General features: G+C 38.9%; 1 long non-coding RNA gene and 2 other non-coding genes across 5 annotated transcripts; 1 reads left to right on the top strand and 2 right to left on the bottom strand.

Moving 5' to 3' along the window:
- Positions 1-24,584: 24,584 nt before the first annotated feature.
- Positions 24,585-24,691, bottom strand: LOC141635943 (small nucleolar RNA R71). The gene has a single exon (XR_012540596.1). It is a non-coding gene; the product is annotated as a small nucleolar RNA R71 (small nucleolar RNA).
- A 5,721-nt stretch (positions 24,692-30,412) lies between these two features.
- LOC141637028 (small nucleolar RNA R71) lies at positions 30,413-30,519 on the top strand. The gene has a single exon (XR_012541592.1). It is a non-coding gene; the product is annotated as a small nucleolar RNA R71 (small nucleolar RNA).
- Positions 30,520-52,590: 22,071 nt separating this feature from the next.
- Positions 52,591-55,583, bottom strand: LOC141633857 (uncharacterized). 3 transcript variants are annotated; one of them, XR_012538610.1, is made up of 4 exons: positions 55,404-55,583; positions 54,012-54,083; positions 53,369-53,530; positions 52,591-52,874 (listed from the first exon to the last, which is right to left on the bottom strand). It is a non-coding gene; the product is annotated as an uncharacterized LOC141633857 (long non-coding RNA). The 3 variants fall into 3 exon arrangements; XR_012538611.1 differs by lacking the exon at positions 55,404-55,583 and adding an exon at positions 55,111-55,244; XR_012538612.1 differs by lacking the exon at positions 55,404-55,583 and adding an exon at positions 54,234-54,510.
- Positions 55,584-72,089: the final 16,506 nt, after the last annotated feature.

The following is a 72,089-nucleotide window of genomic DNA, read 5'->3' on the forward strand; positions in this document are numbered from 1 at the left end:
CCGCTTGTGAATAGTGCGCAAAAGAGAAACTTGCAAAGTGGAGTTGAATGGAGGGAGTACAAGTTAATTAATTTCTTAAATAAGAACAATTTATATTTTTGAAAGGAAATATGTATCTTATTGTAATTCGATTAAATAAGATTCAATTTAGTGGTTTAATATATTAATATATTAATTTACTAAATTATGTTGAGGTTTTATAAATATTTTGAGGTAGAGGTAATTAGTTATTTACATTTACAAGAGGTTGTAAATTTAACTAACTAGCTATTATGGGACCCATTATATGTTGATATAATGATAAAATATTACTCAATAAGTTGAGTGAATATATGTTTATTAATTTGTCACATAATTGTTGTATGATCAAATTAATATTTATTAATTATGTAAGATAATTAAACATAAGACTTATAAGCATTTGTGAGACAAATATTATAAGACAAAAATGGACCCATATACACCAATGTGTACCGTCTAAAATATGAGCATACTAGAGTTTTTGTTTTGTCATTTAATTGATGGAAAGATGCTCCAACATCTTATGACATGCCTGCCCTACTACCTACACATATAGATCTTTGTGAAAGACAAATTGTAAAAACCAAAATTCTCTTAAAAAGAGCATTTGGCCGGAACTATGCACAAGAGAGGAGAACACTTTTGTTGTTCTCATTTTTCATACCTATCTGTCTAAAAGATGCTCATATTTTCATACATGCAAAAACCTCTCGCATTCATATTTTTCTTTCTCAAAAACATGAGAAGTTTCAATCTAAATTGTTCAAGAACACTACTAATATTATTAATGTAATATATGAGTATTAGTAGTCATTTTTAAGGTAGACTACTAAATAAATATCTAGCAAATATTATTTAGTAATAATAAGGGTTAAATCTTGGGTGCAATCAAAAGGAAGGCTCCTAATATAGAGTCTTGGAGGATCATCCTAATACTTATAATAGCTCAAGAACAAGTGAAGGCAAGAGACCTTACTTGTACCAAAAAATCCGAAAATAACAATGTAAGGAACATTGTTTTTCTTATTTAATCTCTTAATTAGTTATGCATGCACTAGATCTAATGAACTCACATTAATATGTTAATTAGTTCATTATTAGAAGAGTCTAATAATAGGTATAACAATCTAACAGTACCTTGATAAGATATATCATTCCTTACCCTTGATATTTCATGCTTTAATCTTATCAATTGCTTACGTTTGCTTTTGTATTGCTCATGCGCAGGTATATGATAAACTCTTACGAGCCTTGACTTGCTTTTTAAAGATGAAGATGGTCGTGTCAGTTGAGGAAAAACAAGTTTAGCAAGACTTTTAAATTGCACATCCCTGGAGGCAACCCGTGTTTAGTTGGTTTTGATGCAATTTAGTGTTTTTGGACAATTTATTTATGTTGGTTTTTGGACAATTTCAATTTGGTTGTAATAGGTAAGACAATAAGACAATTTGCTTGCTTTTGTATGTAGTAGCTTGTCTTTCGCTGGTACTTTGCTACTTGGATTGGACTTTGCCCCCGTTTTCAAGCTAGCTTGGGGGAGCTTCTACGCGGTTGTATGCTTTCTTCTCTTCTTTATTTCCACATGTGTCATCCCCATCTCCCCTTGTTTGTTTTATTTTCCCTTCTATGTGTTTTTTTGCACTTAAACCCGTTTTACACATTGAGAACAATGTGTTGTTCTAGCTTGGGGGAGGGATTTAGTGGTCTTGTTTATTGCTTTCATATATTTGAAAAATCCAAAAAATTGAAAAATTAGAAAATTTCATAAAAAGTTCCATGTTGTGTCCACCAATTTGTCCTTTGCATAATGTCATTCCTCCTTGCATTTCCCTTATTATAGCTTTCTAAGCTAATGAATCACGCTTTTGATGGGTTTTGCATAGTTGGGGATGTCTTGACATAGTGGGTGATGGATTGATTTTGGACAAAGTAGACTTGATCTTGACATTGGTAAGCTACATATTTTGTAAGGTAGAGCCTCCAATGGTCGGTGCATCTATACCTGGTGTCATCTAGGTGTGTGTAGTTTCTCCTCTTGGTTTGCGTTACATCTATACGCACAAGTATGGTTTTTGTTCCATTTTGTATGAGCTCTGCTATCATGGTTGCATTTAGAAGTCATCACTACGCCAAATCTGACAATAAATAACGAGCGTATCACAACGGTTTAATGCATATAATAACGACACTTAGATTACCGTTTTCCAAATATTGGCGGAAACCTAGACCGCGCTAATATGAAAAACGGTTTCCCTCAAAAACCGTTGTTATTATAATGTGACAACGGTTGTTTAACAAACAGTTATAAAAAACTTTTAACGGTTTTCAAAAACTCGTTATAGAATCACCCTTATCAACGGTTTTTAGACAACCGTTACCAGTTTAAGAAAACAGTGTTTCGAAAACCGTTACTAAATTAACACCAGCAACGGTTTTTGGTACGCGTTGTGATACCGTCGTTATGTACCAAAAATAAATACCAAAGTACTACTAACAGAAGTCAGCGGTAAGTAGGGTCGATCTCCACAGGGAGGCTATTTTGCTAATTATCTGTTTAACTCAGTCTGTCAGAATGTCATAGAAATGGGGGTTTAAATTATTTTACTAAAACTATTAAGAGATTAAAAGAGAGAAATTAACAGTAAGAGAAGGGAACTGGGATTTCGGGTCATCAATAAACGTCAATTAATCACAGCTAAGGTCACAGATCAGTCGATGCGTCGGTCTAAGGGGCAACGAATATCTCCTTCCGGTCTCAATTCGCCCTAAAATGCTATTAGCTTAACTTTCGCCCTCACTAAAGCATCCTATTGTTCACTGCAGGTCTCACCCCTTCCAACATTTCGGTCCAGGTCAAGGTTTACCAATATTAAAAGGCTAATTGCTTCGAATCAACTAGCAGGATACAGTTAAAGCAGCGATTAACAACATAGACATAACTACAACGACAGATCTAATAACCTAATTAGCAATTAACATCGGTCTATTGAATCACCTAATCCTAGCAGGAGAATTTAGCTAGACATAATTAAATAAGCAAGAACAAGGGAAAGAATGATAAACATTTAAATAAATTAAAGAGGAAAAGGAAGGGAAAGAAGTTACAGTAGAAAAGGATCCGGAAATTAGAGATGAATAATGTAGCAGAGTAACAGTGTATGGAATTATAAGAGATCCCGAGAGGGGAAGAGAAGAGAGAGTTACAAATGACGTAATACCTTCCTATTTATAAGAAAATAGGAATTATTCAACCTAATGACGGAAATAAACTAAAAAGCCCAAGCCCGTAGGAGAATCCACTCGATCGAGTGATTTAAAACCACTAAATCGAGTAAACTAAAGCTTAAACCACTCGATCTAGTAGAAAAAGGACTCGATCGAACATAATTCTACTCGATCGAGTACTTTCCAGCAACAACTTCCTACTTTGCGCACTGAACTTCAAACGGCTGCCATTTCTTCGTTACTTGGTCAAACAGGGTGATTCCGGTGGCATTGGAAAGCTAAGAGGACAAACTTTCATCTTCTATTAGAATCACCTGAATATCAGTTGTAGAACTTGAGATATAGCGCTCCAAATTAGGCACTAGCAATTTGAAGTTCTTCCTTTGCTCGCCTAGCTATCTTCCTTCTTTGCGCATCTCAAAATAGCTACATTCCCGCTCCAAATTCACTCTTCCTCCAAATCCATGCTAAACGTACGGTAAAAGGCTTGATTTCACTACTTTCTGGTTCATTCCTGCAAATAAGACAAAAAAAAACCAAAGTAGCATATTCGGGGCATTTCGTAGCATAAACTACGATAAAAGCGTAGAAATACGTGTATAAAATATGCTAAAAAGACTATATAAAATGCACGTATCAAATCTCCCCAAACCAAACCTTTACTCGTCCTCGAGTAAACTAAATGCAAACTAATGGAACGGAAAAAGATAACTTAGAGCTAGCTACAAATGCCCACTTAAACCGATTTAATGCAAGCAAACTAACTCTTATAGCAAACAGTCAAATGCAAACAAGTTGTAAGATGTTTATAATAAAGCTGAACCGTCGACCTTGCAAGACCTTTAAAATCGGACTCTCACGAGTCACTCTTCTCTCATGAAGCAAAGGGTAAGCATATATGTATAAGAGAGAAAGAAAAATAGTCGCTCACCTAAACTACGACCCACATAAACATGCATGCAACTAATATGATAGACAATTCTAGCTACCGTACACACATTCCAACCAAACAAGGTCCTGTCACAGCCGAGGGCTTACAAAAATATGGTAAAGTGAGGCAATGGGTAAGAAAAGGCTCAACATTTATGGGAATGTGGAGGTATAGGTGATCAAGCTAGTACCTAAACAGAACCATATGACACATCCATTTCCAACTCAATTATGAAATAAGCACAATGCCCTTCATTTGGCATAAAATTCACTAAATCGAACTGAAAATACTCCTCAAATGATATAGATAAAGCATAGGAGTGAAACCGTCTTAACAAACAACATCTTCTTTTTTTCTATTTTTTTCCGGTTTCTTCATTTGGTATTTTCTTTTTTTTTCACATTTTTTCCTTTTTCACGTTATTTTTTCAACTTCTTTTTTTTTCTTTTTTTCATCAACCTCCTTTTCTTCTTTTCTACCAACTCCAAATCGATATAATATGAACCAAATTTGGCATAATGAAATATATACCGCAAAACAATCTAAACTAGCTTGACATGGCAGGCTAAATTTGGATGTAGTTAAGGGTCAACATGCAAATTTGGCTAATGTGGAGTTAAATGGGTAAAAATGAAAGAAAAGGGAATGTAAGCACCTCCCTGCATGTGACACCAACCACTAACCCGAATGTATGCAGGCAAAAAGCAATTGAATTTCATATACGTGCAAATTAATGATACATGTTATGCAAGGAGTAACTACTCACAATCCTACATGAAACTGGTCATAAATGACACCAGTTTATAAGGCTCTAAATCTTAAAAATTATAAGTAGGTTGCCAAAATTTCAGGTCAAGTCTATTCGTTCAGCTAAATTAAACATTAACTCGTAGATATGCAAAACACAAAGCTAAAAGATAACAGTTTATTGCAAGGCTTAAGCAAAAAGACAATTGCAGTGCAATTTCATCATTGAAATCCACCGTTCCGACTCAACCTATATGCTAAAATAAACGTGAAATTTTTGAATTTTTGAAATTTTTCAATTTTTATGAGATTGAGATTTTTTGATTTTTATGAAAATAAACAACAATGCATACTGAAATTAAACGTGACAACAGAAATGCAATAAAAACAACATGCAGACACAGATATGGATGCATAACCTCCCCAAACCAAACCGTACAATGCCCCCATTGTACCAAAACATGGAAAGGAAACGCAAACTAAAATAGAAAGAGAGTAAATGCGGAAAACTCACAAGATTGCGCGAATAAGGGACCTTCCCAAACCAGCCAGCAACGTGGGAGATCACTAATAGCTCCGAAACATCGTCATAAGAAGCTAATCCAAGCAATGGGCGTCCAAAACAGCTCGATCGAGAGGAATAGTGGTCGATCGAGTACTTTTTTTTTTAATTTTTTTTTTTTAAGGTACTCGATCGAGTGAAATAAGTACTCAATCGAGTGATTTCAGTAGCAAAAGCTCTCGATCGAGTACAAAAAGTACTCGATCGAGTGATCCTCAGTGTATTCCTGCAAAACGCAATATAAATAGCCCGCAAAACTGACAAAGCAAGCATATTGATATAGTCCATGGTATGAAAACCATTTATTACAACTAAAATGAAATAAAATGAAAAATAAATCTCCGGGTTGCCTCCCGGGTAGCGCTAGTTTCAGTCAGGTCCCAGCTCGACCTTCTTTTTTTCGAGCCTCTCTAATCAGTTATAATCAAAACAGCTCAAAGCGCGCAGCATTAAATCATACATCTGCGCATGTGCTACAAAAAAGCCTAAGTAGCACCATAGTGGAATAAAAATATAGGAAATAAAAATGTTAAACTGTTTAAGTCTAACATATTTCCTATGAGAGCTCCTAAATTTATTTACAAAATATAGGAGCGCGGGAGCAATAGACGATAAAATAAGGTCCCGTTTCAGATTAACAATATTGAAATGATAAGGACGGCGGAAAATCGTTAAATTATTCGACCTACTGGGAAGGGGCAAAGCATTAGAATGTGCAGCGTAAGTTAAACGAGGCAATTTACTATTTAAACAAACAATAAATAAATTATCGTTTACTACCTCGGGTTGGTCGCTTTCATTGACGGAATCATTAACAAAGGAAGATATTACCTCTTCCGCGCTAGGAGCAATCACCGACTCAGCTGCCTCTTCGTCATCCTCCTCAGTGGATATCGTCCCGTAAATCGTGACCTCTTGTGCATCCGGCTCGGCTTTGAATAGGGGAGATTCACCGTATCCATTATCATCGTGAAAATCGTCATCCAAAACAAATCCACATGACGAATCAATGCTCTCGCTGGCCAGTTCAGTCGATCGAGTAGAATTGTTGCTCGATCGACCATTTCTGTAATACTCCGTATTTATAAGTCTTGGGGTACTCTATCGAGTAGGCCTTACTCTGTCGAGTAAGGGTAAGTTGCGTTTTAGAAAAGTTTCTGACCTGTTGGGTACTCGATCGAGTAGCTGGGGCACTCGATCGAGTAAGGGGGTACTCGATCGAGTACCTTGGGTACTCGATCGAGTAGCCGGTTTTACGGGGAGTTTTCTCAGGTTTTGTTAATTATGCGATTAAGGTATATAAGCTTTGTCGTCATTATTCTAAATCACTTTTGCAAAACCTAAATTACTGTTTAAGAGAGAAAGCAAGCAAGTTCTTCATTCTAATCGCATAATTAGTAATCCCCGGAGTTTGGAAGGTCAGTTCGCGTCGTTGGTTATACCGTTGAGTTCCTTGCGTCGAGGGTAAGATCTATGTACCCTTTTTATTGTCTTTCCTTTGATTTGGTTAAACCCTAATTTAGAGATTTGGGGGTTTTATGTGTAGTGTGTGATTTGGTAGCCTTTATGTGTTGTATGATAGGAGGAGGGTTCATAGAAGAAGCTTTTGATTCAAGAAGAGAGACCGTACGATTGTGTGCTTACCAAGTAGGATTTCCTACTCGTATTAGTCCCATAATGGGATATTGGTTGATGTATTGTGTTTGGTTGTTTGATATAGTAATTGTATTGTGATTGTGGTTGTGATCGTTATTGATGGTTCGCGAGGCGTGGCCTCTACCGAGTGGGGTCACTTGCGGGAGTGGCTTCACGCCTAGTTTAACCTTCGTGGAACCCGCCACAGAAGGGATGTGCACATTAATGGACAGGTTATCGCTCACTATGTGGAGCGGGGATTTGGTGGGTACATTTCTTTGTCCCCCATGGCGGTGGTCCGGTGGACGATCGGTGATTGAGATGATTGGATTTGGCGTGATTGTGTGTGTGTGACAGTTAAGTTGTCTGTTTATCTTATTGTTGGTATATATTGAATTGTGTGATTAGTATTGACCCCGGTGTTGTTTTGTAAACTTGCGGTGATCCATTCGGGATGGTGAGCGGATATTGAGCGAGGTATTGAGATGAGTCGGGATAGGTGGGATGGCCACGACATGATGATAGGAGTCTTCCGTTGTAGCTTATTAGTTATTTACATTTCAGTTAGAACAGTCAGTTTGAGAATATGTATTGTACTTTTGGTTTGGTTTTGAGAATTGTACTCTTCACTAAGTATTTATATTTAAACGTTGTTTCTTCATTGTTTATTTGATTATCATTGCCTCGGGTAACCGAGATTGTAATGTCTTCATACCTGAGTGGTCCTGGTAAGGCACTTGGAGTATGGGGGTGTTACAAACAGTATCGAGCGACGATCCTGAAACCCGTAACCAATGAACCTAATGAACATAGGAGTCAATTAAAATGAACCCGGGGTAAAAGTTGTAGGAGCTAATGCAAAGGCTTGGGAGACATCCTAAATTCGCGAAGTCGCCCTACAATTTTGAACCGGTCACATGGGGGGAGTGTTTGTCGAGTCGTATGTGTGTTTGATTAACTTGTGTAAGAATGTGATGAAATGTGTGATTGTTGGATGTTGAAGTAGAAAGTTAAGAATGTGAAAGAAAAGTTGAAGATATGTGGAAACTGTTGATGGAATGATAGCATGTTGAATGTTTTACAATGTGGCATTTAATAATATGATGAAGTGATCTCGTAGATCGTATTAAAAGATGCATAGCATGTTTAGTTATGATATAATGTGGTTTTATAAAGTTTAGCATGTTAGCATATGACGTACATACGGATAGTTTTTATGAGTTGGCATGACTCGATCGAGTGGGACTGACTCGATCGGGTGGGTTTTTGACGATTTTGAGTCCAGAATCGTGTTTTTGGGTACTCGATCGAGTAACTAGGGGTACTCGATCGAGTAGGGGGTCACTCGATCGAGTAGCCTAGCTACTCGGTCGAGTATGTTAGAGATCAGAAGGTCTGTTTGGGGTCTGATGTTTGGGTACTCGATCGAGTATGTTGGGCACTCGATCGAGTAGCCCGTTACTCGATCGAGTGTGTTTGGGAACTCGATCGAGTAGGTTCTGGGCAGCGTGTTTTCATGTTTTAAGGTTTAGTACGTGTGTTTATGTCTACCATTTCTTATATATAGTTTCAAGATGCCGCCCAAGAAGACTGCTTTGTACGCGAGAGCTGAGCTTATGAACATAGATGACATCGTTAAGATGTTGGAGCATCAGGATGCTCTCACTGAGGCTTTAAAGACTATGGGGAAGGATAAGGATAAGGATAAGGAGAAGGAGGTTGATCATTCTAAAATCAGCCTCTATATCGCGAGGTTTAACCCGAAAGAGTACAAGGGAGTTGGGGAGCCTAACCTTCTTGATAGTTGGCTGAGAGAGATGGAGAACATATTAGATTTGGTTCACTGTCCTGATGAGATGAGGGTGGAACAGGCTGCGTTCTATCTGAGGGAGGCAGCTGGCAAGTGGTGGGATACAGTGAAGGTGAGTGCTAAGGAGATATATACAAACCAAGGGTTACTTGATATACCTTGGGAGGAGTTCCGTAGGGCTGTGAGGAAGGAGTTTGTACCGGAACATTTGAGGAGTAAGTTGAGGGAAGAGTTTGACAGCTTTAAGATGACCGCTTAGATGTCTGTGGCCAAGTACTACAGGCAATTCAATGAGAAGTCTAGGTATGCTGAGGATATGGGTTTGAGTGAGGAGAACCTGGCGTTGAGGTTTGAGAGGGGGTTGACCCCTAAGATTATGGATAAGTTACCCGTGGGGATCCTTACTGATGTTAAGGAAGCTTATGAGAGGGCTGGGAGAGCTGAGAGGTTGGTGGAGATGGCTCAGGAGAGGTTAGGTGGTGAGAAGAGGAAGTCTGAGAGCGAGGGTGGTGGCCAATCTAATCACAAGAAAGGCAACCACAATCAGTCTAAGGGGTTTTCTTCTGGGTCAGGGTTCAGTGTTGGGGCTTCCTTTGGGCGTGGCCGTGGAAGTGTGAGTAATAGTTGGGGAGTGACCTGCTATAGCTGTGGTGGTGTACGCCACAAGAGACATGAGTGCACAAGTGCACCGGGATCTTTCCAGAGACCTGCACAGAGCTTCGCGAGCAACAGACCGGCTGGGTCATGGCCAATCCGGGGAAGTCAGAGTTACCAGAGTGGAGGTAACCGCAACGGCGGTAATTCTTATCAGAAACCACCAACGAACAACAACAACAACAATTAAGGGTCGGGTGCCAAGCCGACCACATCAGCCAGTACTGTCCAGGGAGGTGGGCAGAAGACCAGTGGCAAGTTATTCATGATGGAGAAGAAAGCAGCTGAGGAAGATGCGCACGTTATCACCGGTACTTTTCTGGTAAATGGTATTCCTACCTTTGTTTTGTTTGATTCAGGGGCTTCTCAGTCGTTTGTGTCTTCGAGTCATGTTAAACAGTTGGGTTTGAGGTTATATGAGTCTGTTAGCGAGCGAGTTTTTATACCTTTGTATCATGTGGGAGATTGTTTAGAGATATATCTATGATAGTTGGGCAAGTTGATCTGCCTGTAGACTTGCTAGAGTTTCCTTTTGACGGTTTTGAGATGATAGTCGGGATGGATTGGTTAGGAAAGTATAAAGCTAAGATAGACTGTCATTAAAAGAAAGTGTCTTTAAGAGGTCCTAAGGGTGTTAGTGTGTCTTATCGTGGGTTTCTAGTCAAACCCAAAGTTAAGTTGATTGCAGCTGTCACCTTGAAGTCTTATCTGAGGAAGGGATGTCCTTTGATCTTGTGCCATGTGAGAGATGACCGGATAGAGAGTCCGACAGTTGATGAGATACCAGTGGTGGGAGAGTTTGCAGATGTTTTTCCAGAGGAGATTCCGGGGTTGCCACCAAAGAGGGAGATAGATTTCACCGTTGAGTTGAAACCAGGGACGGGGCCAATCTCTAAGGCACCGTACCGTATGGGTCCTAAGGAGATGGAGGAGCTTAGGAAGCAGTTGGATGATCTGATAGAGAAGGGATACATTAGACCTAGTGTATCGCCGTGGGGAGCACCAATTCTTTTCGTGAAGAAGAAAGATGGGAGTTTGAGGTTATGCATAGATTACAGGGAGCTGAACCGATTGACGATAAAGAACAAGTATCCTTTGCCAAGGATAGATGACCTGTTTGATCAGTTGAGTGGTGCATCAGTCTTTTCTAAGACTGATTTGAGGTCGGGGTACCATCAGGTGAAGATTAGAGAGGTGGACATACCAAAGACAGCTTTCACGTCGAGGTATGGCCATTATGAGTATGTGGTGATGCCGTTTGGGTTATCTAATGCACCGGCAGTGTTTATGGATTTGATGAATAGAATCTTCAGACAGTTCTTGGACCAGTTTGTAGTGGTATTTATCGATGACATCTTAGTCTACTCTAAGACTAAGGAGGAGCATGAGGAGCATCTGAGGATCGTGTTGCAAACTTTGAGGGATCATGAGTTGTATGCTAAGCTATCCACGTGTGAGTTCTGGTTAGAGAAAGTTGCTTTTCTTAGGCATGTGATCTCTAAAGATGGGGTAGCTGTGGATCCGGCGAAGATAGAAGTAGTGACAAAGTGGGAAGCACCAAAGAATGTTGCTGAGGTTAGGAGTTTCTTGGGTTTAGCGGGATACTACAGACGGTTCGTGAAGGATTTCTCCAAGATAGCTAGACCTATGACAGCGTTGATGAGAAAAGAGAACAGGTTTTGTTGGGATGAGATTTGTGAGACGGCGTTCCAAACATTAAAGGAGCGTTTGACCACAGCTCCTGTCTTAGCATTGCCTGAAGGGACCGAGAACTTTGAGGTTTATACAGATGCCTCGAAGAATGGGTTGGGATGTGTGTTGATGCAGAATGGTAAAGTGATTGCCTATGCTTCTAGGCAATTGAAGCCTTATGAGGAGAACTACCCTACTCATGATCTGGAGTTGGGGGCTGTGGTGTTTGCTCTCAAGATTTGGAGACATTACCTTTATGGAGCAATCTTTAAGGTATTTTCTGATCACAAGAGTCTCAAGTAAATCTTCACTCAGAAGGAGTTGAACATGAGACAGAGGAGGTGGATGGAGCTGATTGGCGATTATGACATGGAAATCATCTACCATGAAGGGAAGGCCAATGTTATAGCTGATGCTTTGAATAGGAAGTGTGTACATTCTCTGTGTACAGCTCTATCTTTGATGAGGCTGAGAGATGAGGTAGCGAGCTTTGGGATACATATGATGCAGAAAGGAGATGCCATGGGTGATATGACAGTACAGCTTGAGTTTTATGATGATATTCGAGGTAAGCAGGCGTTGGACCCTAAGATAGTGGAGTGGAGAGCTGGAGTAGAGAAAGGGACAGTGTCCCGGTTTTCTATTCATACAGATGGTAGTTTGAGGTTTGATGGTAGGTGGTGTGTTCCTAATGACGAGGAGTTGAAAAAGACTATCATGACAGAGGCGCATTGCACACCATATTCGGTTCATCCAGGTGGAGACAAGCTATACAAGGATTTGAAGAAAACGTTTTGGTGGCCTGGGATGAAGAAAGAGACAGCTGAGTTTGTGTCCCGTTGTTTGACATGTCAGAGAGTTAAAGGGGAACAACGACGACCACGAGGTAAGATTCAGTCTTTAGAGGTACCTGAGTGGAAGTGGGAATCCATTTCCATGGATTTCATTGTGGGTTTGCCAAAGAGTCAACAAGGTAACAACATGATTTGGGTAATAGTGGATCGACTGACCAAGTCAGCTCACTTTGTTCCAATGAAAGATACATGGACTAAGGCACAACTGGCTATGGCCTATCGAAAGAACGTGCTTAAGTTACATGGAGTCCCTAAGGACATAGTGTTTGACAGAGATGCGATGTTTATATCGAGGTTTTGGAAGGAGTTGCAGGAATCGTTGGGAACAACTTTGAAGATGAGTACAGCATTTCATCCTGCAACAGACGGGCAGACTGAGAGAACAATCAAGACTCTTGAGGATATGTTGCGAGCTTGTGTGATGGACTTTGGTGGTAGCTGGGAGCAGAGGTTGGACTTGATAGAATTTTCTTACAATAACAGCTATCACACTAGTATTGGTATGGCACCGTTCGAGGCTTTGTATGGGCGAAGATGTAGGAGTCCAATCTGTTGGGACGATAGTGCTGAGGCAGTGGTTTTAGGACCAGAGATGGTGCATGAGATGGTGGAACAGATTAAGATGATCAGGGAACGGATGAGAGCAGCTCAGGATCGACAAAAGAGTTATGCAGATCTACATCACCGGGATATAGAGTTTCAGGTTGGGGATAAGGTTCTTCTGAAAGTGTCTCCTATGCGTGGGGTTATGAGATTTGGGAAGAAAGGCAAGCTAAGTCAGAAGTTTATAGGGCCGTATGAGATCTTAGAGCGGGTTGGGGAAGTTGCATATCATCTGGCTTTACCAGCTGCATTAGAGAGAGTGCATAATGTGTTTCATGTATCGCAGCTGCGGAAGTATGTGAGTGACCCGTCACATGTGTTAGAGGCTGAGAACTTAGAGCTAGATGAGTCCTTATCATATCTTGAGGTGCCTAAACAGATTCTAGACCGAAAGGTTAGAAAGACTAGGAGTGGTGAGACAGTTCTGCTCAAGATCCTTTGGTCTAACCACGAGACCGAGGAAGCTACATGGGAGCCAGAGGAGGCTATGAAAGAGCGTTACCCTTTCCTCTTTTATCAGGTATGTATGGTTACGGGGACGTAACCTTGTTTCTTTTAGGGGGGTAGGAGATGATCGCAAACAGTTTTTAAGAGTTTTATACCCCTTTTATATGTTGTGTCGGGATGTTTGTCGGGATGAGTTGGGTTAGTAACATGTTTTATGTTGAATTTTGTTTTGGTTGTTGAGTCGGGAATGTTATGGGAGTACCTTTGTTTAGTAGTGGTTTGAACTTCGGGGACGAAGTTCCTTTTAAGGAGGGAAGACTGTAATACTCCGTATTTATAAGTCTTGGGGTACTCTATCGAGTAGGCCTTACTCTGTCGAGTAAAGGTAAGTTGCGTTTTAGAAAAGTTTCTGACCTGTTGGGTACTCGATCGAGTAGCTGGGGCACTCGATCGAGTAAGGGGGTACTCGATCGAGTACCTTGGGTACTCGATCGAGTAGCCGGTTTTACGGGGAGTTTTCTCGGGTTTTGTTAATTATGCGATTAAGGTATATAAGCTTTGTCGTCATTATTCTAAATCACTTTTGCAAAACCTAAATTACTGTTTAAGAGAGAAAGCAAGCAAGTTCTTCATTCTAATCGCATAATTAGAAATCCCCGGAGTTTGGAAGGTCAGTTCGCGTCGTTGGTTATACCGTTGAGTTCCTTGCGTCGAGGGTAAGATCTATGTACCCTTTTTATTGTCTTTCCTTTGATTTGGTTAAACCCTAATTTAGAGATTTGGGGGTTTTATGTGTAGTATGTGATTTGGTATCCTTTATGTGTTGTATGATAAGAGGAGGGTTCATAGAAGAAGCTTTTGATTCAAAGAAGAGAGACCGTCGATTGTGTGCTTACCAGGTAGGATTTCCTACTCAGTATTAGTCCCATAATGGTATATTGGTTGATGTATTGGGTTTGGTTGTTTGATATAGTAATTGTATTGTGATTGTGGTTGTGATCGTTGTTGATGGTTCGCGAGGCGTGGCCTCGGCTGAGTGGGGTCACTTGCGGGAATGGCTTCACGCCCTAGTTTCGCCTTCTGTGGAACCCGCCACAGAAGGGATGTGCACATTAATGGACAGGGTTATCGCTCACTATGTGGAGCGGGGATTTGGTGGGTACGGTTGCGGTCCCCCACTGGCAGGGCTGGTCCAGTGGACAGTCAGTGATTGAGATGATTGGATTTGGCGCGATTGTCTGTGTGTGTGTGTGACAGTTAAGCTGTCTGTTTATCTTATTGTTGGTATATATTGAATTGTGTGATTAGTACTGACCCCGATGTTGTTTTGTAAACCTGCAGTGATCCATTCGGGGATGGTGAGCAGATATTGAGCAGGTATTGAGATGAGTACTGGGATAGCTGGGATGGCCACGACATGATGATAGGAGTCTTCCGCTGTAGCTTATTAGTTATTTACATTTCAGTTAGAACAGTCAGTTTGAGAACATGTATTGTACTTTTGGTTTGGTTTTGAGAATTGTACTCTTCACTAAGTATTTATATTTAAACGTTGTTTCTTCATTGTTTATTTGATTATCATTGCCTCGGGTAACCGAGATGGTAATATCTTCATACCTGAGTGGTCCTGGTAAGGCATTTGGAGTATGGGGGTGTTACAATTTCCTTCCTGATTTTCACTCGATCGAGTAGATATATAACTCGATCGAGAACTTTCTTCTGGAAATTCACTCGATCAACTAATATAAGTCACTCGATCGAGTGATTCTTCCTGTACAGTGCTGAAATCTTCGTGTATGCTATTGAAATATGATAGAAATTCGTCATCCGAGTCATAAAGATCATCCTCAGCATTGGGCAACACGGGTTCTTCATGGGAAAAACCGCTCTCTGTAAAGTATACCTCTTCTGTTTGCCAACTATCAGACTCAGCTGCTAACTGAGCTATTATAGACTTGAGCTCATCAATGTGCGCGAAAAACCGTCTATCATGCTCTTGCCTTTTGGAGGCAAGTATCTCTAACAAAGATTTCAGCTCCGCAATATCTTCTTCTTGTATATCAGGAGGATCTTGTTGTGGTGGCCATTGATAGGGTGGATGTGGCGTAGGAGAAGTGCAGTAATTACCACATCCCCAAGATTTCTTCCTTTCCCAACTAGCAGGTTTTTCAGATTGGTCGGGAGACAGATGTCATCTTGGTAAAAGGGATCGAAGGTACTCAAGCCTTCCCTTCGATAATCTCCCTCGGTAGCCTGTCTAATAAACCTGTAGGCCTATCAAAACAGCACTAAAGAAAAAGATAAGAACAACCTCAAGGTACTTAGCCTTCCCTTGAGGCGAAAGACAAACAAAATAAAACAGATAAAAAACGTCGCCTCCCCGGCAACGGTGCCAAAATTTGATACCGTCATTATGTACCAAAAATAAATACCTAAGTACTACTAACAGAAGTCAGCGGTAAGTAGGGTCGATCTCCACAGGGAGGCTATTTTGCTAATTATCTGTTTAACTCAGTCTGTCAGAATGTCACAGAAATGGGGGTTTAAATTATTTTACTAAAACTATTAAGAGACTAAAAGAGAGAAATTAACAGTAAGAGAAGGGAACTAGGATTTCGGGTCATTAATAAACGTCGGTTAATCACAGCTAAGGTCACAGAGATCAGTCGATGCGTCGGTCTTAGGGGCAACGAATATCTCCTTTCGGTCTCAATTCGCTCTAAAATGCTATTAGCTTAACTTTCGCCCTCACTAAAGCATCCTATTGTTCACTGCAGGTCTCACCCCTTTCAGCCTTTCGGTCCAGGTCAAGGTTTACCAATATTAAAAGGCTAATTGCTTCGAATCAACTAGCAGGATACAGTTAAACCAACGATTAACAACATAGACATAACTACAACGACAGATCTAATAACCTAATTAGCAATTAACATCGGTCTATTGATACACCTAATCCTAGCAGGAGAATTTAGCTAGACATAATTAAATAAGCAAGAACAAGGGAAAGAATGATAAACATTTAAATAAATTAAAGAGGAAAAGGAAGGGAAAGAAGTTACAGTAGAAAAGGATCCGGAAATTAGAGATGAATAATGTAACAGAGTAACAGTGTATGGAATTATAAGAGATCCCGAGAGGGGAAGAGAAGAGAGAGTTACAAATGACGTAATACCTTCCTATTTATAAGAAAAAAGGAATTATTCAACCTAATGACGGAAATAAACTAAAAAGCCCAAGCCCGTAGGAGAATCCACTCGATCGAGTGATTTAAAACCACTCGATCGAGTAAACTAAAGCTTAAACCACTCGATCGAGTAGAAAATCTACTCGATAGAGTAAATCCTAAAATGCCACTACTCGATCGAGTAGAAAAAGGACTCGATCGAACATAATTCTACTCGATCGAGTACTTTCCAGCAACAACTTCCTGCTTTGCGCACGGAACTTCAAACGGCTGCCATTTCTTCGTTACTTGGTCAAACAGGGTGATTCCGGTAGCATTGGAAAGCTAAGAGGACAAAATTTCATCTTCAGTTGGAATCACCGGAATATCAGTTGAAGAACTCGAGATATGGCTCTCCAAAGTAGGCACTAGCAATTTGAAGTTCTTCCTTTGCTCGCCTAGCTATCTTCCTTCTTTGCGCATCTCAAAATAGCTACATTCCGGCTCCAAATTCACTCTTCCTCCAAATGCATGCTAATCGGACGGTAAAAGGCTTGATTTCACTACGTTCTGGTTCATTCCTGCAAATAAGACATAACAAACCGAAGTAGCATATTCGGGGCATTTCGTAGCATAAACTACGATAAAAGCGTAGAAATACGTGCATAAAATAGGCTAAAAAGACTATATAAAATGCACGTATCACGTTGTTATGTTATAGCTACGAGTTTCTTGTAACCGTTATCATTTTCTATTATGAAAGAACGATTCCTCTGTACTCGTTGTTATTTATCATTTACGGGTTAAAAATAACCGTTGTAAACTTTTTTTCAATGTTTAATATTCAACCAATGCATGTATGATAAATAATGAACCGTTGCATGCATTGTTTTGTTTGACCATTATTACTATCCGTCCATTACTATATTCACAAATGCATACATATTTTCCTATAAATATCACTTATAATGTGATCAATTGACCATATACACCAATTCAAAGTTCAATTAATCATAGCCTATAATTTAATTAAAAATATTACACTCCGATCTCCATGTCGTCATCGTCTTCTACACCCGTCGAATCACAATCAAATACCCGCTATGTCCATCCTATTACCTGTATTATACACAACCTTCCAATCAAATATGATGACAATGGTAATGGATTTTCGAGAAGTTTTACTTGGATTAGAGATATCCTTCGTCAAGGTGGTTATACGAATGTTAAAAAGGTCCACCGAGCTTGGACTAAAGTTCGTGGTTTTCTTGGTTACGCAATGATCGAGTTTAAAAGTTTTAGGAAGAAGCTGGACTCTTTTCGTCAAGCGAGAAAACTCCAGGAAAGATACGAGGATCATGATGTTGGGAAGAAAAGTTATTATACGGATGATGTATTACAAGCGCAATATTTGTGGATTGCAACCGATTGTGACATTAATCTATTAAGAACGTATCGTCACTATATTGACACTGTGCCTCGTTCATGGGGGCGGAACAAGTGCCTCCTAATAATCCACATATTGAATTCCCAATATTTATCTCAACCGCAGGAGAATTACAAGATGATTATGTTGATTAATTATTATTATTCTAATTAATGTTGTTGAAACCGCGCGTCTTTTAATTTCTTGTTATGACTGTGTTTTTCTTGAATATATACGTGGTAGACTATTTTATTTTCTAATTATCTATTGCAAGTTACGTAAGTTTAAAATATTTGTTAATAAGTCAACTTTTACATTAATTAGGTGATTAATGTTTAGGAATTAATAACCAACGGTTTTGAAAAAGATTATAAATGTGACTATAAATATTAAAGCATCGTTTACTAACATCCATTAATCAAATCACAATATTTCATCCCCATTACACAAATTTGAAACAACATGGCAATGAACCCTAATTTTATCAACAACGGAGAATGGCTTACACAAACGATTGCAGATGATGGGAAGGTTCTCGCCGGGCTTCCCGCCGATCAACACCCATTAATTAAAGCATCTTGAACATCAACGGAATTATTGGATTAAGAGGCGTGAAGCAGTCCGGCTTCTCAACTAAGCCTCATCATCATCATCATCATCTTCATACCCTCGTCGGCCTATTACTCGCAACTTGGCTGCAGCGATAGATATGTTGAGTTCTACTCTTCTAACCTTATCTCCGCATGCAAGTCGTGTCCTTGCATATATTCAATTTGTTATTGCAAATTATGAAGCCAATGACCCGGAAGTTAGCGGTATACTAGAGTGGCGTAGTTGGTGGCAGGTTGAGAAGCGCTTTTTACTCTTAACCAGGGTTGTTCCAGCTTATTATACATCTTTTGATTTCTGATAAATGTTGTAATGTATTTGGTTTAAAATTAAATGAAATAATCATTTTGAAAGTGTTGAGTTATACTTGTTTGATTTGATTCCATTTTTTGAACTCCATAGATCAGTCAGTAATCAAAATTGCTGCTACATAATACTCATTAACAACGGTTCTCCTACAACCGTTGTAAATTTGTTCATTAACAACGATTCACCTACAACCGTTGTAAATTTGTTCACTAACAACGGTTAACCTACAACCGTTGTCAATCGTGACATTCTAACTTCAATGTGAACCGTTTATTAATTGTTTGACCATACTACTCAATATATTAAAAAAATAAATACATGTAAGATATGACCATACGACTCAATATATTAAAAAAATAAGTACATGATATGACAACGAGATTTTTTAAGCCGTGGTGAATATTTCTCAGTATTCTTGATTTGATGAATGCACGGACTGTTCAGTTATTTTTTATTGAATCAACATTGCATTATTAGTGGGTTTGAATCAACGTTGCATTACTGGTGGGTGATTCTATAATTTTAGTTTTGTTCCAAAATTATGGCCGTTAACCATGGTAAAAATATTGTGAGTCCATGGGTGCAGAGGGATCGTAAGTTGTCAGAAGAACTAGAAAATAAAAGATTAAGGGAATCGCGTCGTCAACCGAGCTATATTGAAAGCGAGAAGAAAATGATGCGTTACGAGAAAAGTTAAAGGAACAATGTCCTTTTCATTTCATTAAGTTCCCCCTTAAACATATAATTCTTGAAGGTACGATGAGAATTCATCGGCTTTCGAAGTTGGTTCTTTTGAGGATTTGATAGTTGGGTATATATTACCCAGATGCGATTGGTATGTATCTATCGTGAGTGAAGCAACAAAAGCTTGGCGTCAATGGTGGTTTAGGTCATCGAAGGTGATGTCGGATTTGAAGGAAAAGACCAGAGTTGAAATAGACTCCTACACCATCATTAATGGGAAGAAATATTGTCCATAACGTACGTAGTGTATTTTGGGTCATTTGATTAATGTACGTTTATTAATTGTTTATTGGGTTGTATTTAGGAAACTAATTAAGGAAAAAAGTTTTTAATATATGCATTAATTACATTGGGTTGTGTATAATTTAGTCTTGAATTACTAACTTAATAATCTCTCCATTCAACTCCACATTACAAGTTCGCTTTTTCACGTTTGCCAACGCGTGTTTTACGCGGTAAAAATCTTTAGCTACGTATTTGCAAAAATTATAAAAGTTAGATATTCTTAATGTGCTCCTAAAGACGAATCAAATAAGATCTCACATGAATATATTTTCACTTATATATCGAGAGAAAATCGACATTGAATGTTCACTTGTGAATGGTGTACAAAAGAGAAACATGTAATGTGGAGTTGAATGGAGGGAGTACCAAATATGGAAGATGGTTTTATTTTTTAGAGGGAAAAACTGGACACAATAAAAGATAAAAGACAACGATTACACACCAACCGTTGTATTATAATGAAAACAATTACGGGTTTTTATTCAATCGTTGTCATATTGCAAAATAAAGAAGGCGGTTTGGCTTAACCCGTGTTTATTAGTTTCAATTAAATCATTCTTCAACCAACACACATGCAAACCTTCTCCTCGCTCATTTAAAACCCTCGAACACGGAGTTTCCCTATTCTCCGTCGCCATCGCCGTCACCGTCGCCATCCCCATTGCCTCTGCCGTCCCCTCCGTCATCGCCAGACCGGGCCCGACTTCTCCTCTTTGAAGAAGTAATAATAAACCATACTCCTTCGTCTCATTAACTTAATGTCTTTATTTTCTTTTTTAGTTGTAATATTATCCCCTAATTATCTTAGGTTTATTGTGTGTTAAACAACACCTATTATTTTAAGTATATTGTGTGTTAAACAACACCTATATTTTTAGGTATGCTGTGTGATCATTGATTTGAGACGGTGCTCCAGCTATGTCGACTTAATTCTTAAAGTTAGTCGTTTATTAATTTCTGGTTTAGATATGGGTGGAAAGCGGAAAAGAAAAGATGGGAAAAAGTCAGGCGAAGAAGATTCAGGTGATGAGAATAATTTGGAATCGGATACTGGACGAAGTCGCCATAGGGTTTCCCTAGAAGCAATAGAGAGAGGGATACTTAATAAACTTCAATGGGATGAATTAACGGGGCTTCCAGATGGTACATTTGCTGCAATAGAGAGAGGGATACCTAATAATAACATTAATAACATTATTATTCACAACAACAACAACAACAACATTAACATTAATAACATTATTATTCATTTTAATAATAATATTCATAATAATAATAGTAATTATAATAAATAAATTATTAATAACATTATTATTAACAATATTATTAAATATAATAATAATAATAAAGAATAATAATATTAAAAAAATAGTATTATTGATAACAAAATTAATAATAACTATTAAATTTAAGATGAGTAAAGCTGAACTTAATGGAGTGAATCGAATCGAATCGAATCGAATGGAGCGAGCTGAATCGAATCAATGGAGTGAATCGAATCGAATCGAATGGAGTGAATTGAACTTAATCGAGCCGAATCGAATCGAATAGAGTGAGTGAATCGAAATGAAATGAGTTGAAAATAAGCCAGAAAGAACAGGGCCTTACTATGTCAAGTAAGTATGTTTTTATACGAAACAGTAGTCTGCCTGATGGGTAGTCGATCGAGTACGTGCTACACTCGATCGAGTAAGTCACTTACTCGATTGAGTAAGTTGGTGTTACGGGTTATTTTAGTCGGGTTTTGTTAATAATGCGTGAATGGTATTTAAGTGTTCCTTCATCTTTCTTAATCACTTTTCACTTTTCTAAAAACCTTTCAAACAGAGAAAAGAGTACGTTGTTTCATTCTTCGCGTTATTATCAAAACCCAAAGGCTAAGGTTGTCGGATCGTCATGTTCTTTACGCCGTTGAGTTCGTCGTGTCAAGGATAAGATTCTTGTATAATTTTTATATTGTTTCGTTGAGTTTGTTCAAAACCCTAATTGGGTAGAATTGGGGGTTTTGGGAGTATTATGTTTTTTAGATGGTAATTGTATGTAAATGTGATTATAGGAGGAGGTTTCTTAGAGGAGCATTACTGATTAGCTGCATGTGACGGTCTTGTGGTTTCTTATTCCAGTTAGCTTTTCCCTACTCGGTTATTGATTACATAATGTTGTTGATGGTTGTTTATTGTTGTTGATTCATATCGTATTGGAATTGGTAATTGGTGATTGTTGTTGTATAATGTAGTTGGTTGTGATTGTTTATCTATGGTACTCGAGGTGCGTCCACGAATGAGTGGAGTCACTTACGGGAGTGGCTTCACGCCCTTGATTTGCCCTCTGTGGAACCCGCCACAGAGGGGATTTGCACATTTAGGAATATGGGTTATCGCTCGAATGAGATGAGCGGGGCTTAGGTGGGAACGGTTGCGGTCCCCCACTGGCGGTGTGGAATACTTGTTGAGATGGGTATTGATGTGACTCATATTTGAGCACATTTAGTCCCCGAATTAACCTCGTTCCCATGCTTTCTAGCATATATTAGGGTCATTTCTTATCTTTAGTTTCCCATTTTGCATATTATTTGAGGTTTTATGTCCTTGGTAGGAGAGGATTGCTAACCTTGCATTTATGAGGCGAAATGGAGCTAAATGGATCGTATCTAATGACCAAGCATCGAAGAGGAGAGCTACACTAGAGGCCTAAGCAAGTAAATAAAGTGAAATGGGCAATGATGAAAAGATCCTTGCATCCCTAACTCAATCCTCGCGGATTGTTAAGGAGCCAAACAAGAGAAGAATCCTGTTCCACGATCCGAGCGGCTTGAGCTCAGGACGAGCGTACCAGAGCACGATCCGAGCGTCCCGACTGCCAGCCCAAGCGGATCTGCTGACAGGACCAGCCGTGCATCAGGTGAGGATGAGCGGATCCTGGTGGGAGTTGCTAGCACGATCCGCGCATGTCCCTCAGGAGTTGCAATTCCTCAAGCTTCCCTTAGGGTCTTAATAGTCATTTAAGCCCTTAGTAACCCTAATCCTTGTACTTAATTTTAGTATAAATACCCCAATTGTACTACCTAGATTATCATCAACCCTTAATCAATCCTTAATCATCTCTTAATCCACTCTTAATATCATCTTAGTTTAGTCTTAATTTATTTATAATACACTTCTCAATATTAATCACATCTTAATCTTTCATTAATCTCTCAATTGTTCTTAGTTTTGTTTAGGTAATTAGAAGATTATTTGGGTTTATTGGAGGATTGACAACCTTCCATCAATCATCAAGTACTTCTATTATTCTTTACTTTATTATTTGGATCATCTCCACAGGTATAATCTGTTTTTACCCTTGTTCAATTATTGTTAATCACATCATTTATTCATCATGTTTTGCTTTGTTAGTATGATTGACAACCTTATTAGCATGTTAAACTTGATCATGAGTGAGTAGTCCTTTAGCTAAGGCTAATGGGGAATTAGGGGAAACAAACATGGGAATTGATCTAACCTTAATCTAATATGTTTTCATAATTAATTTGCTTGCTTGTTGTGATTTCAACCTATGCACATGTTATGTTTGATGAAATGCGTGCCTATGAATCCTTGCATTTTTTACCCATCTGTTATCTTTTCAATGAGGCTTGAAGACATAAACCAACTCGAGCATCATTAGACCATGCATAGAGTTGAATAGGAGGAGACTAAGTCGACTTGTAGGTGTTGTACACTCTAGGCGACTCGGCTCCGGGACCTAAATCTTCCTAGGGATTGTAAGATATACACTAACTCGATCCCATCACAACAATAAGTGCATGCTTCTAAATTGAGAACATGTTTGTATGATCTATTTCCATGAATACCATATGAACCCATGACACCTTAGTGCTTTTAATCAATTGTTTACAAACCCCTTTATTTTATTTACTTTGTTTTCATTAATTTACATTCATCTTGTTGATTAGGTTAGATTACATCTCATCTCAACCCAATTTGTGACACCGTAAGACATAGCTACTTGCAATTGAAAATCCTACATCAATACCCGTCCCTTGGGATCCGACCTTTACTTGCCTCTTTACTAAGAGTAGTTTGTAAAGTTAAAAATATTTTTTTGGTTGGTAGCTTTTGACGACGAGTTTTAACCGGACCAAAAAATGGCGCCGTTACCGGGGACGGTGTTCAATTGATTTGATTTTCGTTAATTGTTTTTAGTTGTGTCTTTATTTACCTTGGGGAAGTAAATCTCCTCAAGGTTGTTCTAATTATTTTTGAGTTGTTTGATATTTTGCATGACTAGGAGATCACAAGTTAATTTATTACCTATTGATTTCGAGATTGAAAGGACATTAACCAACAATAGAAGAGTTGCTAGAGGTACTTCAAGAGTTGTAGGTATTGGAGAGATTGTGGACATTCAACCAAATAACATTGAGTTTGTCAACCTTTTTGCAAGAGAAGGAGAGGATAACCCAATTCAAAACCCACCACAAAATCAACCTACAATGCCTAAATTTTTCCCACATTCCGTACCAACCGAGGAGAACCTACCAAACGGTACTCCTACACCACCACATTTAACCGGTAATCTCATTGCCAAATCCGCATTCATACAATTAGTTGAGAGAAGTCAATTTGGAGGGATGTCTAGTGAAGACCCCCATTCACATATGGAGACTTTTTGTGACTATTGTGATGCAATTTCTCAAATCGGAGTTACTCAAGACCAAATCCGATGGGTATTGTTTCCTTTTTCTTTGATCGGTACCGCAAAGCAATGGTTGAAGAGCCTAGACAAGGCTACTCTTGTTATTGATTCATGGAAGAAGTTAGCACTTGCCTTCAACAAGAAATTCTATCCTCCGGAAAAGACTAATATGTTGAGAGCCCAAATCACCGGGTTCAAGCAAATGGATGAGGAATCATTATATGAAGCATGAGAGAGATTTAAGGACACTTGTCGTTCTTGTCCACACCATGGACTTAGTGAGTGGTTCCTTGTGCAACAATGGTCGGACTATATCTTTTCGGTAACTTGTCGTTAGGAGCACCTAGACCAAAAAACAATTTATAATTTCACAAACAACTCTACAATTAGTAAAGAGGCAAGTAAAGGTCGGATCCCAAGGGACGGGAATTGAGATGAGATTTCTATTGCAACTAGTGGTGTCTTTGGGGTGTCACAATTGGGGTTGATGTAGAAGGTCACTAAACTAAATAACAATGAAGGTAAACAAGCAAGATGAATTAAAAGGGTTGTAAACAATTGATAAAAAGCACTAGGGTATCATGGGATCATAGGGGATTCATGGGAATTGATCATACAAACATGTTCTCAAATTATAAGCAAGCAATTATTGCTGTGATGGATTGAGTTGGGTTATATCTTATAATCCTAGGAAAGTTTGGGTCCCGGAGCCGAATCGATTAGATTGTACAACACCTACAAGTCGACTTAGTCTTCCCTACTCAACAACATGCATGGTCTAATGAGACTCGAGTTGGTTTATGTCTTACAAGTCTCATTGAAAAGATAGGTGATGGGTAAAAAATGCAAGGATTCATAGGCTCGCATTTCATCAAACATAACATGTGCATGAGTTGAGATCAAAACAAGCAAGCAAATAAACCATGAAATCATATTAATTTAAGCATGAATCATTCCCCATGTTGGTTTCCCCTAATTACCCATTAACCCTAGCTAAGGAACTACTCACTCATTATCATGTTGAACATGCTAGCAAGGTTGTCAATCATACCAACAAAGTGAAACATGATGAATAAATGAAAGTAATTTGCAATAATTAAAAAAGGGATTTTCAAAAGGTGGGAACAATGAAATAAGAACACCTTAATGGGGCCGAGGTGTTAGTCCTCTATGTTGCTAAGACTACTCCAACGATGATCAAGATTAAATAAATAAAACAAAGAAGGAAATAGACAAACCTCAAGAGGGTAGGAGCCTCCAAAGCTTGCTAATCTTCCATCATATCATCACTATCATCATCTTCCTCAATAGAAGTGGACTCATCATCACTTCCCTCTTCACTTTCTTGTTCACTTTGTTCATCATCCTCTTCTTCTTCTTCTTCACTAGCCTCTTTATTAATGCTATCATCAACCGCATCACCGACAACCTCATCGTCACCCGGAATCTCACCCCTAGATGCACTCGGAAAGAAGACTTCCCTATCCGCCCAACTAGGCAAAGGACATGAAGGATCAAGGAGTCCTTGCCTAGCTAAATGAAGGAGGGGTGGATATTGGGCTAAGTAAGCATCTTCCCGATCTTTAAAAGCTTGCTTGTGCATCTCTTGCATAAGAAGAGTCATATAATCTTTGCTTGCTTCAACACCTTCGGGTTTGAACTCTTGGTACTTGAAAGGATAGGGTGGTGTGACAATGGAAGAGGAGGGCATTTCAATTTCATCCCTTTGTTGTCGGATAATGTATTCAGCCTCTTTTGAGAGGGGAAAGAGGTAGTTGGTCCGATGGACACTCAAACGACAAATCTTTGAAGGCAAAGTAAAAGATATAGCCTCACTAGTGAGCCACACATACTTGGTGTCAAGAGGGTTATGAGAGACCCACTTATATTTGTTTATCATAGCATCCACATCAATGAGATGACCACCCTTTTTCGCCACATACTTGCTATCCTTGTTGAAGTTCGGATTAAAGTATTTAGCCAAAAGAGTGACTAGACCTCCATTCATAATAACGGTAGTGCATTGCCTGCCACAATCAACATTTAGCCATCTATCCGCCAAAAGCCTTAGAGAATTGAAAGGCTTGGTGAATTCCCTTCCAATATTTAAGGCCGACTCAAGAAGAACAAAATCGAGCTTGGTAAAGTGGTTGGTGTCTTTTCTTGCAATGATGGTATTCCCTATGACCTTGTGCCACACTCTAATGCCCGGATGGTGGACTAATAGAGCGCGACTAGCATGATAGTTCTCAAATTTCCTTCCGGAAATTGCCTCCCAAAGAGGAGCGGGGTCATACTTGCCAACATTCTTGAAATAACTAGGTGAATCACTAAGACCCAAAGCTTTACGCATTTCCTCAAAGGAGATGCGCTTACTCACATTAGCTAGGCGGAACTCGATGCTTTCCATAGTCTCAACCTTTGTAACTTTCAAAGAACTCAAGAATTCTAAGGTAAGGGAGGGGTATGTCAATTCTTTTGTTGTAAACAATTTGCCCAACCCCATGGCTTCAAAGAAGGCTCTAATTTGCTCAAGGAAACCCAACTTATCTAAGGCATCTTCACAAATAACCTTGGTGGATAGAAAGGATTTTCTAGCATACTTGGCAAAAGTTTCCCTATGGGAGTTAGAGATGAAAATTACCTCCGGATAGTTCGAAAGTTGAGAAATTTCCGGAGTAGTAGAAGTTGTTGCTTCCAAGGGAGGTTGTTGTTGTTGCACTTCCAAGTTTGAACTAGCTACCACCATAGCCAATTAGGCTTTCTTTGCTTGAAGACTCTTTTGTCTTGTTGAGAGTGCCTTTGCCTTTGATGCCTTTGATGCCTTTGTTGCTCCTTTTGTCCTTGCCATTGATGCTTGAACCAAGAAAAGAGTGAAAATATTCAATTTCCAAGTATACCCAAATCGATTTTAAGATGAAAGGCTTTGCCTTTATAAATTCAAAAATCGACTCAAAGGTTGAAGATTTTGGTGCTTGGTTTGATTTTTGTTGAAAGAGGAGTGATTAATTTTTGTTAGAAGGATGTTTTGATTTGATTTTGATGAATGTGGTTGAGGAAATCTTGTTTTGGTGATGGAGAGGATGAGGGTTTTGAGTTTTGGGGTTTATGGGTAGCGTTTTGATTGAAGGAATGAAGAAATGAATGTGGAAGGGGGTTTATAAAAGAACCCGAATAATTTGAAATGCAGGGGGAAACGGGCGGCTTTCCTTCGGGACGCCCGGATTCTGTCTGTTTTGGGCTTCAGGAATCTCGCCTAAAGACGGGCGTCTTTGAGCAAAGACGCTCGGATTGTTCAGCTGCGGGACGGGCGTCTTTCACTGAAGACGGGCGGATTCCTTTCCAGTGATTTTTCTTGTTTTTCTCAACCAAAAAGAAGGGCGTCTTCTCTTGCAGGACGGGCGGATTCTTTTGCAGGATGCCCGGATTTGCTAACAGTCCCAAAATTTCAAAAATTCAGCTCATGAAGGACGGGCGGATTCTGAACAAGACGCCCGGGTTGCCTGAAGACGGGCGGATTCTCTTGAAAATGCTCGAATTCTTCCCCTTTTACCCGGATTCAGTTCCATCCGTGTACTTGCATATCCCTTGTCATTTTTCATTCTTCAAAATCCCGTGTTCTTCATTGTGGGGGCACTACTAAGGCATAAATAGCCTAGGCAATTGCTATCCTCACACTAAGCTAAAGCACTACACATAAATTGAAATCATTAGTCCCTCCCTCACTTCTCTCAAAAATGATAATTATCTTGATCAAGGCATAAAAATCCAAAAATGACAAAAATGCAATACGAGAGTTAAAATGCGAGTTAGGGAATTAGAAATATTTACAAATGGTGGTTTAGGGAGGACTCCACCAAACTCTCATCCTTAGTGAGATGTAATGGGGGGATGTCCAAGGTGTTGTTGATGTTGCTCAACACCTTGAAAAAGTAATCAAAAGCTTGTTCATTGTCATGATAAAGATCTTCAATAGATCTTTTCCCTTGTTGTCGGTCGTGATCGATAGCATTACCAATATAGGGATTGAAAATTCCTTCAAAATCATCGTCCCAAAGACCACAAACTTCATCTACTTGATCACTAAAGATCTCTTGAGTTGATAGAGACAACTCTCCCATTTTCTTTTCTTGGCCAATGAGGCCATCTTCTTCATTGCTTGACTTTGGTGAGCTTTTCAAGCTCTCTTTGTTACAATTCACTTGCTCTTTGAATGGAGCATCTTCAATTTTCTTCTTCCATTGGAGTTCCGACTTCTTCCTATCATCCTTCCGGCTATAATGATCAATCATAAAACATGGTTCATGTAAACGGGGGGCTCTCATGGTCTTGTCAAGATTGAAAGTTATGCTCTCATCTCCCACTTCTAGACTGAGCTCTCCATGTTTTACATCAATCACCGCACCCGCGGTGTGTAAGAAAGGTCTTCCTAGAATGATTGGAATGTTGGAATCTTCTTCCATATCAACAATGACGAAGTCCACCGGGATGAAAAATTTCCCAATTCGTACGGGAACATCTTCCCATATCCCTAATGGTGTCTTTGTCGATATATCGTCCATTTGGAGTGTGATATTGGTGCATTTAAGCTCTCCCATTCCCAACCTTTTACTCACCGAGTACGGCATAACACTCACACTAGCCCCTAGATCACATAAGGCTTTGTTGATTGTGGTGTCTCCAATTGTACACGGTATTGAGAAGCTTCCCGGATCCTTGAGTTTTGGAGGTGAACTCCCTTGAAGTATTGCACTACTCACCTTAGTGAAGGCGATAGTCTCAAGCTTCCGGATCGACTTCTTCTTTGTGAGGATGTCTTTCATGTATTTCGCATAGGCCGGCACGTGATTGATTAATTCCGTGAAAGGAATTGAGACTTCCAAATTCTTCACAATTTCCATAAATTTTCCAAGTTGGTCATCAAATTTGGGCTTGGCTTGATGACTTGGAAAAGGAAGTCTAATCACAATGGGCTCCTTCTCCTTGACCTTGTCTTCATTTTTATTTGAAATTTCTTCTTTTGATGGTTCTCCATCTTTGGAGTTTTGCACAATTTCTTCTTTGTCACTAGCTTCCACAACTTCATCATCAACTTGCTTCTTCGGTGCTTCATACCTTGTACCACTTCTCAAGTGAATGGCACTAACCGTTTCATGTCTTGGGGGATTACTTTGAGGTGGTAATTGCCCCTTTTGTCTTTGTGAGCTTGAAGATGATAGTTGAGTCAATTGGGTTTCCAACATTTTGGTGTGAGCTAGGATGTTGTCGATGGTGGTTTCCTTTGCTTAACTATCTTTTTGCATTTGAGTGAAAAACTCTTGTTGATTCTTTTGCATTTGAAGGACCGCTTTTTGAACATCAAAACCTTGGTCATTTTGTTGATTGTATGAAGATTGATTTTGGTAACCTTGGTTTTGGTTGTAAAAGAGTCTTTGATTTTGGTTTCTCATGGGAGGTGGGGTGTTTGTTGTTTGAGGGTTTTGAACATTTTGGCTTTTGTATGAGAGATTTGGATAGAATTTGGTGTTTTCATTGTAATAGTTTGAATAAGGGGTACCACTCTTGTATGCTTGGAAAGCATTCACTTGTTCATTTGTTCCCCTACATTCACTTGGGTCATGTCCCAAAGTTCCACAATTCTCACATATCCCACTTGGGATTGATGAAGATGCCGTCATGGCATTAACACGATGCTTTGGTGATTTTGAGGCTTCTTCAAGTCTAGCCATAGCCTTTTCAAACTTCAAATTGATGGTATCAATGTGAGTACTAAGTTGAGCACCCAATTGAGTAACGGAGTCCACTTCATGCTTTCCTCTTCTAGTAGCCTTTCGAGGTCTACTATATTGTGAGTTATGGACCGCCATTTCCTCAATTTTGTTCCAAGTTTGATTGTCATCAACTTTGGTGATCATTCCATTTGATCCCATGTTGAGAATGTTCCTTGAATCTTCATAAAGACGGTTCTTAAATTGTTGTACCAAGAACCACTCGCTAAGTCCATGGTGAGGACATGAGCGATAAATTCCTTTGAACCGCTCCCAAGCTTCATACAAAGATTCTTCATCCCTTTGCTTAAAACCTGTAATTTGAGCTCTTAGCATGTTAGTCTTTTCCGGTGGATAAAACTTTTTGTAGAAAGCTAGGGCCAACTTTTTTCCAAGAATCAATTCCGAGAGTGGCCTTATCAAGGCTTTTCAACCATTGTTTCGCGGTGCCAATTAGAGAAAAAGGAAATAAGACCCATCTAATTTGGCCTTGAGTTACACCGGTTTGAGAAATCGCATCACAATAGTCACAAAAGGTCTCCATATGAGAGTGAGGGTCTTTACTAGGCATCCCCCCAAATTGGCTTCTTTCGACTAATTGGATAAATGCGGATTTGGCAATGAAATTTCCGGTTAGATGTTGTGGTGTGGGATTACCATTGGGTAGGTTCTCCTCGGTGGGTACGGAATGTGAAGAAAACTTAGGCATTGTGGGTTGATTTTGTGTTGGGTTCTGCTCACCTTCTCTTACAAAAGGGTTGATGAACTCAAAAGTTGGTTGAATATCTACAACCTCACCAATACCTCCCAAATTTCTCCTAGCAAGTCTTCTATTGTTTGTCAAAGTTCTTTCAATTTCACGATCAACGGGTAACAAGTTACCTTGTGACCTTCTACACATGCAAAATATCAAACAACTCGAAAACAATTAGAACAAACCTTGAGGAGTTTTACTTCCCCAAGGCAAAGAAAGACACAACTAATAACAATATAAGAAAATCTAAATCAAGTTAACACCGTCCCCGGCGACGGCGCCATTTTTGGTCGGATTATATCTTTTCGGTAACTTGTCGTTAGGAGCACCTAGACCAAAAAACAATTTATAATTTCACAAACAACTCTACAATTAGTAAAGAGGCAAGTAAAGGTCGGATCCCAAGGGACGGGAATTGAGATGAGATTCCTATTGCAACTAGTGGTGTCTTAGGGGTGTCACAATTGGGGTTGATGTAGAAGGTCACTAAACTAAATAACAATGAAGGTAAACAAGCAAGATGAATTAAAAAGGTTGTAAACAATTGATAAAAAGTACTAGGGTATCATGTGCTCATAGGGGATTCATGGGAATTGATCATACAAACATGTTCTCAAATTATAAGCAAGCAATTATTGCTGTGATGGATTGAGTTGGGTTATATCTTATAATCCTAGGAAAGTTTGGGTCCCGGAGCCGAATCGATTAGATTGTACAACACCTACAAGTCGACTTAGTCTTCCCTACTCAACAACATGCATGGTCTAATGAGACTCGAGTTGGTTTATGTCTTACAAGTCTCATTGAAAAGATAGGTGATGGGTAAAAAATGCAAGGATTCATAGGCTCGCATTTCATCAAACATAACATGTGCATGAGTTGAGATCAAAACAAGCAAGCAAATAAACCATGAAATCATATTAATTTAAGCATGAATCATTCCCCATGTTGGTTTCCCCTAATTACCCATTAACCCTAGCTAAGGAACTACTCACTCATTATCATGTTGAACATGCTAACAAGGTTGTCAATCATACCAACAAAGTGAAACATGATGAATAAATGAAAGTAATTAGCAATAATTAAAAAAGGGATTAAGAGAATTATACCTACTAATGATTCCAATAATAAAGCAAAGAATAAAAGAAGTACTTGATGCTTGATTGAGAGGTTGTCAATCTCCCAATAATAACCCAAATAATCTTAAATTACCCAAAATAAAGGATGAACAAAAGAGAGATTAAGGAAATAAAACTTGTATTAAAACTTGATTAATTATTGATTACAAGATTAAAGAGAGATTTGATTGATATTAACTACACTAAAGATTGCTAAGAAGAACATGCTCTTCTAATTAGACTAATGGGGTATTTATTGTGGGGATTAGGTGTAGGAATTAGGGTTAACTAAGGGCTTAAATGACGATTAAGTCCCTACTTAAGGAAACGCCAATATTTTTGGAAGGTTGGGCATCTTTCTTGAAGCTTGAAGAAACGAATATGTCTGCCTGGGAATCCGTGCGTCTTTAGCACGGGACGGCCGGATTCGTGGGTCTCTGCCCGGGCGTCTTGGGGAGAAGACGGGCGTCTTCTGGGATTGCTGCCCGGGCGACTTGGAGTGAAGACGCACGGATTGTGAAGGTGGACGGGCGTCTTCGGGACAATCCGGACGGATTGCTATGCAGTTTCATTTATTCTTCTTTTCTTCCTTTTTCTTCATAAGATGCTTGGGGATTTCCTCGGGAATGCAAGGATCTTTTCTCATCATTGCCCATTTACTATAGTATGTACAAAGGCCTTCTAATCTTGTCTCTCCTTGATGCTTGGTCATTTGAATTTAATCAATTTAGTCTCGTTTTGCCATGAAAATGCAAGGTTTGCACTCCTTTCCTACCAAGGACACAAAACCTCAAAGAATATGCAAAACAAAGAACTAAAGACAATAAATGACCCAAACATGCACTAAAAAGCATGGGAACAAGGCTAATTCGGGGACTAAATATGCTCCAATTATGGTCACATCAAACAATTTTGGAACGGTTTATATGAAGACTCACACAATGTTCTTAACATGGGATCCAATGGGATGTTTACCGAAGTTGATGACAATCAAACATGGGCCAAAATAGAATAGATGGCGGTTCATAATTCCCAATATAGTAGGCCTCGAAAGGCCACTAGAGAAGGAAAGCATGAGGAAGATTGCATCACTCAATTGGGTGCTCAACTAAGTGCTCATATCGACACCATCAATTTGATGTTTGAGAAGGCCATGGCTAAGCTTGATGAAGCTTCCAAATCACCCAAACAACATGTTAATGGTATGGTGGCATCATCCTCAATCCCAAGTGGAGTATGTGAAAGTTGTGGAACCTGGGGACATGACCAAAGTGAATGTAGGGGAACAAATGAACAAGTTAATGCTTTCCAAGCATACAAGAGTGGTACCTCTTATTCCAACTACTATAATGAGAACACCAAATTCCATCCAAATCTTTCATATAAGAGCCAAAATGTTTAAAACCCCCAACCCACATACACTCCACCTCCAATGAGAAATCAAGCTCAAAGACCCTTTTTCAACCAAATCCTATGTTATCAAAATCAACCTTCTTACAACCAATCAAATGACCAAAGCTTTGATGTCCAAAAAACGGTCCTCCAAATACAAAAGAACCAACAAGAATTCTTCACCCAAATGCAAAAAGATAGCCAAGGTACGGAAATCACCATCAACAATATTCTTGCCCACACCAAAATGTTAGAGACTCAAATGACTCAATTAGCATCTTCTAGCTCTCAAAGACAAAAAAGGCAATTACTTCCTCAAGGTAACCCACCCCCAAGACATGAGACGGTTAGTGCGATCCATTTGAGGAGTGGTACAAGATATGAGGGGCCGAAGAGGCCAATTAATGAAGATATTGTGGATGTTAGTGACAAGCAAAGAGTTGTGGAGAACTCTAAAGAGGTAGATCCTACCACCAATTAAGTTTCAAAGAAGAAGAATGAAGAGAAGGCTAAGGAAAAAGAGCCTATTGTGATTAGAGTTCCATTCCCAAGTCGCCAAGGTAAGCCTAAGCTTGATGAACAACTTGGAAAGTTCATGAAAATTGTGAAGAACTTAGAAGTCTCAATCCCATTCACGGTATTTGATCAATCATGTTCCGGCTTATACAAAGTACATGAAAGACATTCTTACCAAGAAGAAATCCATCCGAAAGTTGGAGACTACTACCTTTACCAAAGTGAGTAGTGCTATTATTCAAGGGAGTTCCCCTCCAAAGCTCAAGGATCCGGGAAGTTTTTCTATTCCATGTACCATTGGCGACACTACAATCAACAAAGTATTATGTGACCTTAGAGCAAGTTTAAGTGTCATGCCACACTCGGTATGTAAGAGGCTAGGAATGGGAGACCTCAAATGCACCAACATCACTCTTCAAATGGCGGATCGATCAACAAAGATACCTTTAGGGGTATGGGAGGATGTACCCGTGAGAATTGGCAAATTCTTCATCGGTAGACTTTGTCATTGTAGACATGGAGGAGGATTCCAAAATTCCTATCATCTTAGGAAGACCTTTCTTGCATACCGCCGGAGCGGTAATCATTGTGAAACATGGAGAGCTCACACTCGAAGTAGGGGACGAGACAACCACTTTTAATCTTGACAAAACAATGAGAGCTCCCCGACTACGTTAGCCATGCTTTATGATCGATCACTATAGCCGAGAAAGTGATAGGAAGAAGTTAGATTCTCTATGCAAATATCAAGCCATGGGTAAAGAAGCACCACCATATGGAAGAAGAAAGTGGATGACCTTCAAGTAGCTTTATTCGGAGAGCAAGGAATTTTCAACAACAATAAAGAGAGCTTGAATAGCTCACCCATCATGACAAGTAATGAAGAAGGCCTCATTGGCAATGACAACATGAAAGAAGAGTTGCTCTTATCAACTCATGACATCATTGGGGAACAAGCTAGTGAAGTTTGCGGTCTATGGGACGATGAATTTGAAGGATTGGTCAATCCTTATATTAGAAATGCTATGACCTTAGACCAAGGCTTTGTTGATCCTTGTCATCACTTTGACTTGGATGAATAAAACAATGAAGAGAATAATGTGCAAAGATCTACCCAAGACCTCTATCATGAAAATGAGCAACCCTTCGACTACTTCTACAAGGTGTTGAGCAACATCAACAACACCTTGGCTTTGCCCCCTTGACATCACATCCAAGAATGAGAGTTTGGTAGAGTCCTCCCTAAACCACCATTTGTAAATATTCTAACCCCTTAACTCGCATTTTATTTCCTTTATTGCATCTTTGTTATTTTTGTGCTTTGATCAAAATTTTTGACATGAGAGCAAGTGAGGGAGGTATTTTAATGTGTTTTGATGTGTAGTATTTGATCAAGTGTGTGGATGGCAAATGCCTAGGCTAACCAAGCCTTTGTAGTGCACCCACAATATTTAACAAAGGAGAAGAAGAAAGAATGACACGGAAAAAGGAATCCCCACGCGCGGACCTGAGCTCGTGGGAGCCGAAGAGGATCCGTGCGTCCCCAGCATCAATCAGTGCATCCTGACCTTAGGATGTGGGAGCTGGGAAAGTTTAAATTGAAGAAAAAGTCTTGTAAGAGAATATGCGCAAGCCAGCTTCAATCCTCTCGTTCCCAACTTTAGGACGCTCGAGCTGTAGTGAATCCGCGCGTCCTGGAAAGTCCCAAATTTATCAAATTTTCCTGTAAGGAAATCAGCGCGTCCCAGGAAAAATCCGAGTGTCCTAGCAGAAATTCGCTTGTGCTAAGGAGGATCCGCGCGTCTTGGCACTGTTTTGCAATTTCAGGAAATCCTGTAAGAGGATCCGCGCGTCCCATGGAGAATCCGAACGTCCCAGGCCTGTACTTAAGCTAAACACGGGACAACCCTTCCTTCCCAATTCATTTCTATCTTTCAAAAACACAAACACACCTTTTCTCCCACTTAAACTCTCAATCAACCCATTCAAAAACACCAATTTCTCAACAAAATTCACCACCATTCAAACAAAACTTGCTCAAAACAAGATTAAATCACTCCTTTATCAACAAAAGACCATCTAAACACCAAATTCCTCACAAATTGAATCAAATTTCTAGGGTTTGGGCAAAAATTCGAAAATCCTAAATTGATTGAGGAATTGGTTGAAGTTTGAGGAAGCAAGGAACATTCAAGGAAAATCTTAGTTTGTTGATACCAATTTGAGAAGGAGAATACAATGGCAAAGACCAAAGGTGGAACCAAGGCATCCAAGACTGTAAATTTATCAAAGAGGCAACAAGCTATTCTTGCATCCATGGCTTTGGTAGTGACCCAACCAAGGGTGGAAATCCAAGAAACCGCAACTCCTATTGAGGAAGCTACCACACCTACTCCGGTAGTAGAATAATTGTCAAAATTTTTCGGAGGTAACTTTCTTAACCGATGCTCATAGGAATGCATTTTTATCCCTTGCTAAAAAGACTATTGTGGCTACCAAGTTTATTTGTCAAGACACTTTGGAAAAATTGGGTGTGCTTGAGCGAACTAGAGCATTTTTCGAGTCCATGAGGTTGTTAACCCTCTTTGAAATGGAAGAATTGACTTATCCTTATTGACCATGTAGTTCATAAGCTCCTTGAAGGTGCATAAGATAGAGACTCAAAATTATGTTGATTTCCGTCTTGAGAACAAGAGTAGAAGCATGACTAAGACCGATTTTGGTAAAGTGTTTGGTCTATTGAAATATGATCATTTTGAGAAAAAGCCTTTGAAGTATGATGCCACACCCCTTTGGAAAGTTATTACCGGTCGAAAATTTGATTCTTTCCGGGAGTGCCATGCTTTATATATTCACCATCCGGGTATAAGAGTATGGCACAAGTTTGTGGGCAATACCTTGATTTCTAGAAAAGGCACCAGTGACTTCACCGAACTTGATTTTGTCTACCTTAAGTCTTTCATGAATATCAATGGAAAGTTCACCAAAAAGTACAACATTCTTCAACTATTCCTTGATCGGTGGCTTAAGATTGATAATGGGAAAGATGGGGCGGCCTTTATTGTAAACGGGGGCTTGGTAACGAGGCTATCTAAGAACTTTAACCCAAATTTTAACAAAGATAATACCTACAAACCGTTAAAGGGAGCAACCTCCTTGATATGAGCACTATGATCAACAAATTCCATTGGGTCAAGAATGACAATCTTGACAACAAATATGAGAGGCTCATAAAAGAAGCTAAGTCCTTTCTCTTGCCTAGCAAGATTTTCCGTATCTCTGTCCGTAGACCAAACTACCTATTGCCCATCTCCAAGGAAACCGAAATGATAATTAAGCAACATAGGGAACCAATTTCAAAGCCCTCCTTCTCCACCATTGTGACTCCACCATATCCCTTTGCCTACCAAGTGTTCAAACCGAGTGGCTCTAATGTTGTGGTAGGAAACGACTATTTGACCCAACTAATGCAACCAATGCATAAAGAAGCTCACGATGATCGGGTGAATGCTTACCGTGCCCAATATCCACCCCTTCTACATCTAGCTAGGCAAGGACTTCTTGATCCTTCATGTCCTTTTCCTAGTTGGGCGGATAAGGAGGTATTCTTCCCAAGTGCTTGTCAAGATGCCGAAATGGATAGTGGGGTGGCTATTGGAAATGAGGTTGTTGTTTTTGAAGATGGGGAAGGTAATGATTCATGCCAAGAAGAAGAAGAGTAAGGTTCAAGTTCCAATAATGTTGATGGAAATGGAGAATCCTCCGGATCAATGGAGGTGGATGATGAAGAAGATAATGAAGAAATTGATGATGCAAGTGACGATGATGATGACGGCAATGATGCCGGGGATGAGGATGTCGCAATGAGCGACAATTGAGGGTTGACAAGGCTATTTGGAGGATACCAAACATGCGGGGTTGATTACTTGACTTCAACCTATTCCATTATGAGTTTCCTACACCTCCTTTAGCTTTGTCTCTTTATCATGTTTTTTAATCTTTATCTTGAGTATTTGTTTTGAGTCCTAGCAACATTTAAAGGACTCCCACCTCGGCTTCATTGAGGTGTCTCATTTATTGTTCCCATTTGAAAATCCAAAATGACAATTAGGATTCATGCATTGCATCCTTTCCTTGTGCATGAACTTTTTACTCTAGCAATAGTGTCTTACTTGGTTTGGGGAAGTTCACACACAAGAAATGCGAGTTAATTCAAATTAGCTCTCCGAACAATAGAAAACATGCATCATATAGAATAGAGTAGAATGCATTCACTTGTTTTATATGTCATATAGTTTGCATATTAGCGTAGAAATCATATATTTTCATTTAGCTTGCATTGCATAATTTCCTATCGTTTTGGTCATAGAGGACAATGCCCATACTAGTGTGGAGATGGGAAATTCACTACTACAAAAAATGGCATAGAGATCCCTAATAAGAAACCGGTTAAATTCTCAAACCGGTCTCTCAACATAATAAACCGTTGATTTTATAAAACCGGTTTCTTAAAATAACATAACAAATTGTGTCATATTTAAAACCGGTTTCTTACTTTTTTGGTATTTTTTCTACCCCAGTTACAGTTTTATACCCCCGTATCTTTTTATTCCTTTTTTATTGGTTTTGTTTCTTAGCACCCAAATGGTTTCTCAATTAGCACCCCCACTACTGTCTACCACAACTGACCTCAAGGCACATCACCACCACCAAACGCCCTCCTAACAAGACCGGCGCCAGTTCCTTCAGCCAAATCTATCGCTTACATGTCTATACCTTGATAACAGGTACTCATTTTAATCAATTTCGTTTTAATTTATTAGGGATTTTGTTTTAATTTTTTGGGGTTTTAATTACGATTTAATTTTTAGGAGCAAGCAATAGTTTTGTTCACCAAATTGTTTGTATATTTCTCTCTCTATATCAATCTATCAGTATTGAGTATTGTTTATTTCTCTCGGTATCAATCTATTCGTATTGAGTATTGAGTAATACATCGAGCTAGAGTTAGGAAATCAATTTTATATAGGAGATCTGTGGTTGTACCATCGAAAGAGACAAATATAGAGCAAACATTCGTAGCTGTGAAATCATTAGCAGATGGCAAAGAAGGTATAGCTAGTAGTTCAGATACTGATGTGTACATTAAAGCATTGATAAATCGACGAATTCATTTTGCATTAGCAGTTTTCATATAATTGTAATGAAATGGGTTTCTGATGTAGTCTTATACTTATGGTTGCATTTTCTTGATTTGAAGATGAAGAAGGGGATGAGAATAGCTTCCCGGTCCTTCGTCAGCTGTGAGGGAACATTGGGTTACTATGAAAGAATACTATAAAGCTGTGAGCAACTGCTTCTACATTTCTTTCTGTGTTAAGATTATCAGACGTTTCCTCTCGTTGACTGTTTGGTTGATTGGCAGGCTATTGATGCTTACACAAAGGGAGACAAAGAGCGAGCCGGTAAGCTTATGAAAGTGGTACTGTCTCAACTCCTCAAGTAATCTATTTTCATTAATTTTCTTCACCGAACTCTCCCACTTGTCTCCATTGTCTTCCAATAGAGACAGACTTTTTTCTTCTTTGGTTTGAGAAATGATGAAATAAAGTTAACTGGCTCATAAAATTGTCGATCGATGCAAGCTGATTATGCATTATTCTTAAATATATTCCCTGGAACTGGATGACATTTTATTTCAGAGTCAATTTTTTAATAAATTGGCACAGGAAGCTGATGAAAAGTTGGTGAACAAGCTTATACAATCAAGGTTAGCTTTGACTAATGTTGCCTTTTGCTTGCTCCGTAATCATCAGTCATTCCATATTCTTAGGTCTAACAAGATGTTGTTCGGCTGCAGGCCAGATGAAGAATTGTTGTTAGATCTCAGTACCTTTGAACCAAGAGAAGCCGTAAAGCTGTTAAGGCTTCACCTCTCTAATCTTGGAGGAATCCCAGGTAAGTTATCTTTGAACCACATTGTCATTGTCATTCGTCTCATGACCTATAAACCTGACATCATGATGTTTTTTGGTCTCAGATATTCGCAATCTGAAGGTCGGTGTTCAGAATACTGATGTTAGTTGTACTGTTGCTGTCTGATTTATGCCGCAGCATGCTGGCTCCTTGTTGGCGCTGCCTGTAGCTTAGGTAATATATTCTTCTCATTTATTCCTTTGTTCTTTTTTGTTTTTTTCCTTTCATTTTGGAACTGCTAAGTACTTAGGCAATTTGCACCTCTTATTCGTTAAGTGATTATTATAGGTTAGACTTATTAGCTCCTTAGCATTTCTTAAGTAGAGCGAAATTTTATCTCACATGACATGCCTTCCCTTCCCTTTGTGAAAATCTATAATCAGCTACTTGGGTTCATTCAAAGGAGTTCATTCATGATCCAACTTAACGAAAGAGTATATTATTTCATTGTATCTTAGTTCATTCGTAATGGGTTTCTTAGCAACGATTCCTTTGATGTTTTCAGTCAAAGTGTGCACTAAACTCGAACTACATCGTCTATACTCTATATCAAAATGGTATTAGGATGTGCGTTATTTTTCTTTTTCTCACTGAAGCCTTGTCGGCCTCCTTTAATGAGTTCATTTTTATCCTAATCACTCGGAGAACCGACGATCTTACTTATTAACATAATTGTCTACTAACAGATGCTGCCAACAGAACTTAATAATGGTATCATCTTCACCTGCAATATTACTGATGAGGTGAATATTGTGACGCTTCTTTGACATATATGTGATATTTTTTTCCCTTGTTTTGTTTGCAGATGAACAAACTACCCCGGTTTATATTTAATTTTTTGAAAGAGGATTTAATAGCATTCTGGGTCAAGTTGATGTGTGAATTTCTGAAATTATTTCTATATTGGCTCAATTGATTGTACCAAATTGACTGACAACCAAACTCATTAAAACGGTGACATGTTGCAGGCAAAGAACTAAAGGACCTACGGGTCCTCACCGATGTTGGCTATTTTCTTATTCAAGAAATAAGGGATTGTGGAGTTCGTAATGAAATATTGATAAAAATTATGTTTGATTTTCGATGCCAAGCTAGTAATGGCTGAAGTAAGTCATCTATCAAGTATATCCGCAGTTTTTATGTTTTTGATGTTAAGTAGTGCCTGCTTCAAGTTGGTAATGTTTTTCAACCTTCAGTTCCTTGTATTGTAGAGCTTATGCCTTTAGCTCCTTCCTAACTTTACTTTTTAATTTGCTAGTAATTACTGCTTGTTAAGTTGGGCTTATGGAAGCGGTTTTATTTTACGAATCGTAATTCTTGGTTGAAGTTTTCTTATTATGATAGTTTCATTGGCAGAAAGCTAGGGTGGCCTGTAGATATTCTACAACTTGATGCCAATTCCAACTATTTATCATGCCTTTGAAGGGAACAAGTACACTTTAATGGGTCCTTCATTTGCACGTATAATGGAGGGTAGCTATGCGGAGGACTTTGTCTTAAGCACTTTTGTAATATCTAGTTTCTACATCTAATCAGTGAATTGACTCCGACCATGTAAATTTCACAAGAAATGTAGAGGTTGGTTTGTAAATTGATAAAGACATTGTTATTTTTTATTATTAATGTAATTTTTAATAAAAGTTACATTGACTGCTTGATAATCTCAATTGGTATTATTATTTTTTATTTTTTTTTACAACAAAGTAAGAGACCGGTTTTGGTCAATAACCAGTTTCGAAGATAGAATCAAAGATATCGGTTTCGCCTAATAACCAGTTTATTAGCCTCTTGTGAAAGAGACCAGTTTTCAATTACAACCGGTTTTTTAAATATGAGAAAAGGAATCAGTTTTCAATTACAACCGGTTTCTTAAATATGACAAAAGAGACCTGTGAGATAAAGACCGGTTGTCACTTGGTTTCTTAGGCCATTTTCAACCGGTTTCTTAGGCCGTTTTTGTAATATTGATTCTAACTTAACTTTTAAAATAAAAAATGATAAAATTTGAAATTTTTTGAAAAACTCAAAAATATGTTCTTTTATTTCACAAAAACAAAAACCACAAAAATTTAAAAAATTTAAAAATCCAAAAACATGTTCATTCCTTTGTAGTATAGAATTGTATGTTGTGTATATATTGTGTTTGTTTGTCCTCTTATCACATTGGATCAACTACGCCACATCCGAGGCATGAGGAATATGAAGACCGCATGGTATGAATTTTCCAAATCTCCTTTTTCCTCTCATAATGACTATGTGGTTTTATTTTGGTTGATGCGGTACAAACCAATGTGATCTTAGGAGTTGCATACTAGTTGATAGAAGCATATGCATTAGGTTGTAATATATGTTAGTTGCATCATGGCATGTAGTTGCATTTTATAAAAATTTTGTGAAGACATCTATTTGGGAAACTTGACAAGTATATATAAGACCCTTGTAGATACATTTTCTTCTTGAGACTTTGCTCATTAGAATACTTCCAAAACACCCTGGGATGTGTCATGCTAGTATCCTTTGACCCATGGACTAAGGCCTAGTCAAGAGTACCTTGTGATGTGATGACTCCTTGGCTACAGTTTATTTCAAAGTGACCCTTGAAACCATTCAATCATCTTCCACTTTTATGATCATTTTTGTCAACAAAAAGGGAATGGGCACAAAAATCTCAATTTGAGATCAAGTACCAAAATAAAAATCAAGAAGTTTGCACAAATTTGCATCAAAGAAAAGAGGAGTACAAAAATAAGAATTCCTATGCTTCAAATAAAAGTGCCTCGTTACAAATTAGGGTGACTTTAAAAATGCTCAAAAAAATGAAAAAGTTGAAATTTGCCAAGCATCAAATCGCCAAACATCTAAGAAATGGCAAAGAAAATTGTTCACAAAAATGTCAAATGCCACAAGAAATTGGGGGGAATAACAACACAAAAAGCAAACTCCCACTATGAAACTCAAAAGCATATTGATCCCTTTTTCCATTGATCCCACTTTTGTGCATGGTAGAGAGGGGACGACCCTTCTTCTTGTCTAGGCAAGAGGGGGAATTCCGCGATCCTACAATGTTTCTAACATCATAGGGAGTCTACTCTTGACAAAAGCATTTAGCAATTGAGGACGAAGGTACCCTAGCTCGACACAACTTGGAGGTGATTTGTTGGTATCCTCCTGGGATTAGTATTTTGAAGAAACCATATCTATAATGGAGTATGTACCCTTAGATTGCTTCCCTTCTAGATAATTTCCGCCACTTAGATGAGGAAAGTGGCTATTCTTTTGTCGATGCATCCATTACCTTCTTTTGTGTGTTTAATGATTGGATGTATCGCCTTTTTGGCAAGCACCACCTTGTCTTGCAAGAAGGCACCCTACCTCATAGATGTCTTGTTGTGAGTTAAAGGGGCGGAGTGAGACCCGCTAATTGTCTCATATTGGCTATATTAGTAGGTTAGTTTAAATAAAGGTTATAGTTTTAGTCACCTCTTTACTCGGAACGAGCAAAGGTTTGGTTTGGGGATGTTTGATGTGACTCATATTTGATCACATTTAGTCCCCGAATTAACCTCGTTCCCATGCTTTCTAGCATATATTAGGATTATTTCTTACCTTTAGTTTCCCATTTTGCATATTCTTTGAGGTTTTATGTCCTTGGTAGGAGAGGATTGCTAACCTTGCATTTATGGAGCGAACTGGAGCTAAATGGATCGCATCTAATGACCAAGCATCGAAGAGGAGACCGATACTAGATGCCTAAGAAAGTAAATAAATTGAAATGGGTAATGATGAAAAGATCCTTGCATCCCCAACACAATCCCCGCGGATTGTTAAGGAGCCAAACAAGAGAAGAATCTTGTGCCACGATCCGAGCGGCTTGAGCTCAGGACGAGCGTACCAGAGCACGATCCGAGCATCCCGACTGCCAGCCCGAGCGGATCTTCATACAAGAGCAGTCGTGCATCAGGTGAAGAGAGCGGATCCTGGTTGGAGTTGCAAGCACGATCCGCGCATGTCTCTCGGGAGTTGCAATTCCTCAAGCTTCCCTTAGGGTCTTAATAGTGATTTAAGCCCTTAGTAACCCTAATCCTTGTACTTAATTTTAGTATAAATACCGCATTGTACTACCTAGATTATCATCAACCCTTAATCAATCCTTAATCATCTCTTAATCCACTCTATATATCATCTTAGTTTAGTCTTAATTTAGTTGTAATACACTTCTCAATATTAATCACATCTTAATCTTTCATTAATCTCTCAATTATTCTTAGTTTTGTTTGGGTAATTAGAATATTATTTGGGTTTATTGGAGGATTGACAACCTTCCATCAATCATCAAGTCCTTCTATTATTCTTTGTTTTATTATTTGGATTATCTCCATAGGTATAATCTCTTTTTACCCTTGTTCAATTATTGTTAATCACATCATTTATTCATCATGTTTTGCTTTGTTAGTATGATTCACAACCTTATTAGCATGTTAAACTTGATCATGAGTGAGTAGTCCTTTAGCTAGGGTTAATGGGGAATTAGGGGAAACAAACATGGAAATTGATCTATGCTTAATCTAATAAGTTTTCATAATTAATTTGCTTGCTTGTTGTGATTTCAACCTATGCACATGTTATGTTTGATGAAATGCGAGCCTATAAATCCTTGTATTTTTTACCCATCTCTTATATTTTCAATGAGGCTTGTAAGATATAAACCAACTAGAGCCTCATTAGAGCATGCATAGAGTTGAATAGGAGGAGACTAAGTCGACTTGTAGGTGTTGTACAGTCTAGGCGACTCGGCTCTGGGACCTAAATCTTCCTAGGGATTGTAAGATATACACTAACTCGATTCCATCACAATAATAAGTGCTTGCTTCTAAATTGAGAACATGTTTGTATGATCTATTTCTATGAATCCCCTATGAACCCATGACACCCTAGTGCTTTTAATCAATTGTTTGCAAACCCCTTTATTTGCTTTACTTTGTTTTCATTAATTTACATTCAACTTGTTAATTAGTTTAGATTACATCTCATCTCAACCCAATTTGTGACACCCTAAGACATAGCTACTTGCAATGGAAAATCCTACATCATTACCCGTCCCTTGGGATCCGGCCTTTACTTACCTCTTTACTAAGAGTAGTTTGTGAAGTTATAAATATTGTTTTGGTTGGTAGCTTTTGACGACGAGTTTTAACCGGACCAGGTATTCTGGCAAGACTACACACTTTAGTGTGTAGTCAGGTGTGTGGAGTTATGATGGAGATTGGATGATTTTGTATTGTTTCTATTGTATTATTTCTGTGTAATCAGTAACAGACCCCGTTTAAATGTTTTGAAAACTGTGGTAATCCATTTGGAGGTGGTGAGTAGTTATTGAACAGGAATGCGATGGATGCGCATGGGATAGCTGGGTTCAGTTGCCATGTGATGTCTAGATGTCTTTCGCTGTGTCATAAACACTTATTTACTTAGTTAGTTTGGCATTTTTGGAACAGTTGTATTTTACTTAAAAGTTTTGGTATTTGACATATATCGCTTTAAATTTACTTAATAAAGTACATTTCTTTATTGTATATTTGATATATATTGCCTGGGGTAACCGAGATGGTAGCATTCACATGCATTAGGTGGTCGTGGTAAGGTACTTAGTGTATGGGGGTATTACAAAGTGGTATTAGAGCAACGATTTTGGAAACTGTAACTAATGAACCCAATGAATCTAGGGAGTCAAAATAAAATGAACCCGGGTAGGAGTTGTTAGGAGCTAATGCAAAGACTTGGGAGACGTCCTAAAGTCGCAATCTCGCCCTACAACTTTTAACCGGTCACTATGGGGTGTATTTGGGGTCGTTATGTGTTTATTTAAGTTATGCTACATATCTATGTTAAAATGTGTTGTATGAATCGGTGGATGAATGCATGTGGAGAATGGAGAATGTTGTGGTGAAAGGTGAGTAAGTAACATGAGTATATGTGTTGATATGAATAACGGAATTGCATGATGATTGATTTATTATGTGGCTTATTAGAAACATGTGAAATAGGATGTTGCTTGTTATATATACGTATGCCTATCATTTTATATATAGTTGTTGTGCGAAGTAGTTGAGTTGAACATGCGGGTAGCTTACGAGTCAGCATGACTCGATCGAGTGGGGGGCACTCAATCGAGTAGGTGAGGGACTCGATCGAGTGGGTACGACTCGATCGAGAGGGTGTATATCGTTTCTGGACAGTCTGCTGTTTTTGGGTACTCGATCGAGTAAATAGGGGACTCGATGGAGCGAGGTCTACTCGATCGAGTAAGTAAGGGGCTCGATCGAGTAAGGTTTTTGATGCTTTATGGTCAGGTTCTAGATTCGAGGCACTCGATCGAGTAAGAGGGTAACTCGATCGAGTGTCCTCAACTCGATCGAGTAGGTGGTGTTGCTCGGTCGAGTGTGAGCTGCTCAGGGCATATACGTGTTTAAGTTATGGGATGTGTGTTTATGTTTACCTCTTCTCTTATATAGTTCAAAGATGACGCCGAAGAGATCTGCGTTGTATGCTAGGGCCGAGATGATGAGTATTGATGAGATAGCCAAGATGCTTGAGCATCAAGAGGCGCTTACTGAGGCCTTGAAAAAGTTTGGGAAGGATTAGCAGGCTGGGGTGGATTTTGCTAAGATGAGTGTCACCAAAGCCCGTTTCAACCCAAAAGAATACATGGGCTCCGGAGCGCTAATTTTAATCGACAATTGGCACAGAGAGATGGAGAATATTCTTAATGTGGTTCATTGCTCTGAGGACTTTAGAGTGGAACAAGTTGCGTTCTAGTTGAGAGATGCGGCATGAGAGTGGTGAGATAAGGTTAGGGAGAGTGCCTTAGACCTGTATGTGAGGCAAGGGAAATCAATTATACCTTGGGATGAGTTCAAGAGAGCTATGCACCGAGAGTTTGTGCCGGAGCATGTCCGTAGTAAGTTGAGAGAGGAGTTTGATGATTTCAAAATGACTCCGGAGATGACTATGGCGGAGTACTATCACAAGTTCAATGAGAAGTCTAGATATGCTGAGGATATGGGGTTGAACCAGGAGAACCTATCTTTAAGGTTTGAGAAAGGTTTGACATATAAGATCACGGAGAAGCTGCCTGTAGGAGTCCTTACTGATGTTAAGGAAGTGTATGAGCGCGCCGGGAGAGCTGAGAGATTGGTAGAGATGGCCAAAGAGAATAGGGAGAAGGGTCCCGAGAAGAGGAAGGCTGAGAGCGAGGGTGGTGGTCAGTCTAGTTACAAGAGGGGCAACCATAACCAGGCGAGGGCTTACTCATCGGGGTCGGGGTTTAGTGGTGGAGCTTCCTATGTGCGTGGTCGAGGTGGTGGTAGTAGCAGCTGGGGTATATCTTACTTTAACTGTGGCGGTATGGGCCACGAGAGACATGAGTGCACCAGTGCTGTGGGCAGGGGTTTTCAGAGGCCATCACAGGGGAGTTTCTCTCAGGGTCAGTCTCAGAGTTATGCTAGTAATAGGCCGGTTGGGTCATGGAACAATCAGGGTGGTCAGAACAACAACGGTGGGGCTAACCGCAATGGCGGTAATTCATATCAGAAACCAGCAACGATCAACAATCAGGGGTCGGCTGCTAAGCTGTCTACTTCTGCTAGTACTGTCCAGGGAGGTGGACATAAGACCAGTGGCAAGCTTTTCATGATGGACAAGAAGGCAGCTGAGGATGATGCTCACGTAATCACGGGTACTTTTCTTGTTAATGGTGTCTTTACCTTTGTTTTGTTTGATTTGGGGGCGTCACAATCTTTTGTATCATCGAGTCATGCTAAGCTTTTGGGTTTGGGGAAGTTTGAGTCTATAAAAGAGGAAGTTTTTATACCGTCGGGTCAGTCTGTAACTTGTGGCAGGTTGTATAAGGGTGTATCTATGATAGTTGGACAAGTTGACCTTTCAGTAGATTTGTTAGAGTTTCCCATGGATGGTTTTGAGATGATAGTTGGTATGGACTGGTTGGGTAAGTACAAGGTTAGGATAGACTGTCACCAAAAGAGAGTCTCTTTGAGAGGTCCTAAGGGAGTTAGTGTTTCTTATTGTGGTTTTGTTGTCAAACCCAAAGTCAAGGTGATTACAGTGGTGACATTTAAGTCTTATTTGAGGAAGGGGTGTCCTCTGATCCTATGCCATGTGAGGGACCATAGTATGGTGAGTTTGACAGTTGATTAGATACTAGTGGTGGGAGAGTTTCCAGATGTTTTCCCGGAGGAGATACCAGGTTTACCACCAAAGAGGGAGATAGATTTCAGTGTGGAGCTGAAACCAGGGACGGGACCAATCTCGAAGGCCCAGTACCGCATAGGTCTTAAGGAGTTGGAGGAGCTGAAGAAACAGTTGGATGATTTAATTGATAAGGGATACATTAGACCTAGTGTATCACCGTGGGGAGCACCAGTTCTGTTTATGAAGAAGAAAGATGGGAGTTTGAGGTTGTGCATCGACTAAAGAGAGCTGAACAGGGTTACAGTGAAGAACAAGTAATCTTTGCCAAGGATAGATGATTTGTTTAATCAATTGAATGGAGCAACAGTCTTTTCTAAGATTGATTTGAGGTCAGGTTACCATCAGGGGAAGATTCGGGATGAGGATATACCAAAGACAACTTTTACATCGAGGTATGGTCACTATGAGTACGTTGTGATGCCATTTGGGTTATCTAATGCACCTGCAGTGTTTATGGATTTGATGAACTGGGTCTTCAGTCATTTTTTGGATCGGTTTATAGTGGGCTTCATCGATGATATCTTAGTCTATTCCGAGACTAAGAAGGAACATGAGAAGCACTTGAGCTTGGTGTTGTAAACTTTGCGTGATAATCAGCTGTATACAAAGTTGTCTAAGTGTGAGTTATGGCTCAAGGAAGTAGCCTTTTTGGGGCATGTGATTTCCAAGAAGGGTGTAGCTGTGGATCCGGCAAAGATAGAGCCAGTCACTCGGTATGATGCACCGAAGAATGTGGCAGAGATCAGGAGTTTCTTGGGTTTGGCAGGGTACTACCGTCGGTTTGTGAAAGACTTTTCAAAGATCACCAGAACTATGACAGCGTTGATGAGGAAAGAGAACAGGTTTCGTTGGGATGAAAGTTGTGAGACGGCATTCCAAACATTAAAGGAACGTTTGACCACAACTCCAGTCTTAGCATTACCTGAAGGGTGTGAGAACTTTGAGGTATATACAGATGCTTCAAAGAATGGTTTGGGCTGTGTGTTGATGCAGAACGAGAGAGTAATTGCCTATGCTTCTAGGTAATTGAAGCCTTATAAGGAGAACTATCCGACACATGATTTAGAGTTGGGTGCAGTTGTGTTTGCTCTCAAGATTTGGAGGCACTATCTTATTGGAGCGACCTTTAAGGTATTTTCAGATCATAAGAGCCTCAAGTACATCTTCACTCGAAAGGAGTTGAACATGAGACAGAGGAGGTGAATGAAACTGATAGGAGATTATGACATGGATATTATATACCATGAAGGGAAGGCAAACATGGTTGAAGATGCGCTGAGGAGGAAGAGTGTGCATTCTCTATGCACAGCTTTGTCTTTGATGAGATTGAGAGATGAGGTGGGGAATATTGGGATACATATGATACAGAAAGGGGATGCTAGAGGGGACTTGACAGTGGAGCCAGATCTTTATGATGACATTCGCAGGAAACAGGCTTTGGATCCTAAGATTGAGGAGTGGAGAGTTGGAGTAGAAAAAGGGACAGTGTTTCGGTTCTCTATTCATACAGATGGCAGTGTGAGATTTGATGGGAGATGGTGTGTTCCTAATGACGAGGAGTTGAAAAGGATGATCATGACAGAGGCTCATTGCACACCGTATTCAGTACATCGAGGTGGTGACAAGTTGTATAAAGATTTGAAGCAGACTTTCTGGTGGCCTGGGATGAAGAAGGAAACAGTTGAGTTTGTGGCTCGATGTTTGACATGTCAGAGGGTTAAGGGAGAGCAATGACGACCACAAGGTAAGATTCAGTGTCTTGAGGTACCTTAGTAGAAATGGGAGTCTATCTCTATGGATTTAATAGTCAACAGGGTAACAACATGATATGGGTAATAGTTGACCGTTTGACCAAGTTAGCTCATTTTGTTCCAATGAAAGATACTTGGACCAAGATACAGTTAGCTTTAGCTTATAGGAAGCATGTGGTTTGTTTTCATGGGGTGCCTAAGGATATAGTGTCAGATAGAGATGCGAGATTCATATCCCGGTTTTGGAGAGAGTTGCAGGATTTGATGGGAACTACTTTGAAGATGAGTAAAGCTTTTCATCCTGCGACAGATGGGCAGACAGAGAGAACTATCAAGATCTTAGAGGACATGTTGAGGGCTTGTGTGATGGAGTTTGGTGATAGCTGGGAGGATAGGTTGGATCTGATTGAGTTTTCTTATAACAACAGCTACCACACGAGTATTGGGATGGCACCATTCGAGGCTTTGTATGGGAGGAGGTGTAGGAGTCCGATTTGCTGGGATGATAGAGTTGAGGCAGTGGTTTTAGGACCACAGATGGTACAGGAGATGATAGAATAGGTTAAGCTGATCAGACAAAGAGATGAAAGCGGCTCAGGATTGACAAAAGAGTTATGCAGACTTATATCGTCGTGACATAGAGTTTCAGGTTAGGGACAAGGTTCTTTTAAAAGTGTCTCGTATGCGTGGGGTTATGAGGTTTGGTAAGAAAGAGAAGCTGAGCCAGATGTTTATCGGACCATATGATATTTTGGATCGTGTTTGTGAGGTTGCTTACCGGTTAGCGTTGCTAGCTACTTTGGATAGGGTGTATAATGTGTTTCATGTGTCTCAGTTACCGAAGTATGTGAGCGAGCCTTCACATGTGATAGAGGTGGAAAACATAGAGTTGGATAAGTCCTTGTTTTATCTTGAGGTGCCAAAACAGATTCTTGATCGCAAGGTTCGAAAAACTAGGAACGGGGAAACAATGTTGCTTATGGTTCTATGGTCTAACCATGAGGTTGAGGAAGCTACTTGGAAGGCGGAAGAGGCTATGAGGGAGCGGTATCCGTCTCTTTTTGATCAGGTATGTGTGGTTACGGGGACATAACCATGTTTCTTTTAGGGGGGGTAGGAGATGGTTGCATAAGGTTTTGGTGTGGTTTTATGTTAGTTTTGCATAGTTAGTAGTTGCTTTGAGTTGCGGTTGGGAGTTTTGTTATGAGTTTTAGTTGCGTTGTTGTGTCTTGTTTTGAGTTAGTATGTTTTGTTTTTGTGTTGGGTTGAACTTCGGGGACAATGTTCGAACATAATGTTGTTAGTATGTTTTCTATGTCTATGGGTACTCTATCGAGTGGGGCTTACTCTGTCGAGTAAGTATGTTTTTATACGAAAAGTACTCTGCCTGATGGGTAGTCGATCGAGTACGTGTGACACTCGATCGAGTAAGGGGCACTCGATCGAGTAAGTCACTTACTCGATTGAGTAAGTTGGTCTTACGGGTTATTTTAGCCGGGTTTTGTTAATAACGCGTGAATGGTATTTAAGGGTTCCGTTATCTTTCTTAATCACTTTTCACTTTTCTAAAAACCTTTCAAAGAGAGAAAAGAGTACGTTGTTTCATTCTTCGCCTTATTATCAAATCCCAAAGGCTAAGGTTGTCAGATCGTCGTGTTCTTTACGCCGTTGAGTTCGTCGTGTCAAGGGTAAGATTCTTGTATAATTTTTATATTGTTTCGTTGAGTTTGTTCAAAACCCTAATTGGGTAGAATTGGGGGTTTTGGGAGTACTATGTTGTTTAGATGGTAATTGTATGTAAATGTGATTATAGGAGGAGGTTTCTTAGAGGAGCATTACTGATTAGCTGCTTGTGACGGTCTTGTGGTTGGTTATTCCAGGTAGGGTTTCCCTACTCGGTTATTGATTACATAATGCTGTTGATGGATGTTTATTGTTGTTGATTCATATAGTATTGAAATTGGTAATTGGTGATTGTTGTTGTATAATGTAGTTGGTTGTGATTGTTTGTCTATGGTACTTGAGGTGCGTCCTCGGCTGAGTGGAGTCACTTGCGGGAGTGGCTTCACGCCCTTGATTCGCCCTCTGTGGAACCCGCCACGGAGGGATGTGCATATTTAGGAACATGGGTTATTGCTCGGATGAGATGGCGGGGCTTATGTGGGAACGGCTGCGGTCCCCCACTGGCGGTGTGGAATACTTGTTGAGATGGGTATTCTGGCAGGACTACACACTTTAGTGTGTAGTCAGGTGTGTGGAGTTATAATGGAGATTGGATGATTGTGTATTGTTTTTGTGTAATCAATAACTGACCCCGTTTAAATGTTTTTGAAAACTGTCACTACTACAAAAAAATGCCTAGGAAACCGGTTGAAAATGGCTTAAGACACCAGTTTATAACCGGTCTATATCTAGTAGGTGTCTTAGCCTAAGAAACCGGTTATTTTTCCCGGTTTCTTTTGTTATATTTAAGAAACCTGTTACCATAAATAACTGGTCTCTTTGAAAAGTGTATAAAAGACATGTTAGCTAAAACCAGTGTCTTTGATCCCATGTTTGAGACCGTTTATTGACCAAAACCGGTCTCTTAAGTTTATGTAAAAAAAAAAAATAGCAATCAAGAAAATCAATATACGTATAAATTTATTTATTGCAAATATTGAAAACACACATTATCACTATCAACTTACAAAAGCAATCTTGTCTATTTTAGAAACATGATCTGGCTTCGATAAATATATTGATATTACAAACAAATTCGAAGCAAAAAGAAGACATTACATAAGTTCAGAAAAACAAAAAAGTAGTGAGGGTCGTCACGACAAAAAGTGGCGACATGCTCAAATTTACTCTGGATGAGGATTCTTGGCTCCTTTTTCCTATTCTCTGTCTTGTGATCCATCATACGTCCGCAAACTGCACACATTAACCAATTGATTGCACATAATAAGTTAATTGAGATGAACAAATTGTACGATATAAATGATGACTTAATCATTGATAATCATAGTCCTTGTCTGGACTTAGCTCACCAACATAAAATAATATTAACAATAGTCAGCAAATATCAAAGTCCATAACTAAGATAAAACGAATGGAATATACTATCTCGTTAAGTTGGATTATGAATTAACTCCCTTGAATGTACTCAAGGAGCTGATTATAGATTTTCACAAAGGGAAGGGAACACTAGCCAAGTGAGATAGAATTCTACCTTTACTATTCACCTAATGCCCAAATTTGCAATAAATACATATATGAATAAGAGGTGCAAATGCCTGAATACTTAACAGTTCCAAAAAGAAAGCAAAATACAAAGAAAGGAAGAAATGAGATGAATGAACTACCTAGCCTACATGCAGCACCACGCAGCAGCCAGGACCAGCAAGTGGCCAGCAGTTCAGACCTACGGGTAGCCGGCAGCAGCAACACCAACAGTAGCTATCAGAAGTTGGGAGCAACTAACATCATAACACCAGTCGCAAGCGCACTAAAACAACCAACAGTCAGCCAGTGCAGCACAACACCATCAGAAAACCAGTAGGCAGGATCGTCTAGCAGTCAATAGAAGCCTGAAGTAGCTTGAAGCATTTAGCAGCATGGCAACATCCACAACACGTCCCATATGTACAACATTAACTACTAGTCAGCCATCATAATAGCAAAACAGCAGGCCAGGACATCAACCATGACCCTCATGCTCAAGTTATCGTCTGGTGGACCTACAAATATCCTCCATCAACCAATGCCAACCCAAATGACAGTAGTTAAGCACCTACCAGTTAAACGAAATCATCCCTAAAATCACCCAAAAAAATTCTACACTTTACATATAACAATTACGAATAATTTCACAGATTATAATCCACGACAATAACCATCAATTTAGCATGATATTAGTGAATCAACTCCCATTAAACTATTAGCAATTTAACAGTCACCAAGACTAACAAGATAAAAAAAATCAATAATAGGGACAAACCGCACACACAATTACCTATTACTACACATATAATATCCTAATAAAAACAAGTTGAAAATGCATTTAATTACCTTTGATACAACAATTGTCCAAATTAGAGTTTTCCAACCCCAAATCGTCCCTCAAATTGCCTCCTCCTTCACCTGAAATTCGGATTTATGAGGACACGGAGAATAAAGTTGAATAATTGAATTACAAATATTTTAATCTCCATTATCTAATTAGGATCTCAAAAAATAATAATAATAATAATAAGCGATGGAGGAAGAAGGAAATGGGAACCGACATAGTACGGAGTAATATAAAGAAGCAAATGGGGAGAAACAGCAGCTAGATTCCAAGAAAGTGTGTCGCGGTATGTAGGATACAACATCATTACCCCACCAAATATAGATAAGTGGTTGTTGCCCCAATATACAGAGCTCCAATGGCCTGTATGTACTATGTAGGATACAACATCATTACCCAATATAAATGTAGATACAATGGCAGGAAACCAAAATGAATTTCGGAAATTGAAATAGAAATAGAAACAATATAGAGCTTTTGTTCATTTACTATTATGGCTTTCCAAATGGCTTCACCAAAATAATAGTATTCCACAACATAAGAGACGCATAATCAAGGAGCAAGCACTTTGGAAAGATAGTTTCACCAAAAGGACTCTGAGTACGGCGGTTGAATATAACCAACCTCAATAAAGTGTTAACAGTAAAAAGGGCGGTTTTCAGATGAGTTATGTATTGTTTTGAGAACTACTCCACACAAATGCTAAAAACAGAATAGTAAGATAGTACATAGTTTTAACAAATGCTAAAAACCAGAGTACGGCGTTGTATCCTAGTTTTGCACCCTCTTATAGTAAGATAGTCTTGTTCTTGAACAAGATTTGAACCTATCTCAATTCAGACCTGTCCTTTTTAGGGCTTTCTTTCTTAAAACCAGAATTAAGGAGATTATTGTTTAAGTTGACTACTTGACTTGTGGAAATTGTAGCAACTTCGCCTAACTATAATTTAACAAATGCTAAAAACTGTAATCATAAGGAAGCTAGCCATTTGGAAAGGCGTAATAGTAAATGAACAAGCTCCGTATATTGGGTAAAATTGAAATAGAAACAGGATTAGAAGAAAAAGAGAGTGACCAAAAGAGAATGGACGAAGTCGAAACCAGCATCAATGTGGAATGAAAAAAGGTGAGGCATGTCATTGCTTTAGCCAGTCTCTACTCCATAGTAACGAGACTCCCTTTATCCCGTGCTATTTCATCCAACGCCATCTTCCTCCCCAATACTCAATACTCAATACTCACTCAATGTTCAATACTGATAGATTGATACAGAGAGAGCAATAAACAAACAATTAATTGAACAAAATAATACCTAAACTATCGTTTGCTCCTAAAAAATTAAAACGAAATGAAAACCCTAAAAAATTAAAACGAAATTGAAGAGAAATGAGTACCTATATCGAGGAACAAATATGCAAGCGATGATTACGAGGAGCAAGCGATAGTTTTGGCTGGAAGGAACTGGCGCCGATCTTGCTAGGAGAATATGAGTGCGGTTGGTGGTGTCGATGTGTTGTGAGGCGAGTAATTGGGCTTAAATGATAATGGTAACTGGTAACTTGGTAAGTGACAAACTCAAACTGAATAAAAAATATAAAAGGAATAAAAAAGATGCTGTACAAAATCGCAATAAAAAATCCGGGAAAGTAAAGAAACTGGTTTTATACACAACCTGGTTTGTTAGCTTATTTTAAGAAACCGGTTTTATAAAATCAACGGTTTCTTATCTTGAGAGACTGGTTTGGAAATTTAACCGGTTTCTTATTAGTGATCTATTTGCTATTTTTTTTAGTAGTTGTGGTGATCCATCCGGGGGTGGTGAGCAGTTATTGAACAAGTTTGAGATGGATGCGCATGGGATAGCTGGTTTGAGTTGCCACGTGATGTCTAGAAGTCTTCCGTTGTGTCATAAACATTTATTTACTTAGTTGGTTTGGCATTTTTGGAACAGTTGTCTTTTATTTAACAGTTTTTCTATTGAACATGTATCGCTTTAAATTTACTTAATAAAGTACGTTTCTTTGTTGTCTATTTGATATACATTGCCTCGGGTAACCGAGATGGTAGCATTCACATACATTAGGTTGTCCTAGTAAGGCACTTAGTGTATGGGGGTGTTACAGAAAATTGTATGTGGGAATAAATATGTCACTCCTACCACTGGTGGTCGGTTATATAACTGTGAGTTTAAATAAATTTTAGTTGCATAATGGTTTTTTCTGTATGTAGAAGATCTGTGAGAAGGAGGTAGAGGAAGGAAAATGGAAGCCTCAAGGACGTGATGACATTCTGTCTAGGGCAATCGGCAAAGTAGAGCATCCAGGTCGTGTGAGAGGGGTATCGACGCATGCTGATATCACTAAGTATTTTGGGAAAACTACTCGAAGGACAATGAGTGGTGATGATAAGGTATATAAATACTGTATTTTATTCAATATAATTTATAAATATATATGCTGAAATTATACTACTTATTTTAATCATATTCATTTCTACTACACAGCTACAAACAATGGCCAGGTTGATACTCAGAATGGTGGAAATGAGGGATAACAAATCTGAAGAAGACTTGGTTATGGTTCGGCAAGTCATAAAGGAAGCAGGGGAGGAGAAGGAAAAAGCGGGCATGTGAACTGAGGATGACATGGCAAAGGAGAATGAGGTGGGAGCCGAAGACATGTCAAAGGATCAAGATCGAGTAGTTGAAGAGGAAGTCATGAAGGCTGTGAGAGAGGAGGTGGAGGTAGTTGATGATGACACATTTTTATCATCTCCAAATCCGGCTTTTAACGAGGTATTAGCTACTACGACTAGTTTATAATTGCTGTATATATACTAATTAATTAAAGTTATTAATTAAAGTAGTGCATGTATATATACTAATTAATTAAAAATGTGAAGGGCGTTTGCAAGAAGCCTTCTGTTCTTTACTATAATGCCCCTATAGTACCATCCGACAAAATTTGGATGCAGTGCCTGCTGAACATCTTAAAGCTAAATATCAGAGAGATGATTATAAGCAAAAATTGAATACTCCAACACTCGTATCTTTGCGCTAGCTGGCTGAAAGAAAGGTAGCTACCGGGGATGTACTCATTATTGAGATCGAAGAGGATGTTGTGGGCGAAGGTACAGTTGTTATGATGGATGGGGAATCAGTATGTCAGTTTCTCGACCTTGACGAGTTCGATGCTATGCACATCTAATTTGGATGAAGTAAGTTCATTAATAAAACTTGTCATTTGGTTTTACGAATAGTGATGTTTATTTAAATCATCAATGCAAATAACACTCTTCGTTCCATTTGACGTAATAGGTACCTGTTTACACACATCGCTGAGGGTAACTACGTTTCTCATGACTACGGATTCTTGTCACCTGAAGTGTTCTCTCTAAAGGTGCTTGGATATACATATGGATATCACATCGATAAAAATGCTCAACGTTGAGGATGCCCAAACTATGGTTTCCCCCATACAATGAGAATCGGTATGTATAGTACTTTATTATAATGAATCACGATTATATTCATTTATTAACACGCTTACATGCATATATATGAACTAACAGTTCAATTTTCAATATTTCATAGCAACTATTGGCTGCTAGTGGCAATCAATGTGAGAAAAAGCATAGTGTACTGGATTGAGTCTTGCGGACATGCTCCCTCTGAGAAATTTGTAAAGTTTATAACTTAGTAAGTTTACAACCTTACATTATAATGTCAATTGTTATTGTATGACCTTTGAAGACTAGGCTCGTTTTACTGTCCTATCAATATTACTGAGCCAAATGCTAATTATAATTTCATGTATATATTTATGAATTAGTGTGTTTCGAGCAATTCGAGCATCAAGTCCAACTATTGTCCGGATAAAAGTAAGTGTATTCTAAATAATTACTCCTATTATTTAATTTATGTTTATGCGAGAGGTATTTGTATGTGATTTATATAATAGTCTCCTCTACAACCAAATGACAAACAATGCGCCTTTTACTGTTGTCGGTCCATGTGGGAGTTATCACCCGAAAATATACCAGCATAGAGTCACCGGTTAGTGTGTTTTAATAACTATTTCAAACATAACTTTGGTTTAATTCTGTGTAATATTCCGCTTATTCTGTCTATTTTGATTGAGTATATTTTGATTTGTAGTTCCCACTTTCAATCAACAACAAAGACGCAACCTATTCGAAGAAAGATATCGCCGACATGAGAAATAAGTGGGCCACTTATTTTCTTTGATTATCGGTTGGTCAATAGTCCGCTCATTTTGTATGTCTGTATATAGAGCCATGTGTATTTAGTTTTGGTCACCCTCTTTATAATATTTTGATGCTGGGTTGAATAGATCAATTTGTGTAATATTCTGATGAAGCAGGATTGAATTTTTGCAATGCACAATTTCTTTGAAATGCTATTTTAAAAAGTAGCATTTCAAAGCGGTACTGCTCATCGCAAAATTAGCATTTCAAAGAAATTCTTTAAACCTGCTAAAACAATTTTTTAAAAAAAATATTTATAAATTCGACTACGGATAAAAATAAAATTGTGGTCAATAAATATATTGACTATGGTCGCATTTAAGTAGAAACTCGTTGACATATTCATCCATAATGCTACGGCCAAAAAAATAATATAACGAAATAAAACCGTTGTTGAATTCATGACATTTAAAACGGTTTAATAAGCATAAACTATATTTAATATTATACAACGGTTTTGTTTCAGTAAAAACGTTGTCAGAGGTTTCCGTATAGCATTCCAACTAATACTACCACGGTTTCAATATTATAGACAACAGTTTTTTAACCGTTCTCAATATTGTATTACGTTTATTTGAACCCGTTATTTACATATCATAATGGTTCCACCTTTTCAACAACCGTGGTCACAAAATAACAACGGTTGATGTAATAACGGTTCCGTGTTTTGTATTACAACGGTATATCACCTTATCTAACCGTTGTTGATCCGATTATTTGGCGTAGTGCATTCACTTGTTTGCTTACATATATTGCCCAAAAATTACCCTCTTTACTAGCTACATATAACTTTGCCTACCTTTGTTGAGCTAGTGACTTGCTAGTTGTGTTGGGGTGCTCTTTTATTTGGGATATGGTTATTTGTTACTATTGTAAGTGTTTTAGCCTGATTTCACACGGAGATAAAGTATTGCCAGGGATTTAGTTGCAGGGTAATCTAACTCAAGTAATTATGCCTGACTAGTACAATTGATAACTTAAAGAATGAACAATCAAGTAAAAGACAGAGATTTGTCGTGGAAAACCCTGGGAATAAGGGAAAAAACCACGGGCACCAAGCCAGGAGGGAGTAGTACTATCTTTTCGTATATCCTGACAGGGAATGTGTATATCAGGCTAGAGATAGAGTATAAATGCTTAATAAATATGCTCAAGGTGATTACAATAATGAAATGATAGTAAGGATGTGTGATTAGTGGATGCCCTTTCTTCTATCTTCTGCTTCCTATTTATATTTTGTTTGCAACGGCTCTCTAACGTTTGTTTTGGACATTCTTAGGCAATAGGCCTCGTGCACCATTTACCCGAAGGTAGTTGTTTGACTCTACAATTCGCCTGCTGACACGGCTGTCGCAACCCTATCAAAAATAAAACCAACCAGTCTCTAATGAATGTAGTAGAGGCAATCGGGTATAGAATCCACATGGAGATGGCAAAATGTATGCTAGACTAAGTCCGTCTGAGTAACTATTTCTTGGGGGTTTTGAAAGTTTGTTCTAATCTACTGAGATTAAGAGAGAGAAGAAGCAAAGAGAAATAAAGTAGAAACTTAACGAGTTTACTAAATAGAGGGAAACAGCTAGGATAGTAGGTTCACCATGATTCTCAAGGAGTCTAGTCTAGGGTCATAGGTCAATGCAAAATCGGTCTGCAAGGTAGTGAAAAGGTCCTTTCGGTTCGCTATTCACCCTAAAACATTACTAACTTAGCTTTCACCCTCATTAGAACGCTCTAATGTTCACTGCAGGTCTTACCCCTTCCAATCTTTCGATCCAGGTCAAGGTGTACCAAAGTTAATCATCTAATTGCATCGACTCAAGCAGACAAGTACAGTTAATTGTAGTGATTAATAACATAGATCTAATTTGCACTAAACCCTAGTCATCTATTCATAATTCCCTTAAAATAATGGCTCCCCTGTGTCGTAGCAAAAGAAATTAGCTATGCATAATTATTGAATAAACAACAACATTACATAAACCAAGAGAATTAAACATAATAATAAATCGGTAAATAATAATCTAGGTAGAGAATTCAAAGAGCAAAGATATTATTGGAACCAGAACAATAGAGCAAAAGTATTTAATTGAAATAAAGAGTAGAGATTACCAAATACAAGAAAGTAGCAAAGGAGAATTAGGTTTTTAGTGTCCAGTTCTAAGAGAGAGTGTAAGAGAGAAGAAAAAAAAAGAAGAAGAAGATCCTCATGACTGCCGTCATATGTCTATTTATTCCTAGTTACAAAAGAATATCCAAAGATTAACTAAAATCCGCGTATAAGACCGAACCTCTCGATCGAGTAGAATGAAACCACTCGATCGAGGACAACACTCAACAAACCTCTCGATCGAGTAACATAAGTACTCGATCGAAGACTTCAACAAACAGCTATCTCGATCGAGTAAAGGGAGAACTCGATCGAGGAACTTCAGCAGGATAAAGCATTCGATCGACCAATTCCAGCAGCCAACTTGGTCGATCGAGCTATATTAGCATGGGTGGACTTCTTGAACACCTTCCGAAGCCATTTCACGCATCTCTAAGTGACAGATTCCAAGCTCTGATTCCTCCTTCTCCATAATGCATGAGATTGGGACAGGTTCAGGCTTAGTTATGCTCCTTCTCGATTCATACCTGCAATTAATACAAGACAAACCAAAGTAGACTATTCGGGGGAATTTGTAGCTAGATGCCACATAAATAATATAGAAATACGTGGAAATATAGGGTAGAAACCTTATAGAAAATACACGTATCAAATCTCCCCAAACCAAACCTTTTCTTGTCCCCAAAAAAACTATGAATGCAACTAAGGACAACTAATGGAACGGGGCCAACTCATCAGCTAAAAATGTTCCATCCAAACCAATTTAATGCAACAACCAACAAAGTGGCGAAAGGTAAGTGCAAACGATTTAAATCAATGCTTTAAACTATTGAACCGTCGACCTTGTAAGACTCATAAATATCGGACTCTTATGGGTCGCTCATCACACAATTTAAGCACAAGGTGGGATATAATGTAAGATAGAAAAAGATTAAGACTCTCACATAACTACGACCTATAAGAACATGCATGCATTCTAACATGAATAAAATTTCTACAACTTTAAATATGCATTCCAACCAACAAATGACCAAAACACATGCCGAGGACTTACATTTGGGTAAGTAAGGTAATGGGTAAGAAGGGGCTAAAATCAATTTGGAGATGTGGAGTTACTAGCCAAGCTAGCAACAACGGATCAAAATTTAGAAACTTCCCAACTTTATACTCAATATATCAATGCAAAACAATGCCAATTTGTAGCACACAAACTTACTAATCACCATAATATCGTCAACTCCCCATAAAATACAAATATAACATGGGAGTGAAAATCACAACATAATATTTTTCAGCTCATGATTTTTTCATAATCTTTCTTTTTTTTTCATATTTCTCGCAATTTTTCTTCTTTTCATTCCCTTCAACATTTCTACCAACTTCTCAAACCAGATATAACCACATTGCAATGAAGCATTCCCAACAAGCTACCATTACTAGCTCGGCTAGGGTAGGCAGAATTATAGATTGTAGCTATATGGGACAAAATAGGCAATTTGGCTATGTGGAGCTTATGGGTAAAGTGAAATAAAGGAGATTGCCTATCCTAACATATGTCACCAACCGCAAACCCGAATGCATACAGGTATTAAGTAGACTGAATTCATGCTTATGCAATTTGATGTTATATGCCTTATAAGGAGTAACTACTCACATTCCTACATGAACTGGTCATGAATGTCACCAATTTTAAAGCTCTACCCTTAGAATGTATAGTAGTTTGCCAATAAGAGAGTCGAGTCTATTCGTTCAGGTAAGTTTAAACCAAAAACTCGTAGATTATGCACATTACCATGCCAACAAAATGTTAAGAATTTGCAAGGCAAGGGTAAAAGACTCAAAGTAGCATAAAAGTTCAACGTTCCGACCCAACCTAATTGCAAAAGTAAACGTGAAATTTTTTGAATTTTATGAGATTCTTTTTTTGAAATTAAAAAGACAATGCATGCGTAAATAAACGTGCAAACTGAAATACAATAAAATAACATGCAGACACAGATATGGATGCATACCTCCCCAATCCAAACCGTACAATGCCCTCATTGTACCAAAAATAGAGAAGGGAATGCAAACTCAAGAGAAAAGGAGAATGGGACTCGGAAAACTTACAATATAGGTGGGAGGTAGGGACCTCCCTAAACCGACCAGCAATATTAGAGGTCGCAAAACAGCCCATTAACGTCGCGGCATGCGAGGTATAGCAGAAGTACTCAATCGAAATGGCAGAAGTGCTCGATCGAGGAATATGGACGTCAGAAGTTCTCGATCAAAGAAGAAGATCTCTCGACCAAAAAGGCCTCTTTTGCAAGCATTCGATCGAGAGAGAAGGGTGTTCAATCGAGGAGATTGAGTTGCAAAAACGTTCGATCGAGTAAACAAAGCTCTCGATCGAACAGCTCACGTGGGATTCCTGCAAAACGCAACACAAATTCTACGGGACTAACAAAATAGTTTAAATGTTTGGCCTATTGTCTGCAAAACTAACATCGAAATCACGCAAAAACAATTCAAAAAGTTCAAACAAAATTACAATAGAATACAGGCCGGGTTGCCTCCCGGATAGCGGAGGTTTAAGAGGTCCCGCACGACCTTTTTGACTTCATTTATCTGGCCCATCTGGATTGTCGAAGTAGAGAACTTCAACTTTGCCACCCAAGTCATTTGCTGCATAGTAATGCTTCACATATTGGCCATTGACTTTAAACCTTTTGCCCTTGGAACTTTCTAATTCAACGGACCCAAATTAGGTGACAGCAGTCACTATATAAAGGCCACTCCACCTGGACTTCAGCTTACCAGGAAATAAGCGCAGTCGGGCGTTAAATAGCAATACCTTTTGCCCAACATGGAACTCCCGAGGTATGATCCTTTTATCGTGCCATCTCTTCGTCTTCTCTTTGTAGATGCGTGAGCTATCATATGCATTTAGCCTAAACTCCTCCAGTTCATCTAGCTGCAATAAACGGTTCTGAACACATAACTTAGGATCATAGTTTAGTTCACGAATGGCCCACCAAGCCTTACACTCTAATTCAACAGGTAAATGACAAGACTTCCCACAAACCAACCGATACGGTGATGCAGCAATCGGTGTTTTAAAGGCAATCCGATAAGCCCATAATCTGACATCTAGTTTAAGACTCGAATCCTTCCGTGATTTAGAAACCACCTTAGCCAGAATCTCTTTTAGTTCCCTATTAGAGACCTCAACCTGCCCACTAGTTTGGGGATGATAACCCAGACCACGACGATGTTGGACACCGACTTTAGACAATATAGAAGTAAGTTTCTTTTCTTTAAAGTGCATTCCCCCATTACTAATGACGACCCTAGGGACGCCAAATCGGGGAAAAATAATATTTTTAAACATTTTAATCACGGTCTTGGCATCACAGTTAGGTGAAGCAATTGCTTCCACCCATTTAGACACATAATCTAAAGCTACCAATATATACCTGTTACCTTTACTAGATGGAAATGGTCCTTGGAAATCAATGCCCCAGACATAAAAAACCTCGACCTCTAGAATGTCATTTTGTGGCATCTCATGTCTCTTAGATATATTCCCAGAGCATTGGCAAGCGTCACAAGCTGAAACAAACACTTTAGCATCTTCAAATAAAGTAGGCCAATAAAAACCAGATTAAAGTACCTTGGCCACGGTTCGCGACGGACCGTGGTGACCAACATAACAGGATGAATGATGGTAGCCTTCTAAGATTTCTTTGGTCTCCTACTACGGAATACACCATCTGTAGAGACCGTCTTCACACTCCTTAAATAAATCAGGATCATCCCAAAAGTACTGCTTAACATTATAAAGAAATCGCTTCCTCTGTTGATAAGACATGTCAGGTGGCAGCTCGCCACTGACAACATAGTTAGCCAAATCTGCATACCATGGATCATGGTTAGTATTAGTAAAAACAGCAAATAAGGAATAATCAAGAAAAGAATCATTAATAGGCAAAGGATCCTCTCCCTCCTGCTGCGGCAATCGCGACAGATGATCAGCTACTACATTCTCTGCGCCCGTCTTATCTTTGATTTGCAGATCAAGTTCTTGGAGAAGGAGTATCCATCTCAAAAGTCGTGGTTTAGCCTCCTTCTTAGCAAGAAGGTGTCTCAGCGCTGCATGGTCAGTAAAAACAGTAATTTCTGGCCCTATAAAATAGGAACAAAATTTCTCCAGCGCATAAACCACAGCTAACAGCTCCTTCTCAATAGTGGTGTACTTCACTTGAGCCTCATCCAGATTTAGGCTCGCATAGTAGATCACACTCAAAGCTTTGTCTTTTCGCTGGCCCAACACCGCTCCTAGTGCATAATCACTAGCATCGCACAAAATTTCAAACGGCAGATCCCAGTTAGGAGGCTGGATAATCGCTGCTGAAATCAAAGCTTGCTTTAACATGTTAAAAGCAGAAAGACACTCATCAGTAAATACAAAGGGGGAATCCTTAAGCAACAGTTGTGTAAGCGGTTTAGCAATTTTTGAAAAATCCTTAATGAACCGGCGATAAAAACCGGCATGACGAAGGAAACTCCTCACTCCTTTAACATTAACAGGAGGAGGCAATTGCTGAATCACTTGCACCTTTGCTTTATCAACCTCAATGCTCCTATCAAAAACCAAGTGCCCTAAGACAACTCCCTCGTTGACAATAAAATGGCATTTCTCCCAGTTAAGCACAAGATTAACCTTAATGCAGCGCTGCATCACTTTATCAAGGTTAGACAGAGAATTATCAAAATCACTTCCATAGACACTAAAATCGTCCATAAACACCTCTATAATAGACTCTATATACTCAGAAAATATCCACATCATGCACCTTTGAAAGGTGGCAGGGCATTACATAAACCAAAAGGCATCTTGCGATAAGCAAAAACACCTTGAGGGCAAGTGAAAGTAGTCTTTTCTTGATCGTCTGGGTGAATAGGGATCTGAAAGAACCCTGAGTATCCATCTAAATAACAGAAAAAGTTATGAGAGGCTAACCATTCTACCATCTGATCAATGAAAGGAAGGGGAAAGTGATCTTTCTTCGTTGCGGCACTTAGATGTCTGTAGTCTATGCACATCCGCAAACCAGTCACTACTCTTGTAGATATCAATTTATTCTTGTCATTCTTGACGACAGTAGTTCCTCCTTTCTTAGGAACCACCTGAACTGGACTCGGCCACTTAGAATGACCAACAGAGTAGATAATACCTGCATCCAGTAGCTTCATTACCTCAGCCATCACAACATCCTGCATCTTCTGGTTTAGTCTGCGCTGACCTTATCTGCAAGGCTTGTTATCCTCCTTTAGCTCAATTCTATGCACACAAATATCAGGATTGATGCCTTTAATGTCATCCAATGAATAACCCATTGCCTGCCTGTTTTTATTAAAAACAGCTAACAAAGCGGTCAGCTGATCATCTGTAACACCCCCATTTATTCAGGAGCCTTTAGCTAGACATTCCCAAATAAATAGGACTGTTACCGTCTCGGTTTTCCGAGGCAGTGAATAACAAAGTACAACAATACCAAAGTACCTTAAATTAAAACTTAGCGATTACATGTTTATTACAAATAAACCAACTAAAACTTAATATAAAATATTTACAACTCGCAACGGAAATAAATAAAGTGATAAAACATTCTATGTGGTCTAGACTTCTAGGTAGGTTGTCCAAGTCCACACGCATTCCCATAAGCTCCCAAGTCAGCTAATCTTTAGTACCTGTCAAATCTGCTCCCCATTATGGTTCACCGCAGGTGTTCACGAATACACAGTCAACCGCGAGGTTGAGTAGGAATAAACTAAACAACAAATTCTTCAAATTCTTTAACACCGTGCTATGCTCAACTCACTTACATCACTGGCAGTAGCACAAATTCTTCAAATTCTTTAACACCGTGCTACACAGTCAACCGCGAGGTTCACGAATCCTTCAAATTCTCATCACTTCATCCGTACAACTCACTTACATCACTGGTAGTAGCACAACTCCTTAAACACCGTGCTATGCTCAACTCACCAACTGGCAGTAGTACTTTCGTACCATGCTCAACTGGCAGTAGTACCCCCCGTACTATGCACTACTGGCAGTAGTAATCACTTACATGCACAACTATCTGGCAGTAGCAATCACTTGCTATGCGCAACTGGCAGTAACAATCACTTGTGATTCACAACTGGCAGTAACACACTCCGTGTTATGCTCAACTGAATAATCAACTCCCCATACCAAATATAACCCAACAACAAAACTCAATAAAAATCCCGTCTTCATCTCAACCAACATCTTAACATACTCCATTACTCTACTTCCAATAATGAATCACAATATTAACCTTAAACTCATGAATCGTCACATTTGAAAATTCATTCACTTAATAATAAAACCGAGTTTAGTAGGAAATTCCTACCTGATCAGCAAATCCAATAAGCAATCCAAATAAATAGCAATCCCAATAAATAACGCTTCTCAACAATTATGTCACCTAAATAAATAATAATAATTACAATTACTAATTAAACTTATTATATAAAACAATTTATTATATATATATATATATATATATATATATATATATATATATATAGCCAATTATTCATTATTCATTTAATCATTATAACTTAATTATATTAATTATTTCCCGTGTAGTTTATTACCTAAAAAACCCGTCCCAATAATTAAATAAAAAAATCCACTCACTACACTACCCATTAACCAACCCGTGCTATCCCAATACAAACACCCACGACACACACCGCATTCAACCCGTTTAATTTACCCAAACCCGACACAACCACTTCTACCACCTGCCCCACCATGAGACCCCACCGCCGACAACCCAGCCAAGGTCTCAACCACCTTCAAGGTATGCCACAACCACCAGCAACCCACGCCCAAGCAGCAACAACCACACACATCATCGAAAATACCGAAAACCCGACAATTAACTCCTCCAACACCACCGCATCTTAAACCTTTCACCAGCACCACCAGAATTACCCCCACAACCTCCGGCCACCATCACTGACACCACTTCCACATGAAGGTCCCAAAGGTGGTTCCTTTTCCCCCGGAAAGTCAACAACGCAGCCAAGGTGCTCGTCTTAAGACGGCCATGCGCACAACCTCAATTCCCCTGTTCTCGCTATTTCCGACCACTAACCCCACCAACAACCACCTAAGGCCATCACGACGTCACCATTGGGTTCGACCACACCACCAGCTTCCATCCCCACCATACCCAGGTCAAGGCAATGGGTATTAAACGGTTCTCATCGTGTTTAAACGACAAACTGCCCAAGCTCGTAATTCCGGTAACCACCGCGCAAAACACCATCCTTGACCACCTGCTACCACCCACCGGCGTCGACTAACCACCCTGAACCAACCCCAACTCAAGTCTAGGTCAGATAAGCCAAGGCCAATGTTTTAAACCGTGTAAACCCATATTACAACCCTTTCAACCACCCGCGAAAACACCCTTTTCCCGTCGGTCAATGGTAGTCAAACGGAGGTGCAGTTACACCCTGGTAGTTCACGGTCACGGTCATGGTCACGGCTAACCATATGGTGTTCTAGAAAGCGAGTTATGGTAGTTATAAAACCAATACATTAAATTATAAGACGGTCTTACCTCGAGGCGATAATTAAATCTAATTCTCCTTCTTTTCTCTTCTATATCTCCTCCTTTACAAATTACTCAGATTTTTATGAACAATAAGGTCTATAGTTGTATGTTCCTATCTATTTATATAGATTGGTTAAGGCTATAAGAATCTAATTAGGAAATATGTAATTTACTATATTATTAATATTTTACAATTATTATACAATTACTATACAATTATTATTATTATTATTATTATTATTATTATTATTATTATTATTATTATTATTATTATTATTATTATTATTATTATTATTATTATTATTATTAGTAGTAGTAGTATTAGTATTAGTATTATTATTGTTATACAATTACACATACTATTATAATTATCATTATTATTTTTGTTACATGAGCAAACCGAGCCACACCCAAAGCATCTACACGGCCCAATTAACTAATCCCGACTCATTCATTATTTTATTATATTATTCCGTCTTATTGCAATTATTATTATATATAAGTGCGATTATAATAAATTAACGTCTTATTTGCATTTATTATTAGAAATATCATTAATTAATTATTTAAACCACATAAATTATTGTCATAAATTATTATCAAAATACGTAGTATTACAGTCTTCCCCACTTAAAATGAACTTCGTCCCGAAGTTCGCCCACAACTACTACCACAATACCTATAAACATTCTCATAATTAAGCACCATCCAACACAATCATCCATTTACGATTATCACAAAGTATCACAACAATAACTCAGACATTCGTAGTATTACATTCCTTCCCCCTAAAAATAAACTTCGCCCTCGAAGTTCGAAATATCAGCCATAGGAACAATCAAATCATTATTGTAATGCCATAAAACATAAAGCACACATTGTAATATAAAACAACTATTATTTCCAACACAATACTTATTAATGGCTAAATGAATAACAAAATCTTCGACTTAGTTTTAAATAGCAAAACCACAACATACAGTGTACTTCGAACTAACTTTATTTAAACTCAACTACTTCACTTAACTACCGACGAATACAATGCCAAGATAAATAACAATCTATAACAAATACACACAATTGTTTAGTCTTTTCTTAATAATGATATCTAACTTAAACATGGATGCAACTAATATAAATATTTAGGCTTAGGGCAACACATTCCTCATATCACTAGACATGTCATTCTACTTCACATAATTTACAACATCAAAATATCAATGTGCAAAAGATAAGAAACAAAACTTACATTTTTCAAGGCTAAGAAAAACATGTTACAACTTCTAAAAAAATCGTCAATAAATAATAACATAATTACTTCTCGAGAACTTATACTTTTTAGAAAATAAAGAGATTTAGTAAACCATGAGAAAAAGAATCAAGTCAAAAACTCATAAGGTCAATTTATAATGCATTTTACAAACTACTTGGTCGAAACAAAAATTTTACAGCAATTTGTAAGGAACTTAGGTCAGCTTGTAAAAATCACCATAAATTGTCAAAAATTTAACTTGTAACGTGGCTTATCAATTTGGAAACTTTCATGAGTCTATTAAACAGTAGAGTTAGAATTATAACAAATCATTAAGTAGTTTTTAAATGGAAAATTTTACAAAAACATTGCGCGAAAACATCACTGTACAGGAATATTTGGACTACTGTCCACTAAAATATTTATTTTTCCTAAACCGTATATTATTTGAATATGCGACCAGTGGCATATGAAATCTAACTGACAAGGCTATTATTCATAAAATTTTCGTACAAGGATTTTAAATATGCGGTAAATGGCAGCCAAAACAATCAAGGGAACAATTACGAGAAATAAACCAAAATCACATTCTTCATAATTCCACGCAACTTCTTTTAACACGTCACATATTATTCATACTCTCACCTCCCACATACATGCCAACATACTTTCCCCATATCAACATGCCTATAACAATGCTTAAAAGAAATCATATCACATCTCTTCACTGTAAAGACAAAGTTACGTCCCCGTAACGCAAATAAAGACAACATGCAAGCAAGGCAACAAACTTCCAAGGCAAAATAAGCAATATTCCTGTTAAATTACCCCACACTCTCATATATCCTCTCAGGGTTCCCGGTTCAAAACTGAGAGGACCATGGTACGAATTAAGGGATCCTTCTTAACCGCACTAAGAGGGTCTCCTAACAGTTTCTACCCGGGGTTCATTTTAGTTAGACACATCCTAAGTTCATTATTATTCATTGGTTAGGCCTAAGGATCGTTTTGCTCTGATACCACTTTGTAACACCCACATTTATTCATGAGCCTTTAGCTAGACATTCCCAAATAAATAGGACTGTTACCATCTCGATTTTGCGAGGCAGTGAATAACAAAGTACAACAATACCAAAGTACTTTAAATTAAAACTTAGCGATTACATGTTTATTACAAATAAACCAACTAAAACTTAATATAAAATATTTACAACTCGCAGCGGAAATAAATAGTGATAAAACATTCTATGTGGTCTAGACTTCTGTTAGGGATACAAATATCATTTAAGTATCCTGACATGGCATCATATTAACAGCAAAAAGAAGTGGCAAAAGCGCGGCCACGTGTAGCACAGTGATTGATAGAAGGGAGGAGAGAAGGATTGCTGAGGTGGCATACTAAGGACCGCTGGATTAAATAAGGAACAAACACAATATAGCCCAAAAGAAAGAAGCCCACGCACAAGAGAGGATAAAAGACTCAGTTAACCAACAAACTCCTACTTTGTAGAGAATTGACCCGATATTCCGCAACAGACTTGGCGACTTCCAAACCCTAAGTTTTGACTCCAACAGCTATAAAAGCAAGGGCAAAGCAACGTGCAAGAGGCATTCGAGAGATCATCAAGTAACACGATACTCTACGGAATTGACCAACAATTAAATATAATTATCTAGCAACACAAAAGTGGTATTTCCTCACTTGGGTGTTTTTACACCGATTATAGTGCATAAATTGGCGGGATTCCGACTCCCCCCGCGGTTGTTCCCACACTGGGTTTTCCGCGTCACCAAAAATCTCTTGTGTCATTCCTTTGTTTATCTTTTCCTTCTTTATTTCATCGTATCTCCACTCTTTGAATTAGCTATAAACCAATATTATTTGGCCGTAGATCAATCACTACCACTCACCAATTAAATAGATAACTCGGTAAATTTTTACCAAAACAATTTGGCGCCCACCGTGGGGCATAGTGATCATTTTCTATAGCCGAGCCTCGCAAAATCGAACCAGCCATCGCAATGTCTGGAACCAGCCGAAATCCTTCCAGCAGCCAGAGTATGTCAGCCCTATCTTCCGCAGCAGGAGTCAGTGCATCCCCGGCATCCAGCCAAACGATCCCTACCAGCATGTCGACCAGAGCTATGCCCCAGCCTCAGAAACCACCGCAGATTCCAAAGGCAACAGTGCATCCAATCGATCCAAATCCAAAGCAGGAAAGCGCCCCAGAGAGGAGGAGAAGCAGTATCCAGAAGCCCGACCCAGGAAAGCTCAGGCGCAGAAGTTCTCCGAAGCAGAGGGTCCCCAGCACTCGATCCGATGCAGGTGATGATTCAGGGGATGGACATTCTGCGTCGGGCCGTTGAGGATCTGAGGAAAGACAACCAGAACATGATGGCTCAAATCGTGACGGGCGGTCGTCCAAACCAAAGATCGCACCGAGGCTCCACCGGGAACCAAAGATGGAGGATCGGGTCGACCAATCCCGTCGAACTAGTTACAGCCGGATCTTGCGGGGGTAGCACCCAGCCGAACCAATCGAGCCAAGAGGATTGGGATGTCGTCATTCGATAATCCACCCAGTCTGCAGCAGACAACAGGTAATGCTTTGTTTAGCACCCCTTCTGGATCTGACCTTCCATCCTTTTCAGGTACTCCCGCACACCAGACACCAGGATGGCAATCTGGACCTGTCCCCAATGCAGCAATTTCATCCTGCAGCCAGTTCACCAGTGGAGCCTGGATCAGAGGGTTACAGCAGACACCAGGATGGCAGCCTGGATCTATAATCAGTGCAACACCGGTAACCAGTCA

The sequence above is a fragment of the Silene latifolia genome, chromosome Y, assembly GCF_048544455.1.
Source record: "Silene latifolia isolate original U9 population chromosome Y, ASM4854445v1, whole genome shotgun sequence".
In the NCBI taxonomy this organism is placed as follows: domain Eukaryota; kingdom Viridiplantae; phylum Streptophyta; class Magnoliopsida; order Caryophyllales; family Caryophyllaceae; genus Silene; species Silene latifolia.